The 72089-nt window shown below is 39.1% G+C and overlaps 3 protein-coding genes across 3 annotated transcripts in view; all 3 read left to right on the top strand.

Moving 5' to 3' along the window:
* Positions 1-20633: 20633 nt before the first annotated feature.
* Positions 20634-21576, top strand: LOC306645576 (olfactory receptor 1J4-like; the record flags this gene model as incomplete). The annotated part of the gene is given in 2 exon segments (XM_079113483.1): positions 20634-20909; positions 20911-21576. Coding segments are annotated over 2 exon segments (942 nt in total).
* A 16371-nt stretch (positions 21577-37947) lies between these two features.
* LOC306645760 (olfactory receptor 1J21-like) lies at positions 37948-38947 on the top strand. Its single transcript, XM_079113847.1, has one exon. The coding sequence runs from the start codon at positions 37959-37961 to the stop codon at positions 38880-38882; it is 924 nt and encodes a 307-aa protein (XP_078969973.1). The 5' UTR covers positions 37948-37958; the 3' UTR covers positions 38883-38947.
* A 20876-nt stretch (positions 38948-59823) lies between these two features.
* LOC306645577 (uncharacterized protein) overlaps positions 59824-72089 on the top strand; it is a gene marked incomplete at both ends in the record, with an annotated part of 21832 nt that continues 9566 nt past the window's right edge. Inside the window, 2 exon segments of the mRNA XM_079113484.1 lie at positions 59824-60744; positions 60746-60758. Of these exon segments, the coding sequence (XP_078969610.1) occupies positions 59824-60744; positions 60746-60758 (934 nt within the window).

Here is a 72089-nt window from a genome sequence, read left to right on the forward strand (position 1 = left end):
TGGCAATAATTTCATTATAGATATTTTTCATTATATATATCATGTTTCATTATATATGTCATTTGTATATGATATATATACCATTTCATACATACATATATATACATACATGTATATCAAGATGTCTTGTTGTATGCCTTAAACATATACACAATAAACATGAGGTGTTTCCAAGACTACAATTCTCACATCACGTTGAGGACAATCCCATTTCAGACAGTGGGTTTGTCGACCACCTGTAGGCATTGGTGAAGCATTAGAGAGACATGTATTAACGGTATTTCCAATAGTTGTACTTAAATAAAAAAGAAAAAGAAAAGGCTACCCATTTCTGCCTAGTTCTCTTGGGTCATTCAGCTTCGATCTACCAACCAGCATTTAAGGGCTCCTGCTGTGGAGGCCTACATGGTGTGGGGTGCCCAGTGTGGAAAGGCCACCCCCAGGTGTTTTGGCTGACAGCCCAGTTCAGGTCCCAGTCAATAACCAAAATCAACTGTCAGACGCCTGCTTGATTGTGCCTCCAGATCATTCCAGCCTGAGCCAGCAAGTGACACCCAGCTTCAGTCTCCAGCTGAGGCCACACACTGCGGATCAGAGACGCTGTGTCTTCTGAATTCCTGACCCACAGAACGTGTGAGCATTATAAAATGGTTGTTCAGTGATGCAAGATTTGGGTTGGTGTGTCACACAGCTGAAGTAACTGGAGCAGTCACTAAGGTGACCATCTCATTTGGCACATTGGTCAGGGTGTTAGTCCCTTTGGCTGGGTTAGTGCTTTAACATACAGTGTTCCATTTGACGCCCATGATAACCTCATGGGCAAGGTGCTATCACTCTCCAGCATGGATCCAAGGAATCGGGTCCCCACTGAGCTGAAGCCCTGGCTAGAGCACCCAGTGTGCCAGGGAAGAGCTGGTTGGCAAGGTCAGGACAGTCTGTGCTTAATGACCTGGGACCAGTCCCACCTTCTACTGCACAAGCCCAGCGCCTGCCCCTGGAGCATCTCAGAGGAGTGGGGAGGCCTGCAAGACCCCAGATGGCAGTGAGCGTGTTCTCTAAAAGGTCAGAATCAGTGGCCTTTCTCTCCACCAGCATGTGATTTGGAGAGGCCAGCTCCATGCTGTGTTACTTCAGGAGCCAAGGTAACCTGGGCCACCGAGGCTTTCCAAGCACCCCTTTTCCAGTGACTTCTGTGGCTCCCCTTCTGGTCCCTTCACAGGTCCCCCTCCCATGGGCAAGCTAGGAAATTGGGCAATTAGCCCATTCTGGCTCCTTCCCCGAGCAGAAGCTTGTGGCGATTTTCCCCTGGTTGTTGTCTTGTTGATGAACTAGGATCTTCTTGCTATTTTTCTGCCTGTTCAAAACAGATGTGCAATGTTCAAAAGACCCTTAGATCAGGAGAATCCTTGGATTCTGGTCCTTCTCAACAGAAAGGAGGGCTCAGGAAGTGCCTTGATCAGAAGGTTTCTGAGCTCACCAAAGATGGTTGCAGGTCAGAGGAAGGTGGGGAATCATCACTTGGCACTGGTGTGTGTGTTTATGTGAGTGTATATAGGTATGTGTGTGTATTTTTGTTTTTATTCATATAATACAATGTATTTGATAGGTAACTGACTTACACTCCTGCCCTTTTCACTAGGAAGTGTCTAGATAGAGCTATAATCATCTCTTCTCAGGAAGGTGTCTGTGTGTGTGGGAGAGTGGTGTGCATGCTTGTTTGTGTGTGTATTTGATTACATGGTTGCATATATGTACATAGTATGTGCTTTTTGTGTCAATTGACTCAGTGTGATGTTCATGTGCTGTGTTGTGTGGAACAGTGTTTTATTTATCAGTTGTGTAAATTCCTGTGAAAATGTGACTTTTAATTTAGAATGAATATTGGTCAGAGTGATCTATGATTCCGGGTATGTGTGTGTAACAACATATGTGTTTTCACATATAACACACTCACACTGTATTTAATCTGGAATAGGTGAAAAGAGGAAACAAAAATTATGATTGGGCAACGTGTGTGTATGTGCATGCCTGTGTGTTTGTGTGTAGGATAAACGGCTGAATTCCTCTCTCATGTCTCAGCTCTTATTTCAAACAAAACAGGCAGCTCCACACAGGACCCTTCTGAAGGTAATTTGCCCCTGTGACTTGAAGAGCCTGGGGTGCTGTGTGGGCCCTTTTCCTCACTGGCTGGCAAAAAGGCCATTTCCACTGCTGGAATGCCATAGTGATCAAGTGCTGGTGTGCTGGTTTGAACTTGGACCTGACCTCTGTGAAGCTCAGCAGCCTGACTTTAGATGGAACTAAAGATTTAGATCAACATGTGGCCTATTGTAAGCATGTAGTAAATGGAAGCATGACCATTGCTTAATGCATGGGATCCCAATTCCTTAGTATTTTTGGCTGTCCACGGGAGAGTATTTTGTGCAAGGATACAGGACACAGGCTAATACAAAATTGCTTTATCAGGACTGGGGATGTAACTCAGTGGTAAAAATGCTGTCTAAGGCTTGGACACAACAAAACAAACAATAAAAAACAACCCGCCAAAACATCCTTGTCAAATTCTACCTGACAGTTTCCATTCTTCATTCTTTCTCTTTTTTTTGGTTTTTCAATTTGGCTTTATTATTATTTTTTTATTATAAACAAATGGGGTAAAACTTGTTTCTGTGGTTGTACATGAAGTAGAGGTATACCATTTGTGTAATTATACATTTACATAGGGTAATGATGTTTGACTCTTTCTGTTATTTTTCCTTCCCCCACCCCTCCCACCCCTCTTTTCCCTCTATACAATCCCTCCTTCCTCCATTCTTGCCTCCTCCCACCATCGGATATATCACCATCCGCTTATCAGTGAGACCATTTGTCCTTTGGCTTTTTTGAGATTGGCTTATCTCACTTAGCATGATATTCTCCAATTTCATCCATGTGCCTGCAAATGCCATAATTTTATTATTCCTTATAGCTGAGTAATATTCCATTGTATATATATACCAGTTTCTTTATCCGTTCATCAACTGAAGGGCATCTAGGTTAGTTCCACAATCTGACTATTGTGAACTGAGCAGCAATGTACATTGATGTGGCTGTATCTCTGTAGTATGCTGATTTTAAGTCCTTTGGGTATAGGCCAAGGAGTGGGATAGCTGGGTCAAATGGTGGTTCCATTCCAAGTTTTCTAAGGAATCTTCACACTGCTCTCCAGAGTGGCTGCACTGATTTGCAGCCCCATCAGCAATGTATTAATGTACCTTTTCCCCACATCGTTGCCAATACCTATGTTGCCTGTGTTCTTGATAATCGCCATTCTAATTGGAGTGAGATGGAATCTTAGGGTAGTTTTGATTTGCATTTCTCTTATTACCAGAAATATTGAACATTTTTTATATATCTGTTGATTGCTTGTAGATCTTCTGTGAAGTGTCTGTTTATTTCCTTAGCCATTTGTTGATTGGGTTATTTGTATTCTTGGTGTAAAGTTTTTTGAGTTCTTTATATATTCTGGAGATTAGTGCTCTATCTGAAGTATGAGTGGCAAAGATTTTCTCCCACTCTGTAGGCTCTCTCTTCACATTGCTGATAGTAATCCTTTACTGAGAGAAAGCATTTTAGTTTGAATCTATCCCAGTTGTTGATTCTTGCTTTTATTTCTTGTGCTTTTGGAGTCCTGTTAAGGAAGTCTGATCCTAAGCCAACATGTTGAAGATTTGGACCTAATTTTCTTCTAAAAGGTGCAGAGTCTCTTGTCTGATTCCAAGGTCCTTGATCGATTTTGAGTGGATTTTTGTGCAGGGTGAGAGATAGGGATTTAGTTTCATTCTGCTGCATATGGATTTCCAGTTTTCCCAGCACCATTTGTTGAAGAGGCTATCTTTTCTCCATTGCATGTTTTTGGCCCCTTTGTCTAGTATGAGAAAATTGTATTTGGGTTTGTCTCTGTGTCCTCTATTCTGTACCATTGGTCTACCTGTCTATTTTGGTGCCAATATCATGCCATTTTTGTTACTATTGCTTTGTAGTACAGTTGAAGATCTGGTATTGCGATACCCCCTGCTTCACTATTCCTGCTAAGGATTGCTTTAGCTATTCTGGGTCTCTTGTTCTTCCAGATGAATTTCATGATTGCTAGCTCTATTTCTGTGTGGTTCGTCATTGGGATTTTAATTGGAATTGCATTGAATCTGTATAGCACTTTTGGTAGTATGGCCATTTTGACAATATTACTTCTTCCTATCCAAGAACATGGGAGATCTTTCCATCTTCTAAGGTTTTCTTTAATTTCTTTCTTTAGTATTCTGTAGTTCTCATTGTAGAGGTCTTTCACCTCTTTTGTGAGATTGATTCCCAAGTATTTTATTTTTCTTGAGGCTTTTGTGAATGGGGTAGTTTTCCTAAATTCTCATTCTGACGATTCATCACTTATGAATAAAAATGCATTAGAATTATGAGCATTGATCTTATATCCTACTACTTTACATAATTCATTTATGAGTTATAGAAGTTTTCTGGTGGAATTCCCAGGGAATTCCCAGTTCCTCTAAATATATAATCATGTCATCAGCAAATAGGGATAGTTTGAGTTCTTCTTTTCCTATTTGTATCCCTTCAATTTCTTTGGTCTGTCTAATTGCTCTGGCTTGAGTTTCAAGGACAGTATTGAATGGAAGTGGTAAACAGGGCATCTCTGCCTTGTTCCAGTTTTTAGGGGGAATGCTTTCAGTTTTTCACCATTTAGAATGATATTGGCCATGGGCTTAGCATAGATGACCTTTACAATGTTAAGGAATGTTCCCACTATCCCTATTTTTTCTAGTGTTTTAAGCATGAAGGGATGTTGTATTTTATCAAATGCTTTTTCTGCATCTATTGAAATAATCATATGATTCTTAACTTTAAGTCTGTTGATATGGTGAATGACACTTATTGATTTCTGGATGTTGAACCAACCTTGCTTCCCTGGGATAAAACCCACTTGATCATGGTGCACTCTTTTTAATATGTTTTTGTATGCGATTTGCTAAAATTTTATAGAGAATTTTTGTGTCGATGTTCATTAAGAATATTGGTCTGAAATTTTCTTTCCTCGATGTGTCTCTGTCTGGTTTAGGTATCAGGGTGATATTGGCTTCATAGAATGAATTTGGGAGGGTTCCCTCCTCTTCTATTTCATAGAATACTTTGAGAAGTATTGAAATGAGCTCTTCTTTAAAGGTTTTGTAGAACTCGGCCAAGAACCAATCTGGTCCTGGACTTTTCTTTGTTGGTAGGCCTTTGATGACTTCTTCGATTTCATTACTTGAAATTCATCTATTTAAATTGTGTATGTCCTCCTGGTTCAGCTTAGGTAATTCATATGTCTCTAGAAACCTGTTGATGTCTTCAAGATTTTCTGTTTTGTTGGAGTATAGATTTTCAAAATAGCTTCTAATTATGTTTTGTATTTCACTCCTGTTTGTCGCGTTATTTCCTTGTTCATTCCGAATTTTAGTAATTTGAGTTTTCTCTCTCCTTCTCTTTGTTTGTGTGGCTAAGGGTTTATCAATTTTGTTTATTTTTTCAAAGAACTAACTTTTTATTATGCCAATTTTTTCGATTGTTTCTTTTGTTTCAATTTCATTGATTTCAGCTCTGATTTTAACTATTTCCTGTCTTCTACTACTTTTGGTGTTGCTCTCTTCTTTTTCTGGGGCTTTGAGCTGTAGTGTTAAGTCATTTATTTGTTTTTTTTTTCTTCTTTTATTGAATGCACTCCATGAAATGTATTTTCCTCCACGTACTTCATTCATAGTGTCCCAGAGATTTTGATATGATGTATCTTTGTTCTCGCTTACCTCTAAGAACTTTTTTATCTCCCCCCTGATGTCTTCTGTTATCCATTCATCATTCAATAGCATATTATTTAGTCTCCAGGTGTTGGAGTAGTTTCTGTTTTTCCGATTTTTATTCTGTCATTTATTTCTAATTTCAATCTATTATGATCTGATAGAATACAAGGTAGTGTCTCTATCTTCTTGTATTTGCTAACAGTAGCTTTGTGGCATAATATATGGTCTATTTTAGAGAAGGATCCATGTGCTGCTGAGAAGAAAGTGTATTCACTCTTTGTTGGATGGAATTTTCTATAAATGTCCATTAAGTCTAAATTGTTGATTGTGTTATTGAGATCTATGGTTTCTTTGTTCAATTTTTGTTTGGAGGATCTGTCCAGTGGTGAGAGAGGTGTGTTTAAAATCGCCTAGTATTATTGTGTTGTGGTCTATTTTTGTGGTCTATTTGATACCTGGAATTGAGAAGGATTTGTTTGACGTACATGGATGAGCCAATGTTTGGAGCATAGATGTTTATGATTGTTATGTCTTGCTGATTTATGCTTCCCTTAAGCAGTGTGAAATGTCCTTCTTTATCCTTTCTGACTAACTTTGGCTTGAAGTCCACATTGTCTGATATGAGGATGGATACTCCAGCTTTTTTGCTGAGTCCATGTGCATGGTTTGTTTTTTCCCATCCTCTCACCTTTAGTCTGTGGGTATCTCTTTCTATGAGATGAGTCTCTTGCAGGCAGCATATTGTTGGATCTTTGTTTTTAATCCAATCTGCCAGTCTATTTCTTTTGATTGATGAGTTCAGGCCATTAACATTCAGGGTTATTATTGAGATATGATTTGTATTCCCAGTCATTTGGCTCATTTTTTTTTTTTTTTTGACATGATTTGGTTTCTCCTTTATTTGGCTATTCCTTTGGGTAGTTCCTCCCTTTGCTGATTTACATTGTTTGCTGATTTTTCGTCTCTTTCTCATGGAATATTTTGCTGAGAATGTTCTGTAGTGCTGGCTTTCTATTTGTAAATTCTTTTAGCTATTGTTTATCATGAGAGGATTTTATTTTGTTGTCAAATCTGAAGGTAAGTTTTGCTGGGTATAAGATTCTTGGTCCGATCCGTTTTCTTTCAGAGCTTGAAAAATGTTGTTCCAGGCCCTTCTATTTTGGGGTCTGGGTTGAAAACTCTGCTGATGTCCGTATTGGTTTTCCCCCTGAATGTAAGTTGATTTTTTTCTCTCGCAGTCTTTAAAATTCTATCTTTATTTTGTATGTTAGGTATTTTCATTATAATGTGCCTTGGTGGGGGTCCATTGTAATTTTGTATATTTGGAGTCCTATAAGCCTCTTGTACTTGATTTTCCATTTCATTCTTCAGATTTGGGAAATTTTCTGATATTATTCCATTGAATTGATTTTTCATTCCCTTGGTTTGTTTTTCTGTGCCTTCTTCAATCCCAGTAATTCCTAAATTTGGCCTTTTCATGATATCCCATATCTTGTAGATTCTGTTCATGATTTCTTATCATCTTCTCTGTTTGGTCAACTTTATTTTCAAGATTAAATATTTTGTCTTCAATGTCTGAGGTTCTGTCTTCCAGGAGATCTATCCTATTGGTTATGCTTTCTATGGAGTTTTTAATTTGGTTTAATGTTTCCTTCGTTTTGAGAATTTTTTTTCAGAATCTCTATCTCTTTATTGAAATGATCTTTTGCTTCCCGCATTTGCTCTTTTAACTGATAATTGAGTGATCATTCATTGCCTGCATTTGCTCTCTTGTCTCCTTGTTTGCTTCTCAGATCATTTTATTTATGTAAATTCTGAACTCCCTTTCTGACATTTCTTCCACCATGCTGTCATTTGATTTTATTGATGTAGCATGTAGGTTTGTTTGGGACGTTTTCTTCCCTTGTTTTCTCATATTGCTCAGGCATCTTCCCCTCTAGTAGTGAAACCCTGAGATATTACAGATTTCCCCCTATGGATTATAGTGTCCCTGTAGATTTCCAATAACTCACCTCCTAGCCTTCAGTAGCCTGAAGTCTTGGAGGAACTTGATAATACAGTGATCCACAAAGGAAGCTGCCCCTCTAGGGGGTGGTGGCGTCCAGGTGGGGTATATTCCCTGCTAGTGGGCAGTGGCACCTCTACATGTTGACCGATGTTCTGCCAAGGGGTACTAGAGTGCAGACTGGGGCACAACTGGTCTGGGCCTGATTCTTTGGTTCTACTGCCCCAGTGGAAAGACTCACCCAGGGGGAAGTCTCGCTGGGCAGCTCTCTTCCAAGAAGTTCCCTGTTACCTGGAATAGCTACTCAGCACAGGGAGCCTCACCCTGTGGGGAAGTCTCTCGGTGAGCAGCCCTCCTCTGTGACTCTCCTGACTGTCCAGGTTCACCGCTCTGGTGGGGGAGTCTCAATGGGCAACTCTCCTCCACAAACTTCCCTGTGTCCGGGACTACTGCCCCAGCTGGAGAGCCTTACCCAGTGGGGAAGACTAACCTGGCAGCTCTGAGTTGGTCCCAAGACTCTCGATACCTGCTCTTCTTGAATCCCGTGTCCTGGAGAGACATGGAGTGTAGTCACTCTCTGTCTGCCAACTTGAAAACCTCCCATTCTTCATTCTTGAGGCTGTGTCCAGCTGTCTTTTTCACAGTGTGGTTTTAATCAATGTTATCTTTTTGCTGATCTAGCCATTGAACTTGAGGATTTAGTTGACGTTCAACTTTTGGATTTTCGTCCGGAGATGCTTGAGATCCAAGGAGATGTCTGGTCCAGTGAACAGCAGTGGATAGTCACGTCCCAGTCAGAGGTTTGTCACTGTCTAACTTCTGGTCCTTCACACTGATGGAGGAGCCCGAGCTCCTCTCTGCTCTTTGATACACTAGTCTGTTGGGGGCCTGTGCCTTGGAGTGATGGTCTTCCACGGGATTCCCTCTCCATGGCTTCTGTATGTGACTTCTAACTCTGATTTAACTCTCAGTGGAGGAGTTGCTAAGTCTTTTGCAAACACTGTCAGGAGTCCTGTGCTCAAGCTTGGATCCACCAATGGCTCCTGAGTATGCCTTTGAAGGATGCTTCACACCTCTATTTCCATATAGGAACATGAAAAAATGGAAGGAGAGGAGTGGGTGAGGAACAAGTAATGTTCTAATGTCACTGCTATGAAGGAATTAATCATGTTTCCAGGATCTAGCATTCTGCAGAGTCTCAGGGTGTGAAGTTTTGCAGCAGTTGAACATTTCTTTCCAGGCCTGTGACTCTGAGGTCGGATGCCCACATCACATTTCTCCTGCTGAGCTCCTGGAGTTTGATACCAGAATCATCTGGTGAACTCATCTGCTAGAGCAGCTAGCTGGCATTGTTGGATGCTACTGTGTGTAGGGCTCTGATCTAAGCTTATTACCTGTATTAACTTGTGTACCTCTCCAAGTCCCCATAGCTAGGTAAGAATAGTATTATCAGGGTATAGAAGAGGGGCTTAGGTACACACACAGAAAGCTGCCGATTGAGTGCTATTTTGGGCTCTTATATCTGCATTGGAGCTACTGTCCTAAGAGACCCCTCCACTAAGAAGAGCTGCAAAGTTCTGTCCACCTGTGGCTCTCACCTCTTCTTGGTGTTTTTGTACTATGGGACTCTTGCAGTTATTTATTTATTTCCTTCCTCAAACGATTCCCAAGTCAAGGATGTCATTGCTTCGGTCATGTATACAGTGGTGACACCCATGTTGAATCCCTTCGTCTACAGCCTGAGGAATAGAGACATGAGATTGGCCCTGGGGATGCTTTACAGAAAAGGGGTCACATTCACCAAGTGACGGTTACCCCTCAGGTTCTTATTCTCCTAGAGATGGTTCTGGGATACTTCCTGGTACAGGTGACTGTAGTAGATTGCAGAAATGGTCACCGTGCTCTGCATCCCTTCCTTTCCACTGTGGAGTTTATTTCCCCACCCCTTGAATCTTAGCAGATCTTATGACTTAGTTTGACTGTAGATTTGTAATAATGATGTTTAATATTTCCAATCTGAGGCAGAGTCTGTTTCTGCTTCTCTTGGAACCAGGAGGCCACCCAGGTAAGCCAGCCTATGCTAGGCTGTACAAGATGAGAGGCCACATGGAGAACAAAGATGGCCCTGCTACCCGCCAGCTACCAAGTGACCTGATCAGTGACTCCAGGGGCATGAATGAGTTCCAGCTGAACCTAACAAAGATTTCAAGCTGAGCCCAGTCAAGGCCAAATCTCCAGCCCATAGAATCATCACACCAACAAATGGTTAAGGAACTGTCTTGGGATCAATTATTAAGCAGCAACGGCCACTGATACAGTTATTGCTCTTTCCACTGGTTTACTCCATATTCTCCCTGATTTCAATGGTCCCTCCCTTTTTTGCCCCTTGCTTGGATTGTCTTATTCTCCCATCACCTAAAACTCCCTGTCTTCAAAACACAGGCTCACACACACCTGCTGAGGATCCTCACAATCTTAGTGTTAGGTAGATCTTTTGTCTGTGCACTCTCTCATAACCCTCACTTCTGTCAAGGGTAAGAGTCATGTTTGTGAACATGCTGCCTCATCAATATGAAGAGATAGGAATGACTTGTTATGATATCAAAATGCATGAATCTCCTATTTCTGATGAAAGACATTACATTAGAAATAAGTCTCTTCTTTTTGAAGAGAATGATTTTATGTTGAGATTAGAGGAGATAGAATAATAGTGTGTTATTTTCTTACTCAAGTTGAAAAGAATTCTCAGTGGGATGTGATAGGATACTTTTCTTTATTTAGGATAAAGTTTCTATAATTTTGAACTTAAAGTGACTAGGAGGGGCTCTATGAAGGATTATTTCTTTATCTCATCGATGGCTTCATAGCCATCCATAGTGTTTCTTTCGGGATTATTTATCAAGTTGTGCACTTAGTGTATTGTTGGTTCTATGTATGTTGCACTTCCATTAACAAATATTCATTCCTAGTAAAGCATCATTTAAATTTACATTTGAGTTACCCACATGTTACTCTGCTGTCTCATCTCAGGAGGACATGACTATCCTGAATTTGGTGTTAAAGATTCTGTTGAAATTTTGTAGTTTTACTTCTGTGTGTATATATCTCTAAGATATGTACATATGCATATCTGTCATTGTGTGTTTGAGTTACTCTAACAAAATGCCACAGACTGTGTGGCTTACCCAACAGAGTTATTTTTTTACAGTTCTAGATGCTAGAAAAACAAAACTTAACTTTTTTTTTCTTTGCTAGGGCCCCATACTTGTGATTATGTTAATATTAAAGTATTAGAGAATCCATTTCTATATGCAGACAACAGTGGGTTAGGGCTTCAGCATATATATTTTCTTGGGGGAGTACCAGACACAGACTTTCAGTTAAGAAATGCATCTACATGTAAATATTCATTTCTGTGTTTTGTTATATTATTGGAGTCTTGTTTTTTTAAATTTATTTTTATTGTAAACAAATGGGATACATTTTTTTTCTGTTTGTACATGGAGTAACAGCATACCATTTGCATATTTAATCATTTACATACAGTAATGATGTTTGATTCTTTCCGTTATTTTTTCCTTCCCCTCCACCCCTACCACCTCTCTTTTCCCTCTATACAGTCCCTCCTTCCTCCATTCTTGCTCCCCTCCCACCCCCAGTGTCATCATCCACTTATCAGTGAGATCATTCATCTTTTGGATTTTTGAGACTGGCTTATCTCACTTAGCGTGATATTCTCCAATTTCATCCATTTACCTGCAAATGCCATAATTTTATTATTCTTTATAGCTGAGTAATTTTCCATTGTGTGTGTGTGTGTGTGTATCTATATCTATATGTATATCTATATCTCACAGTTTCTTTATCCATTCATTAATTGAAGGGCATGTATATTGGTTCCACAGTCTGGCTATTGTGAATTGAGCAGCTATGAACATTGATGTGGCTGTATCTCTGTAGTACGCTGATTTTAAGTCCTTTGGGTATAGGCCAAGGAGTGGGATAGCTGGGTCAAATGGTAAGTCCATTCCAAGTTTTCTAAGGAATCTCCACACTGCTTTCCAGAGTGGCTGCACTAATTTGCAGCCCCACCAGCAATGTATGAGTGTAGAGTTTTTTGAGTTCTTTATATATTCTGGAAATTAGTGCTCTATCTGAAGTATGAGGGGCGAAGATTTTCTCCCACTCTGTAGGCTCTTTCTTCGCATTGCTGATTGTTTCCTTTGCTGAGAGAAAGCTATTTAGTTTGAATCTATCCCAGTTATTGATTCTTGCTTTTATTTATTGTGCTATGGGAGTCCTGTTAAGGAAGTCTGGTCCTAAGCCAACAAGTTGAAGATTTGGACCTACTTTTTCTTCTATAAGATGAAGGGTCTGTGATCTGATTTCAAGGTCCTTGATCAATTTTGAGTTGATTTTTGTGCAGGGTGAGAGATAGGGGTTTAGTTTCATTCGGATGCATATGGATTTCCAATTCTCCCAGCACCATTTTTGAAGAGGCTATCTTTTCTCCATTGCATATTTTTGGCACCTTTGTCTAGTATTAGAAAATTGTATTCATTTGGGTTTGTGTCCATGTCCTCTATTCTGTACCATTGATCTACCTTTCTATTTTGGTGCCAATACCATGCTGTTTTTGTTACTATTGCTTTGTAGTAGAGTTGAAGTTCTGGTATTGCAATACCCCCTGTTTCATTCTTCCTGCTAAGGATTACTTTAGCTATTCTGGGTTTCTTATTCTTCCAGATGAATTTCATGATTGCTTGCTCTATTTCTGTAAGTTATGTCATTGGGATTTTAATTGGAATTGCATTGAATCTGGATAGCACTTTAGGTAGTATGGCCATTTTCACAATATTAATTCTGCCTATCCAAGAACATGGGAGATCTTTCCATCTTCTAAGGTCTTTCTTTCTTCAATGTTTTGTAGTTTTCATTGTAGAGATCTTTTACCTCTTTGGTTAGATTGATTCCCAAGTGTTTTATTTTTTTTTTTGAGGCTATTGCAAATGGGATTGTTTTCCTCATTTCCCTTTCAGCTGCTTCATTGCTTGTGTATACAAATGTTTTAGATTTATGCATGTTGATTTTATAGCCTGCTGTTTTGCTGAATTCATTGATGAGGTCTAGAAGTTTTCTGGAGGAGTTTTTTGGATACTCTAAATATAGAATCATGTCATCAGCAAATAGTGACAGCTTAAGTTCCTCTTTTCCTATTTGTATCCCTTTAATTTCTTTGTTCTGCCTAATTGCTCTGGCTAGAATTTCGAGGACAATGTTGAATAGAAGTGTTGAAAGAGGACATCCCTGTGTTGTTCCCATTTTTAAAGGGATTGGTTTCAGTTTTTCTCCATTAAGAATGATGTTGGCCTGGGGCTTAGCATAAATAGCCTTTACAATGTTCAGGTATGTTCCTATTGTCCCTATTTTTTCTAGTGTTTTGAGCATGAAGGGGTATTGTATTTTGTCGAACGCTTTTTCTGCATCAATTGAAATAACCATATGATTCTTCTCCTTAAGTCTATTGACATGATGGATTACATTTATTGATTTACAAATGTTGAACCATCCTTGCATTCCCGGGATGAACCCCACTTGATCGTGGTGCAAGATTTTCTTAATATGTTTTTGGTTATGGTTTGCCAATATTTTGTTAAGGATCTTTTCATCAATATTCATCAAGGATATTGGTCTAAAATTTTCTTTCCTTGATGTGTCTTTTCCTGGTTTGAGTATGAGGGTGACATTAGCTTCATAGAATGAGTTTGGTAGGGTACCCTCTTCTTCTATTTCCTGGAATACTTTGAGAAGTATTGGAATGAGATCTTCTTTGAAGGTCTTGTAGAACTCGGCTGAGAATCCGTCTGGTCCTGGGCTTTTCTTGGATGGTAGATTTTTAATGGCTTCTTCTGTTTCGTTGCTTGATATTCATCTGTTTAAATTGTGTATGTCTTCCTGGTTCAGTTTGGTAGGAGCATATGTCTCTAGAAATTTGTCAATGTCTTCGGTAGTTTCTATTTTGTTGCAATACAGATTTTCAAAGTAGCTTCTCATTATGTTCTGTATCTCAGTGGTGTCTGTCATGATATTTCCTTTTGCATCATGTATTTTAGTAATTTGAGTCTTCTGTCTCCTTCTCTGTCAGTGTGGCTAAGGGTTTGTCTATTTTGTTTACTTTCTCAAAGAACCAACTTTTTGTTATGTCAATTTTTTGAATAGTTTCTTTTGTTTCAATTTCATTGATTTCAGCTCTGATTTCAATTATTTCCTGCCTTCTACTACTTTTGCTGTTATTCTGTTCTTCTTTTTCTAAGGCTTTGAGCTGTAATGTTAGGTCATTTAATTGTTGACTTTTCATTCTTTTCTGGAATGTGCTCCATGCAATGAATTTTCCTCTCAATACTGCTTTCATAGTGTTCCAGAGATTTTGATATGTTGTATCGTCATTCTCATTGACCTCTAAGAATTTTTTAATCTCCTCCCTGATGTTTTTTGTTATCCATGTTTCATTCAATAGCATATTATTTAGTCTCCAGTTGTTGGAGTAATTTCTCTTTTTTATTTTGTCATTGATGTCTACTCTCAGTCCATTATGATCTGATAGAACACAAGGCAGTATCTATATTTTTTTGCATTTCCTAAGGGCTGCTTTGTGTCATAACATATGGTCTATTTTCGAGAAGGTTCCATGTGCTGCTGAGAAGAAAGTGAATCTGCTCATTGATGGATGGAATATTCTATATATGTCTACTATGTCCAGGTTATTGATTGTGTTATTGAGTTCTATGGTTTCTTTGGTTGGATTTTGTTTGGAAGATCTATTTAGTGGTGACAGCAGTGCGTTAAAGTCACCCATAATTATTGTGTTGTGGTCTATGTGATTCCTGAAATTGAGAAGGATTTGTTTGATGTACAGGGATGCACCATTGTTTGGGGCATAAATATTTACTATCATTATGTATTTCTGATTTATGGTTCCCCTAAGCAGTATGAAATGTCCTTCTTTATACCTTCTGACTAACTTTGGCTTGAAGTCCACTTTATCTGATATAAGGATGGAAACCCCCGCTTTTTTACCTGGTCCATGTGCGTGGTAGGTTTTTTCCCATCCTTTCACCTTTAGTCTGTGGATGTCTTTTTCTATGAGATGAGTCTCTTTGCAGGCAGCATATTGTTGGGTCTTTCTTTTTAATCCATTCTGCCAGTCTATGTCTTTTGATTGATGAGTTTAGGCCATTAATGTTCAGGGTTATTATTGAGATATGATTTGTATTCCCAGTCATTTGGCTTATTTTTGTTTTTTAAGTTGGCTTGTATTCTCCTTTGAGTGGTTTTTCTCCATGGTAGTTTCTCCCTTTGCTGACCTATTTTGTTGTTTTTCATTTCCTCCTCATGGAATATTTCATTGAGAACATTCTGTAGTGCAGGCTTTCTATTTGTAAATTCTTTTAACTTTTGTTTATCATGGAAGGATTTTATTTCATCTTCAAATCTGAAGGTTAGTTTTGCTGGGTATAGGATTCTTGGTTGGCAACCATGTTCTTTCAGAGCTTGAAATATGTTAGTCCAGGCCCTTCCAGCTTTTAGAGTCTGGGTTGAGAAGTCGGGTGCTATTCATATTGGTCTCCCCCTATATGTAATCTGATGCTTTTCTCTCGCGGCCTTCAAAATCCTATCTTTATTTTGAATGTTAGGCATTTTCATTATAATGTGCCTTGGTGTAGATCTGTTGTGATTCTGTGCATTTGGTGTTCTGTAAGCCTCTTGTATTTGATTTTTCCATTTCATTCTTCAGGTTTGGGAAATTTTCTGATATTATTTCATTGAATAGGTTGTTCATTCCTTTGGTGTGTATCTCTTCACCTTCCTCAATCCCAATAATTCTTAAATTTGGTCTTTTCATGATGTCCCATAGTTTCTGGAGATTCTGTTCATGATTTCTGACCATCTTCTCTGTTTGGGCAACTTTATTTTCAAGATTAAATATTTTGTCTTCATTGTCTGAGGTTCTGTCTTCCAAGTGGTCTAATCTTTTGGTGATGCTTTCCATTGAGTTTTTTATTTGGTTTATTGTCTCCTTCATTTCAAGGATTTCCATTTTTTTTTTTTGAGAATCTCTATCTCTTTGTTGAAACGATCTTTTGCTTCCTGCAGGTGCTCTTTCAGCTTATTGGTATTATCATTCATTGCCTGCATTTGCTCCCTTATCTCATCCTTTGCTTCATGAAGCATCTTAATCATGTATAATCTGAAGTCCTTTTCTGACATTTCTTCTAACATACTGTCATTGGATTCTATTAATATAGAATCTACATTTGTTTGGATCATTTTCTTCCCTTGTTTTTTTATGTTGTTCATGTTATTTTCCCCTCTAGCAGTGCAGATCTGGAGTATTGCAGATTTCCCTGTATAGGCTTATAGTGGCCCTATAGGTTTCCAAAACCCTGTCTTTAAGGGGAGATCAATAATAGCAGTGCCCAAATCAGACACTATGCAATCCTAGACCAAATAGCCCCTATGGGGACAATAACAAAATTGTCATAGTAAACAATGAATTCAAATATTATCATCGGTAAAACAAACAGGTTTGCAATAATGTCTGCAGTTTCTAATGGAGGACAAAGAGGATGCAGAGGGATGTAGAATGTGGCTGTTAATGGGATAAGAAAAGAATATACAGAAGTTCTAGAAAATAGAAAGGGTGAGAGTATAATCCAAAGAAATGGATGTTAGCATGCAAAAAAGGGAGAAGGAGACTCTGAGGGAACAGGTAAACAACAGGAAAAGAGAGCAAGAAAAGTAAAGAAATAAAAACTTAAAATTTTTAAAAAGAAAAAAAAGAAAATCTATAGTATAACAGTCATATACTGATGAAACCTCACAGTGTTCAGTAGCCTGATGCATGAGAGGTACCTGACAATGAGCTTCAAGCCTCCAGCAGGCGTCGCAGGATGGGATTTGCCCCACCCAAAGATCAGAGCTCTGGCTTCCAGGATTATCCAAGATGGCCACTCTGGCTTCAAAATGTGTTGGCAAATGGGGAGCTGCAGCTCAGGGGTGGATATGGTTAGCTGGAGGTCCTGGAGATGGGATGTGGTTGGTCCAGCAGGGGTCCTGTAAGTCCAGTGTGTTTGGTGTGGTTGTGGGATCCTGGAGGCCGGGTGCAGTCAGTCTGGGGTCCCAGTGATAGGGCACAGTTAGTTGGTCTGGGGGTCCTGGTGGCAGGGAGCAGTCAGTTGATGTGAGGGCCCCAGAGGCAGGGAGTGATCGGTTGGGCTGAGGTATCCTGGAGACGAGGCTCAGTCAGTCCGGCCAGGGGTCCTACGGGTCCTGGGTGTTGTCTCAAAATGGCGGCAGCCACGTGTAATGAAACCTGAAGGTACTGTAACAGTGAACTTCCAGGCAACAGCGAACTTCCAGGCAACAGCAGGCAGCTGGTGCTCCACTGGCAGTCAGTGATCAGTTTGCTGATTGTTGTCCGATGATCGGGAGGTGAACCTCCTTGTTTTTATTTTCACTATTACATTCCTTTAATTTATCTATTATGTGGCATAAACTTTATACAATATTCTCTATGTAAAAATACCACAACTTCTTAGTGAGAACTTTAGCAACTTAGAAAGACCTTTTCTCAAAGTAAAAAATATAAAGGACTGGGGATGATACTCAATGGTAAAGCAAACTTGGGTTCAATACCCAGTACCAAACAAAACAAAACCAAATGAAAAACCCAACCAACCAACCAACCAACCAAATAAACTTGTTGAAAACACCAAACTTGTTGAAATAATTTTGCCATTTTTTCTGCTATTACAATGTTGTTATGAGCCTTCTTATTTATGTCTCACTAGAACATATGCAAGTCATCTTTTGGCTTTAACTCTTACACTGGAATTGTGGTCCATGGTCATGCACATTTTCAACTGTAAATAATAATGTCACATATTTCTATATTACACATGACTAAGACTTCAGACACAGCATCGTCAGCAAAGAACACTCGCAAACTATTTTCTCAATCTCTTGATATAAATTGATTTTTTGAGATTTTAATTCTCTAAGCTTCTTACTGAGGTTCACCATCTTACCATCTTCTTATGTGGTTATCAGCTCATTTAAAGTTCTTTCATCTGAAATCTTTGTTAATCTTACTTGCCTGCTTTTCAATTTTTCTGTATGAATATGTGGATCTAATTTACTATTAACTAATAAGCAAGAGGGTGAGATATGCAAGGGAATTGGAAAGATGGGATAAATTGGGTGTAGAAGATGATATAGATGAGGGTCCTCGAGGTATCCAGAATCTGGGGAAGTAGTAATGTCAGTTGTTAGTTGAAAGAGATACTTTTTCTCATATGGTTTAATCAGTTGAGGAATCATGGGGAGTCATTGATTTTTTTAACTCATGTATGCAGGGAAAGGGGGAAGTGACAATAAAGATCTGGCTTGAGAAGTAGGGATTCATCAACCCTTGACATGTAGGAAATGGCGGGTCCACTGGAGTATTATCAAGGCCACAGATGGTCGACTGTGACCCATAGGACCCAGCACCCTTCCAGCAGTCTAAGTATATGACAGGATTTCTTCACTCGAATAGCAGTTCCATGTGCAGATTGATTTCTAACTGAACCAATTAACAACATTTATAAATATTCATACATCTTCACCTCAAACAATTGAGCACATGATATTCATTGACTACCAGTCATTGAAGAAATGGAGGTGAAGATGCATTCAATGGATTTGGAATCATTTTCTTAAGTAGTTGAGTGGAAATCATACCTTGAATGGCTACTTTATGGTTTGATGAATAACTTGCATCAGCAGAATGCTGACAGCCCAGGTTTTGGGCAAGAGAGTGAGATTTATAGAAACTGTGCTGCATTCCCTGGGTCCAGGAACAATGGTGAGTCATAAGCTCCTGACTCTCTTCTTCAGACAGTGATGGGATTAGAGTGTTTCTAGAGTTCTTGATTTAGCATGCCGTCACAAGCAAAAAACTTTGTTATCAGACTCAAGTTCAAACATGATTCATTATGGATTCTGAGGCACATTTTGCAATGCAAACAGAAGGCAAGCAGCTTTGTGGATCACCAAGTTCCTAATGGTTATCATCATGATTCCTCCAAGGGTGAACTCTCGTAGGCCTGCTTCAACAAGTCGTTCTTCCCCTAAGGGAGCCAAAGGCAATGAAGTAATTATATCCTGTTTGTCTTTAGTGGACCTGGGGATAGTGTGATTGACTCCCAGGGCTTCTCCATAGTTTGTCAATTTAGAATTCACACTGATTTCTTGAGAATGTGAACAAAAATGTATTGGTATGTGCATCTTGAATAGTTCTGAACTGGTAAGTCTTCTGCCCGTCGCAGTGGAACTCTGCGACCTGTAGAATTTGCCACCAGTTTCACTGTATTTTGCGCCTTCTGGAGAGAAATGGAAGATCCTTCCCAAGGCTGTAGCTGAAGGTACTTGAGCTTATTATCTATGTGCCTCGTCAGAGCAGGGGCAGAAATTACATTAAATATGTTTGTGTGTTTGTGTATCTGTGTGTAGCGTGTTGCTGCTTCATGCCACAATATGACAAAAAGCTCCATGTAAAGCAGTTTATCTTGAACTGAGTATCCAATTTTAGAGAATAGGGGGAAAAAAAAACCCCAAATTTCCATGTTGAATTATTTTCTCAAACTGATTTAATTCTGAGATGTTAGAAAAATATGCCTCATGTTTATCCTTAGCCCACACTTGTTCTTATTGGTATTTCTTGAAATTTTATACCAAACCTTTGAGATATTATTTCTCTCCACTGCCTCAATCCAGGCGTAAAATGGTATTACTCTGTATCTGAATTGCTACCACGACTTCCTATTCAGATTCTTGTTGATACTCCTGCCTTCCTAATCTGATCTCTATCCCCCAAACTCAAGATATTTAAAACTTTCCGTCACATGTTTACTGAAGTATTTTCTTGGGTATACTTTTGCTTTGGGAATAGAATTGAAATTTTCTATTGTGTCAGAGCAGGTATAGGTACTTGGGCTCCTCAAAAATCCTTGTACTCCATGTCCTTCTCAGGGTAATCACGTGCTTCGATTTCTCTGATCCCCCAATGCGCTAGCCCCGACCTCGCCAACAACTTAAGGAGAGTGCTCGTGTTTTAATCTTCATGACAGACCTTCATATCCAGAAACAACCTTGCAGTGGATTAGACAAAGGTGAGTAAAGGGAAGGGAGTGGGGATGGAAATAGGAAATGAGTGGGACATAACTTTCCTACGTTCATGTAGGAATACACCACAGTGAATCTCCACATCCTGGACAACCAAAGGAATGGGATCCTAATTAGAAAAAGTTATACTGCATGTATGTGTAATATGTCTGAATACACTCTATCGTCATGTACACCTAAAAATAACAAAAAATTAAAGAAAACGGAACTCTGCACCCTAGTCTCATGTACTATAACAGTCTGTCAAAATTGTGACTATGTACTTCTTAATTCCCTTATCTCAAATTTTTATCATAAATTTGGACTTTTCAAGTTGGTGCCTGGTGACATGATGATCATTCATATGTTTCATGGTTTCTCCAAAAGATACTGTGTTGCTTCCTAGGTGGACAAATAACAAAGTTTGTCCAAACCATTATTACTGCATTAATGTGATAAAAAGCCTAAGATACTCAGATTAAAATGCACATACTGACTAGTTTAAAATGATGATTTTATTTTGTAATAGTCCCAGAAACTTGTCATTATTTAACATTTCCGTATATTTTCCATCTCCAACAAAAGAAAGGAAGAGCATGTGGAGGGAGAACCAGAGCAGCGTGTCTGAGTTCCTCCTCCTGGGGCTCCCCATCCAGCCAGAGGAGCAAGGCATGTTCTACGCCCTGTTCCTGGCCATGTACCTGACCACGGTGCTGGGGAACCTGCTCATCATCCTGCTCATCAGGCTGGACTTTCACCTCCACACCCCCATGTACTTCCTCCTCAGCCACTTGGCCTTCTCTGATGTCTCTTTATCATCTGTCACTGTCCCTAAGATGCTCAGGAACATGCAGACTCAGCATCTGTCCATCCCCCTACAAGGGATGCATTTCTCAGGTATACTTTTTCTTACTTTTTGTCTGTGTTGACAATTTTCTTCTTGCAGTCATGGCCTATGACAGGTATGTGGCCATTTGCCACCCCCTCCACTACAAAATCATCATGAGGAAGAGGCCGTGTGTCTTATTGGCAGCGGGGTCCTGGTTCTTCTCTTGTGTGCATGCCCTCTTGCATATCCTCCTCCTTTCCAACCTGTCCTTCTGTGCTGACAACACCATCCCCCACTACTTCTGTGATCTCACTGAACTCCTGAAGCTGACCTGCTCAGACACCTCCCTTAATGAGCTAGTTATCCTCACCGAGGGGGGAGTGTTAACTCTCCTGCCTTTGAGTGCTATTTTGGGCTCTTATGTCTGCATTGGAGCTACCGTCCTAAGAGTCCCCTCCACAAAGAAGATCTGCAAAGTTCTGTCCACCTGTGGCTCTCACCTCTTCTTGGTGTTTTTGTACTATGGCACTCTTGCAGTTATTTATTTATTTCCTTCCTCAAACGATTCCCAAGTCAAGGATGTCATTGCTTCGGTCATGTATACAGTGGTGACACCTATGTTGAATCCCTTCGTCTACAGCCTGAGGAATAGAGACGTGAGATTGGCCCTGGGGATGCTTTACAGAAAAGGGGTCACATTCACCAGGTGACGGATACCCACTCAGGTTCTTATTCTCCTAGAGATGGTTCTGGGGTACTTCCTGGTACAGGTGACTGTAGTAGATTGCACAAGTGATCACAGTGCTCTGCATCCCTTCCTTTCCACTGTGGACTTTATTTCTCCACCCCTGGAATCTGAGTGGATCTTGTGACTTAGTTTGACTCTAGATTTGTAGTAATGATGTTATAATATTTCCAAGGTGAGGCAGAGTCTGTTTCTGCTTCTCTTGGAACCAGAAGGCCTCCAGGTAAGCCAGCCCATGCTAGGCTGTACAAGATGAGAGGCCACATGGAAAACAAAGGTGGTCCTGCTACCTGCCAGCTTCCAGGTGACATGCTCAGTGACTTCAGGGGCACGAATGAGTTCCAGCTGAACCTAGACAAGACCAGATGCACTTTCTAGCTGAGACTAAATCCAGTCCAGGCCAAATCTCCAGCCCATAGAATCATCACACCAACAAATGGTTAAGGCCCTGAGTCTTGGAATTATTAAGCAGCAAATGCCAACTGATACAGTTAGTAGTCTTACCACTCGTTTGATCCAAGCTTCCCTTTATCTCAATGGTCCATTTCCCCTTTTTGTCCCCTGGTTGGATTTGACAATCCCTTCTTCCTTTCCCATCTTCTACCGCTCCCTGTCTGCAAAACATACAGGTTCACAGACCCGCTGTGATGATCCTCGAAATCTTAGCTTTAGGAAGATCTCTTGTTCATGCCGTTCTCCTGTGACCCTCCCTCATGAAGACAGATTCAAACACTCTCAACCAAATCTTAGCAAATTGCATGCAAAAACATATTAAAAAGACAGTGCACCATGATCAAGTGGGTTTCATTCCAGGGATGCAAGGTTCGTTCAACATCCAAAAATCAATAAACATAATTCACCACATCAACAGATTTAAAGTTAAGAATCACATGATTATTTCAATAGAAGCAGAAAAAGCATTTGATGAAATACAGCACCCCTTCATGCTCAAAACACTAGAAAAAACAGGGATAGTAGGAACATTCCTTAACATTGTATAGACTATCTATGCTAAGCCCACGGCCAATATCATTCTAAATGGAGAAAAAATGAAAGCATTCCCTCTAAAAACTGGAGCAAGGCTAGGATGCCATCTTTTACTACTTGTATTCAACATTGTCCTTGAAACTCTGATCAGAGCAATTAGACAGACCAAAGAAATTAAAGGGATACAAATAGGAAAAGAAGAAGTCAGACTATCCCTATTTGCTGACAACATGATTCTATATTTAGAAGACCTAAAAAAAACTCCAACAGAAAACTTCTAGAACTCATAAATGAATTCAGCAAAGTAGCAGGATATAAAATTAACACCCATAAATCAATTGTATTCCTATACATCAGTGATGAATGTACTGAAAGAGAAATTAAGAAAACTACCCCATTCACAATAGCCTCAAAAATAAAATACTTCGGAATCAATCTAACAAAAGAGGAGAAAGACCTCTACAATGAGAACTATAGAACACTAAAGAGGATGGAATGATCTCCCATGTTCTTGCATAGGCAGAGTAAATATTGTTAGAATGGCCATACTACCAAAAGTGCTATACAAATTCAGTGCAATTCCAATTAAAATCCCAATGATATACCTCATAGAAATAGAGCAAGCATCATGAAATTCATTTGGAAGACTAAGAGACCCAGAATAGCTAAAGCAATCTTTACCAGGAAGAGTGAAGCAGGGGGTATCACAATACCAGAACTTTAACTGAACTACAGAGCAATAGTAACAAAAACGGCATGGTATCAGCACCAAAATAGACAGGTAGATCAATGGCACAGAATAGAGGACACAGAGAAAAACCCATGTAAATACAGTTATCTCATACTAGACAAAGGTGCCAAAACATACAATGGAGAATAGATAGCTTCTTCAACAAATGGTGCTGGGAAAACTGGAAATCCATATGCAGCACAATGAAACTAAGCCCCTATCTCTCACCCTGCACAAAACAACTCACAATGAATCAAGGACCTCAGAATCAGTTTTTTCATTGGATATAACTATTAATATAAAACCGTTTACAAACAAAGAATGGCCATTAGCTCAGCCTGTCCAAGACAAGTGCTCAAATTTCAACAGCCATTATTGGAGGAAACAGTGAGACTTTGAGTGAACTGAGTTTGTGGAACTCCTGTTTCTATCTTTTTAAAAATTTTTTTTTGTTTTTTAATTTTTTTATTTTTACAGACTGCATTTTGATTCACTGTACATAATTGGGGTACAATTTTTCATTTCTATGGTTGTACATGATGTAGATTCATACCATTTGTGTAATCATACATACATGTAGGGTAAGGATGTCTGTCTCATTCCACCATCTTTCATTTTGCCCCCTCCTCCCTCTCATTTCCCTCTATAATCTAACGTTCCTCCATTCTTAAGATGTCATGGTTTGTTATCATGAGTGTATGAATGTATACCTGGGAGACTAAGAGAAGACTGGGACATGAATCTTTTAGGTGATGAATGGTAAAGATATTTAACTTTTAACCATGATCTTCAATTTTATTACCTGACCCTTAATTGCAGGAAACATCATGCCCTCCTATTATATTGTTTGTAAATTAAAAATTACATTCAATATCGAGACTAAACCCAAAGAAAGCAGTGGGGAAAAGCCCTGCTGTTTCCACATTGCTTCTTATGCCCCACAATCATTTGTAGGGACTCAGATAAACTCCCTGCTTTGACAAGCACTGATTTGGAGGATGCGGGGTGAGAACCTTCCATGCCATGCTCAGTGGAGTACAGCTGGAAGTCACTACACTATTCTCATGACCTCCTCGTGTGTTTGCAGATTGCTCCTGCTAAGGGGAAAGGGCTCTGAAAGTAAATTGTGCAGTGATATTTGGTAAGGGAATGGACCCTATAGCACACAAGCAAATGTCTTTCCTGGAAGTCTTACTGTTCAGCGTTTGCAGATTTAGGGTTATTCACATTTTCTGAGAACACTGATAACAATGCACATGTTATAAGGTCAGTAAAAAACTTGAGTGACAGATAAATTCAGATTAACCCTTATCTTCGTCAAGTGTAAGAGTGATACTTGTAAACATGCTGTCTCATCAATCTGAAGAGATAAGAATGACTTGTTATGATGTAAAAATATGTGAACCTCCTACTTCTGAAGGACTATATTATATCAGAAATGTGTTTTTTTCTTTAAGAAGAGAAATAATTTTAGTTCCTAGATTAGAGAGGATTCAGTAATATTGCATTCTATTTAAGTTTTAGGTTCTTGCTCAAGGTACTGATACCAAGTTGAAAAGTTAGAATTTTCAAAAGAGATACTTGGTTTAATCAGAATAAAATTTTCATAAGGTTAACACTTAAATGAAGGAACTGAAAGGGGCAAAAAGAAGGATTATTTCTTTATCTGAGTGATGGCTACATGGGCGTATTTCCTCTGGAATTTTTCATCAAATTGTGCCCTTACTGTATGCTTAATCCTAGGTATGTATTTCCATTAACAAATATTTATTCCAAATAAAACATCATTTGAGTCTACCTTTGAGTTACCCACAGGCTACTTTCCTCTCTGAAGGAAATGGGTTTCCTGAATTTTGTGTTACTATTTCAATATTTTCTGTATGTATATATGAGTGTAGTTTACTATTAAATGATAAAATGTTATGAGGTAAAGATATGAATAGGAAGGACAAAGATGGAATAAACTTGATGTGGAAGATGATACAGATGAAGGTCCTCTGGTATCCAGTATCTGGGGAAGTACTAATGTCAGTTGTTAATTGAAAGAGATACTTTTTCTCAGATTGCTTAATTTAAAAAATTTTTTTGTGGTGCTGGGGATTGAAACAAGGGCCTTGTGCTTGTTGCTTAATTTTTTAAAAAAATTTATTTGTTCTTGTTAGTGATACATGATAGTAGAATATATTTTGACATATTACACATACCTGGAGTATATGTTCTCATTCTTCTGATTGTACATGATGTATAATTACACTTGCTGTGTAATCGTATATGCACATAAGATAGTAACGTCTGATTCATTCTACTATTTTCCCATTCCTCTTACCCCCTTCCCTTAATTACCCTTTGACTAATTGAAAGTACTTCCATTCTTTCCTACCAACACCCCTCCCCTCTTATTGTGAGTTAGCATCCACATATCAGAGAGAACATTTGGCCTTTGGTTTATTTGGGATTGGCTTATTTCATTTAGCATGATATTTTCCAGTTCCATCCATTTACCTGCAGATGCCATAATTCCATTCTTCTTTATGACTGAATAATATTCCATTGTGTATATGTACACCATATTTTCTTTATCTGTTCATCTGTTGAAGGCATGTAGGTTGGTTCTATTGTGAGTTGAGCTGCTATAAACATTGATGTGACTGCATCACAGTGGTATGTGATTTTAAGTCCTCTGGGTATAAACTGAGTAGTGGGATAGCTGGGTCAAATGGTGGTTCCATTCCAAGCTTTCTGAGGAATCTCCATTCTGCGTTCCAGATTGGTTGCATCAATTTGCAGTCCCACCACTAATGTATAAGTGTACCTTTTCCCCACATCCTCACCAACATTTATTGTTACTTGTATTCTTGATAAGTGGCATTCTGACTAAAGTGACATGAAATATCAGTGTAGTTTTGATTTGCATTTCTCCACAAGCTAGTGATTTTTTTTTATATATTTGTTGACCATTCATATTTCTTCTTCTGTGAAGTGTCTGTTCAGTTCCTTAGTCCATTTATTGATTGGGTTATTTGTTTTGTGGCATTAAGTTTTTTGAGTTCTTTCTATATCCTGGAGATTAATGCTTTATCTGAAGTGCAGGTGGCAAAGATTTCTCTCCCATTCTGTAGGCTCTCTTTTCACATTGATTGTTTCTTTAGCTGAAAAGAAGCTTTTTAGCTTGGTTTCTTCCCATTTGTTGATTCTTGATTTTACTTCTTGTGCTTTAGGAGTCTTGTTGAAGAGGTCAGTTCCTAAGTTAACATGTTAGACATTTGGGCCACTTTTACCTCTAGTAGATGCAGGCTTCTGGTCCAATGCCTAAGTCCTTGATCCACTTAGAGTTGAGATTTGTGCAGGGTGAGAGATAGGGGTTCAATTTCATTTCATTACAAATGGATTTTCAGTTTTCCCAGCACCCTTTGTTGAAGAAGCTATCTTTTCTCCAATGTGTGTTTATGACAACTTTATCTAAGAAGAGAACCATATTTATGTGGGTTTGTCTCTGTGTCTTCTATTCTGTACCATTGGTCCATGCATCTGTTTTGGTGCCAATACCATGCCGCTTTTGTTACTATAACTCTGTAGTATAATTTAAGGCCTGGCATTGTGATGCCCCCTGGTTTATTTTTCTCGTTAAGGATTGCTTTGGCTGTTCTGGATCTCTTATTTTTCAAAATGAATTTCATGACTGCTTTTCCTATTTCTCTGAAGAATGTCATTGGAATTTTAATAGGAATTGCATTAAATCTATTTAGTGCTTTTAGTAGTATGGCCACTTTGCAATGTTAATTCTGCCTATCCAAGAGCATGGGAGATCTTTCTATCTTCTAAGATGTTTTTCAATTTCTTTCTTTAGTGTTCTGTACTTTTCACTGTAGAGGTCTTTCACCTGTTTTGTTAGATGAATTCCCAAGTTTTTTTTTTTTTTTTTGAGGCTATTGTGGATGGCGTAGTTCTTAAAATTTCTCTTTCAATAGTTTTGTCACTGATGTATAGGAGTACAATTGATTTATGGGTGTTAATTTTATATCCTGTTACTTTGTCGAATTCACTTATTAGTTCTAGAAGTTTTCTGGTGACATTTTTTTTTTTTGGTCTTCTAAATATAAAATCATGTCATTGGCAAATAGGGATAGTTTGAGTTCTTTTTTTCCTATTTATATTCCTTTAATTTCTTTCTTCTATTTAATTGCTCTGGCTAGTGTTTCAAAGATGGTGTTAAGTAAAAGTGGTGAAAGAGGACATCCTTATCTTGTCCCTGTTTTTAGAGGCAATACTTTCAACTTCTCTCCATTTAGAATGATGTTGGCCTTGGGTTTAGCATAGAGATCTTCTACAATGTTGAGATACGTTCCTACCATCCCTAGTTTTTCTAGTGTTTTGAGCACAGAGGGGTGCTGTATCTTGTCAAATGCTTCTTCTGAATCCATTGAGATAACCATTTGATTCTTGTCTTAAGTCTATTGTTGTGATGAATTACATTTATTAATTTCCATATGTTGAGCCAAACTTGCATCCTTTGGATGAACCCCACTTGATAGTGGTGCACTAACTTTTTGATATGTTTTAGTATATGATTTGGCAGAATTTTATTGAGAATTTTTGCATCTGTGTTCATCAGGGATATTGGTCCAGAAGTTTTCTTTCCTTGATGTATGTGTGTCTGGTTTTGGTATCAGGGTGATGCTAGCTTCATAGAATGAATTAGGAGGGGTTCCCTCATTTTCTATTTCATGGGAAAATTTGAGGAATATTGGTGTTAATTCTTCTTTGAAGATCTTGTGAAACTTGGCTGAGAATCTGTCTAGTCCAGGGCTTTTCTTAGTTTTTAGGCTTTTGATGGTGGCTTCTATTTCATTGCTTGAAATTGATGTGTTTAAATTGTGTGTGTCATCCTGAGTCAGTTTGTGTATGTCATATGTCTCTAAAATTTGTCAATGTCTTCAAAATTTTCTATTTTATTAGAGTAGAAATTTTTAAAGTAGTTTTTGATTGTCATCTGTATTTCAGTAGTGTCTGTTGTGATATTTCCTTTTTCGTGGCCAATTTTAGTAATACGAGTTTTCTCTCTCTTCATTGGTTGCCTAGGGGTTTATCAGTTTTATTTCTTTCTTTAAAGAACCAACTCTTCATTTTGTCAATTTTTTGAATTGTTTCTTTGTTTCAATTTCACTGACTTCAGCTCTGGTTTTATTTATTTCCTGCCTTCTGCTTTTGGTGTTGATTTGTCTTTCTTTCTCTAGGGCTTTAAGATGTAATGTTAGATTGTTTGTTTGACTATTTTCTATTCAATCTCAAGTAATGAAATAAAAGAAGTCATGAAAAGCCTACCAACAATGAAAAGTTCAGAACCAGATGGGTTCTCACTGAGTTCTACAAAACCTTTAAAGAAGAGCTCATTCCAATACTCCTCAAAGTATTTCATGAAATAGAAGAGGAGGGAACCCTCCCAAACTCATTCTATGAAGCCATATGTCTCAAGAAACCTGTTGATGTCTTCAAGATTTTGCTTTGTTGGAGTATAGGTTTTCAAAATAGCTTCTAATTATGTTTTGTATTTCACTCCTGTCTGTTGTGATATTTCCTTGTTCATTCTGAATTTTATTAATTTGAGTTTTCTCTCTCTTTCTCTTTGTCAGTGTGGCTAAGGGTTTATCAATTTTGCTTACTTTTTCAAAGAACCAACTATTTATTTTGTCAATTTTTTCGATTGTTTCTTTTGTTTCAATTTCATTGATTTCAGCTCTGATTTTAACTATTTCTTGTCTTCTACTACTTTTTGTGTTGCTCTGTTCTTCTTTTTCTAGGGCTTTGAGCTGTAGTGTTAAGTCATTTATTTTTTGATTTTTTTCTTCTTTTGTCAAGTGCGCCCATGAAATAAATCTTCCTCTAAGTACTGTGTTCATAGTGTTCCAGAGATTTTTATATGATGTATCCTTGTTCTCGTTTACTTCTATGAATTTTTTAATTTCCCTCCTGATATCTTCTGTTATCCATTCATCATATAAAAGCGTATTATTTAATATCCAGGTGTTGGAGTAGTTTCTGTTTTTTATTCTGTAATTTATTTCTAATTTCAATCCATTATGATCTGATAGAATACAAGGTAGTATCTCCATCTTCTTGTATTTGCTAACATTAGCTTTATAGCATTAAATATGGTCTATTTAAGAGAAGGATCCATGTGCTGCTGAGAAGTGTCTTCGCTCTTTGTTGGATGGTATATTCTATATATGGCCATTAAGTCTAAATTATTGATTGTGTTATTGAGATTTGTGGTTTCTTTACTCAAATTTTGTTTGAAAGATCTGTCCAGTGGTTAGAGAGGTGTGTCAAAATCACCTAGTATTATTGTGTTGTGGTCTATTTGGTTTCTGAAATTGAGAAGGATTTGTTTGACATACATGGATGAACCAATGTTTGGGGCATAGATATTTATGATTGTTATGTCTTGCTGATTTATGCTTCCCTTAAGCAGTATGAAATGTCTTTCTTTATCCTTTCTGACTAACTTTGGCTTGAAGTCCACATTGTCTGATACGAGGATGGATACTCCAGCTTTTTTGCTGAGTCCATGTGCATGGTTTATTTTTTCCCATCCTCTCACCTTTAGTCTGTGCGTATCTCTTTCTATAAGATGAATCTCTTGCAGGCAGCATATTGTTGGATCTTTGTTTTTAATCCAATCTGCCAGTTTATTTCTTTTGTTTGATGAGTTCAGGCCATTAACATTCAGGGTTATTATTGAGATATGATTTGTATTCCCAGTCATTTGACTCATTTTTGTTTTTTGACATGATTTGGTTTCTCCTTTATTTGGCTTTCCTTTGGGTAGTTCCTCCCTTTGCTGATTTACATTGTTTGCTGATTTTTCGTCTCTTTCTCATGGAATATTTTGCTGAGAATGTTCTGTAGTGCTGGCTTTCTATTTGTAAATTCTTTTAACTATTGTTTATCATGGAAGGATTTTATTTTGTTGTCAAATCTGAAGGTAAGTTTTGCTGGGTATAAGATTCTTGGTCCGATCCGTTTTCTTTCAGAGCTTGAAAAATGTTGTTCCAGGCCCTTCTATTTTGGGGTCTGGGTTGAAAACTCTGCTGATATCCGTATTGGTTTCCCCCTGAATGTAAGTTGATTTTTTTCTCTCACAGCCTTTAAAATTCTCTCTTTATTTTGTATGTTAGGTATTTTCATTATAATGTGCCTTGGTGTGGGTCTGTTGTAATTTTGTATATATAGAGTCCTATAAGCCTCTTGTACTTGATTTTCCATTTCATTCTTCAGATTTGGGAATTTTTCTGATATTATTCCATTGAATTGATTTTTCATTCCCTTGGTTTGTTTCTCTGTGCCTTCTTCAATCCCAGTAATTCCTAAATTTGGCCTTTTCATGATATCCCATAATTCTTGTAGATGCTGTTCATGATTTCTTACCATATTCTCTGTTTGGTCAACTTTGTTTTCAAGAATAAATATTTTGTCTTCAATGTCTGATGTTCTGTCTTCCAGGTGTTCTATCCTATTGGTTATGCTTTCTATGGAGTTTTTAATTTGGTTTAATGTTTCCTTCGTTTTAAGAATTTTTTTTTTCAGAATCTCTATCTCTTTATTGAAATGATCTTTTGCTTCCCGCATTTGCTCTTTTAACTGATGATTGGTGTGATCATTCATTGCCTGCATTTGCTCTCTTGTCTCCTTGTTTGCTTCTCAGATCATTTTATTTATGTAAATTCTGAACTCCCTTTCTGACATTTCTTCCACCATGCTGTCATTTGATTTTATTGATGTAGCATGTAGGTTTGTTTGGGACATTTTCTTCCCTTGTTTTCTCATATTGCTCAAGCATCTTCCCCTCTAGAAGTGAAACCCTGAGATATTACAGATTTCCCTCTATGGATTATAGTGTCCCTGTAGATTTCCAATAACTCACCTCCTAGCCTTCAGTAGCCTGAAGTCTTGGAGGAACTTGATAATACAGTGATCCACAAAGGAAGCTGCTCCTCTAGGGGTGGTGGCGTTCAGGTGGGGTATATTCCCTGCTAGTGGGCAGTGGCACCTCTACATGTTGACCGATGTTCTGCCAAAGGGGTACTAGAGTATGGACTGGGGTGCAACTGGTCTGCGTCTGATTCTTTGGTTCTACTGCCCCAGTGGAAAGACTCACCCAGTGGGGAAGTCTCGCTGGGCAGCTCTCTTCCAAGAAGTTCCCTGTGGCCTGGAACTACCCCTCAGCGCAGGGAGCCTCACCCTGTGGGGAAGGCTCTCGGTGAGCAGCCCTCCTCTGTGACTCTCCTGACTGTCCAGGTTCACCGCTCTGGTGGGGGAGTCTCAATGGGCAACTCTCCTCCACAACGTTCCCTGTGTTCCGGGACTACTGCCCCAGCTGGAGAGCCTTACCCAGTGGGGAAGACTAACCTGGCGGCTCTGAGTTGGTCCCAAGACTCTCGATACCTGCTCTTCTTGAATCCTGTGTCCTGGAGAGACATGGAGTGTAGTCACCCTCTGTCTGCCAACTTGAAAACCTCCCATTCTTCATTCTTGAGGCTGTGTCCAGCTGTCTTTTTCACAGTGTGGTTTTAATCAATGTTATCTTTTTGCTGATCTAGTCATTGAACTTGAGGATTTAGTTGACGTTCAACTTTTGGATTTTCTTCCGGAGATGCTTGAGATCCAAGGAGATGTCTGGTCCAGTGAACAGCAGTGGGTAGTCATGTCCCAATCAGAGGTTTGTCACTGTCTAACTTCTGGTCCTTCACACTGATGGAGGAGCCCGAGCTCCTCTCTGCTCTTTGATAAACTCTTCTGTTGGGGGCCTGTGCCTTGGAGTGATGGTCTTCCACGGGATTCCCTCTCCATGGCTTCTGTATGTGACTTCTAACTCTGATTTAACTCTCTGTGGAGGAGTTACTAAGTGTTTTGCAAACACTGTTAGAAGGCCCGTGCTCAAGCTTGGAACCACCAATGGCTCCTGAGTATGCCTTTGAAGGATGCTTCACACCTCTATTTCCATATAGGAACCTGAAAAAATGGAAGGAGAGGAGTGGGGTGAGGAACAAGTAATGTTCTAATGTCAGTGCTATGAAGGAATTAATCACGTTTCCAGGATCTAGCATTCTGCAGAGTCTCAGGGTGTGAAGTTTTGCAGGAGTTGAACATTTCTTTACAGGTGTGACTCTGTGGTCAGATGCCCACATCACGTTTCTCCTACTGAGCTCCTGGAGTTTGTTACCAGAATCATCTGGTGAACTCATCTGCTAGAGCAGCTAGCTAGCATTGTTGGATACTACTGTCTGTAGGGCTCTGATCTAAGCTTATTACCTGTATTAATTTGTGTACCTCTCCAAGTCCCCCATAGCTAGGTAAGAATAGTGTTATCAGGGTATAGAAGAGGGGCTTAGGTACATACACAGAAAGCTGCCGATTGAGTGCTATTTTGGGCTCTTATATCTGCATTGGAGCTACTGTCCTAGGAGTCCCCTCCACTAAGAAGAGCTGCAAAGTTCTGTCCACCAGTGGCTCTCACCTCCTCTTGGTTTTTTTGTACTATGGGACTCTTGCAGTTATTAATTTCTTTCCTTCCTCAAACAATTCCCAAGTCAAGGATGTCATTGCTTCGGTCATGTATACTGTGGTGACACCTATGTTGAATCCCTTCGTCTACAGCCTGAGGAATAGAGACGTGAGATTGGCCCTGGGGATGCTTTACAGAAAAGGGGTCACATTCACCAAGTGACGGTTACCCCTCAGGTTCTTATTCTCCTAGAGATGGTTCTGGGGTACTTCCTGGTACAGGTGACTGTAGTAGATTGCAGAAATGGTCACCGTGCTCTGCATCCCTTCCTTTCCACTGTGGAGTTTATTTCCCCACCCCTTGAATCTTTAAAGATCTTGTGACTTAGTTTGACTGTAGATTCGTAGTAATGATGTTATAGTATTTCAAAGCTCAGGCAGAGTCTGTTTCTGCTTCTCTTGGAACCAGGAGGCCACCAGGTAAGCCAGTCTATGCTAGGCTGTACAAGATGAGAGGCCGCATGGAGAACAATGACGGTCCTGCTACCCACCATCTTCTAGGTGACCTGGTCAGTGACTCCAAGGGCATGAATGGGTTCCAGCTGAACCTAGCAAAGGTTTCAAGCTGAGCCCAGTCCAGGCCAAATCTCCAGCCCATAGAATCATCATACCAACAAATGGTTAAGGAACTGTCTTGGGATCAATTATTAAGCAGCAATGGCCACTGATACAGTTATTGCTCTTCCCACCGGTTTACTCTAAACTCTCCCTGATTTCAATGGTCCCTCCCTTTTTTGCCCCCTGCTTGGATTGTCTTATTCTCCCATCACCTAAAACTCCCTGTCTTCAAAACACAGGCTCACACACACCTGCTGAGGATCCTCACAATCTTAGTGTTAGGCAGATGTTTTGTCCGTGCACTCTCTCATACCCCTCACTTCTGTTTGTGAACATGCTGCCTCATCAATATGAAGAGATAGGAATGACTTGTTATGATATCAAAATGCATGACTCTCCTATTTCTGATGAAAGACATTACATTAGAAATAAGTCTCTTCTTTTTGAAGAGAATGATTTTATGTTGAGATTAGAGGAGATAGAATAATAGTGTGTTATTTTCTTACTCAAGTTGAAAAGAATTCTCAGTGGGATGTGATAGGATACTTTTCTTTATTTAGGATAAAGTTTCTATAATTTTGAACTTAAACAAAGTGACTAGGAGGGGCTCTATGAAGGATTATTTCTTTATCTCATGGATGGCTTCATAGGTGTGTTTCTTTCGGGATTATTTATCAAGTTGTGCACTTAGTGTATTGTTGGTTCTATGTATGTTGCACTTCCATTAACAAATATTTATTCCTAGTAAAGCATCATTTAAATTTACATTTGAGTTACCCACATGTTACTCTGCTGTCTCGTCTCAGGAGGACATGACTATCCTGAATTTGGTGTTAAAGATTCTATTGAAATTTTGTAGTTTTACTTCTGTGTGTATATATCTCTGCGATATGTATATATGCATATCTGTCATTGTGTGTTTGGGTTACTCTAACAAAATGCCACAGACTGTGTGGCTTACCCAACAGAGTTATTTTTTTACAGTTCTAGATGCTAGAAAAACAAACCATAACTTTTTTTTTTCTTTGCCAGGGTCTCATACTTGTGATTAATTTAATATTAAAGTATTAGAGATTCCATTTCTAAAAACAGACAATAGTGGGTTAGGGCTTCAGCATATATATTCTCCTGGGGGCGTACAAGACACAGACTTTCACTTAAGAAATGTGTCTACATGTAAATATTCATTTCTGTGTTTTGTTATATTATTGGAGTCTTGTTTTTATGTTCACTATTATATTCCTTTAATTTATCTATTATGTGGCATAAACTTTATACAATATTCTCTATGTAAAAATACCACAACTTCTTAGTGAGAACTTTAGCAACTTAGAAAGACCTTTTCTCAATGTAAAAAATATAAAGGACTGGGGATGATACTCAATGGTAAAGCAAACTTGGGTTCAACACCCAGTACCAAACCAAACAACAACAAACGAAAAACCCAACCAACCAACCAAATAACTTGTTTAAAACACCAAATGTGTTGAAATAATTTTGCCATTTTTTCTGCTATCACAATGTTGTTATGAGCCTTCTTATTTATGTCTCACTAGAACATATGCAAATCATCTTTTGGCTTTAACTCTTACACTGGAATTGTGGTCCATGGTCATGCACATTTTCAACTGTAAATAATAATGTCACATATTTCTATATTACACGTGACTAAGACTTCAGACACAGCATCATCAGCAAAGAACATTCGCAAACTATTTTTTCAATCTCTTGATATAAATTGATTTTTTGAGATTTTAATTCTCTAAGCTTCTTACTGAGGTTCACCATCTTACCATCTTCTTATGTGGTTATCAGCTCATTTGAAGTTCTTTTGTCTGAAATCTTTGTTAATCTTATTTGCCTGCTTTTCAATTTTTCTGTATGAATATGTGGATCTAATTTACTATTAACTAATAAGCAAGAGGGTGAGATATGAAAGGGAATGAGAAAGATGGGATAAACTTTGGTGTAGAAGATGATATAGATGAGGGTCCTCGAGGTATCCAGAATCTGGGGAAGTAGTAATGTCAGTTGTTAGTTGAAAGAGATACTTTTTCTCATATGGTTTAATCAGTTGAGGAATCATGGGGAGTCATTAATTTTTTTAACTCATGTATGCAGGGAAAGGGGGAAGTGACAATAAAGATCTGGCTTGAGAAGTAGGGATTCATCAACCCTTGACATGTAGGAAATGGCGGGTCCACTGGAGTATTATCACGGTCACAGATGGTCGACTGTGACCCATAGGACCCAGCACCCTTCCAGCAGTCTAAGTATATGACAGGATTTCTTCACTCAAATAGCAGTTCCATGTGCAGATTGATTTTTAACTGAACCAATTAACAACATTTATAAATATTCATACATCTTCACCTCAAACAATTGAGCACATGATATTCATTGACTACCAGTCATTGAAGAAATGGAGGTGAAGATGCATTCAATGGATTTGGAATCATTTTCTTAAGTAGTTGAGTGGAAATCATACCTTGAATGGCTACTTTATGGTTTGATGAATAACTTGCATCAGCAGAATGCTGACAGCCCAGATTTTGGGCAAGAGAGTGAGATTTATAGAAACTGTGCTGCATTCCCTGTGTCTAGGAATAATGGTGAGTCATAAGCTCCTGACTCTCTTCTTCAGACAGTGATGGGATTAGAGTGTTTCTAGAGTTCTTGATTTAGCATGCCGTCAGAAGCAAAAAACTTTGTTATCAGAAAGTTGAAACGTGGTTCATTATGGATTCTGAGGCACATTTTGCAATGCAAACAGAAGGCAAGCAGCTTTGTGGATCACCAAGTTCCTAATGGTTATCATCATGATTCCTCCAAGGGTGAATTCTCGTAGGCCTGCTTCAACAAGTCGTTCTTCCCCTAAGGGAGCCAAAGGCAATGAAGCAATTATAACTTGTTTGTCTTTAGTGGACCCGGGCATAGTGTGATTGACTCCCAGGGCTTCTTCATAATTTGTCAATTTGGAATTCACACTGATTTCTTGAGAACTGTGAACAAAAATGTATTGGTATGTGCATCTTGAATAGATCTTTACTGGTAAGTCTTCTGCCTGTCGCAGTGGAACTCTGCAACCTGTAGAGTTTACCACCAGTTTCACTGTATTTCGACCTTCTGGAGAGAAATGGAAGAACCTTCCCAAGGCTGTAGCTGAAGGTACTTGAGCTTATTATCTAATGTACCTTATCAGAGCAGGAGCAGAAATTACATTAAATATGTTTGTGTGTTTGTGTATCTGTGTGTAGCGTGTTGCTGCTTCATGCCACAATATGACAAATAGCTCCATGTAAAGCAGTTTATCTTGAACTGAGTATCTATCCAATTTTGAGAGAATAGGGAAAAAAAAAACAACAAATCTCCAAGTTGAATTATTTCTCAAACTGATTTAATTCTGAGATGTTAGAAAAATATGCCTCATGTTTATCTTTAACCCACACTATGCCTTACTGATATTTCTTGAAATTTTGTACCAAACCTTTGAGATATTATTTCTCTCCACTGCCTCAATCCAGGTGTAAAATGGTATTACTCTGTATCTGAATTGCTACCACGACTTCCTATTCAGATTCTTGTTGATACTCCTGCCTTCCTAATCTGATCTCTATCCCCCAAACTCAAGATATTTAAAACTTTCTGTCACATGTTTACTGAAGTATTTTCTTGGGTATACTTTTGCTTTGGGAATAGAATTGAAATTTTCTATTGTGTCAGAGCAGGTATAGGTACTTGGGCTCCTCAAAAATCCTTGTACTCCATGTCCTTCTCAGGGTAATCACGTGCTTCGATTTCTCTGATCCCCCAATGCGCTAGCCCCGACCTCGCCAACAACTTAAGGAGAGTGCTCGTGTTTTAATCTTCATGACAGACCTTCATATCCAGAAACAACCTTGCAGTGGATTAGACAAAGGTGAGTAAAGGGAAGGGAGTGGGGATGGAAATAGGAAATGAGTGGGACATAACTTTCCTACGTTCATGTAGGAATACACCACAGTGAATCTCCACATCCTGGACAACCAAAGGAATGGGATCCTAATTAGGAAAAGTTATACTGCATGTATGTGTAATATGTCTGAACACACTCTATCGACATGTACACCTAAAAATAACAAATAAAAAATTAAAGAAAACAGAACTCTGCACCCTAGTCTCCTGTACAATAACAGTCTATCAAAATTGTGAATATATACTTCTTAATTCCCTTATCTCAAATTTTTATCATAAATTTGAACTTTTCAAGTTGGTGCCTGGTAACATGATGATCATTCATATGTTTCATGGTTTCTCCAAAAGATACTGTGTTGTCTCCTAGGTGGACAAATAACAAAGTTTGTCCAAACCATCATTACTGCATTAATGTGATAAAAAGCCTGAGATATTCAGATTAAAATGCACATACTGACTAGTTTAAAACGATGATTTTATTTTGTAACAGTCCCAGTAACTTGTCATTATTTAACATTTCCATATATTTTCCATCTCCAACAAAAGAAAGGAAGAGCATGTGGAGGGAGAACCAGAGCAGCGTGTCTGAGTTCCTCCTCCTGGGGCTCCCCATCCAGCCAGAGGAGCAAGGCATGTTCTACGCCCTGTTCCTGGCCATGTACCTGACCACGGTGCTGGGGAACCTGCTCATCATCCTGCTCATCAGGCTGGACTCTCACCTCCACACCCCCATGTACTTCTTCCTCAGCCACTTGGCCCTCACTGACATCTGCTTCTCCTCAGTCACAGCTCCAAAGATGCTCATGAACATGCTGACGCAGACTCAGTCCATCTCATATGCTGGGTGCATTTGTCAGGCATATTTTTTCTTATTGTTTGGAGCTCTTGACAGCTTCCTTCTGACCTCAATGGCCTATGACAGGTATGTGGCCATCTGTCACCCTTTGCACTACACCACTATTATAAGCCAGAGCCTCTGTTTCCTTCTAGTGGTGGTGTCCTGGGTCTTATCCTCTTCTGGTGCTCTTGTGCACACCCTCCTCCTAGCCCGGCTGTCTTTCCTCAGAGGCAACACTCTCCACCACTTCTTCTGTGATGTCTCTTCCTTATTCAAGCTGTCCAGCTCAGACACCACTGTCAATCAGTTGACTATTCTCTCCATAGGATCAGCAGTTGTTACCCTGCCATTCATCTGCATTCTGGTCTCTTACGGCCACATTGGGGCCAGTGTCCTGCGAAGACCCTCCATCAAGGGCATCTGCAAAGCCTTGTCCACATGTGGCTCCCACCTCTCTGTGGTTTCTCTGTACTATGGAGCAATTATTGCACTCTACTTTGTCCCCTCATCTGATAGCAATAAAGACAAGAATGTCATTGTGTCTGTGTTGTACACTCTGGTCACCCCCATGCTGAATCCCTTCATCTACAGTCTGAGGAATCGGGATATCAAAGGAGCTCTGAGGATTATCCTCAGAACATGATGGGCATTGTATTTCCTGTTCACTGGAAATGAGACCTCAATCCTGCACATGAGTCCTTTCTTCTCTTAATTGATGCTTTCAGTGAATCTTCATATGCCACTTATTTCCTTCTTCCTGTGTTTCACCTTGGATACAGTTTTTCTCTGCCTTTGATTGCTATTGTTCTGAGGTTCTTGGGATTTTTATTAATGCATTATATTCACACATAATATTGGTGCTCAATCTGACATAATCCTGGAAGCATGGAACATAATTTGCTGCATCTGAGGCCTCAATGATTCCTCTTCTCTCCCCTTCCCCGCTTCCCACTTGCCTCCCTCGACTCTACTGGTCTTTCTTCCATATATTCATCGTTTCTTTTTTCTTTCTTTCTTAATCAATTATTTTATTTTTTGTTATTTGTAGGTATGTACGACAGTACCATGTGTTTTGACATATTATGCATACGTGGGGTGCAACCCATTACAATTTTGATCCCATTCTCATGGTTGAACATGATGTGGAGTTACACTGGTCGTGTATTCACATGAGTGAAGGAAAGTGATGTCCGATCCATTCTACTGTCTTTCCTATTCCTATTCCTCTTCTCCCTTCCCTCCATTCCCCTTGGTCTAAGCCACTGAACTTCTATTCTCCTCCTTACCTTCCCTTGTTGTGTGTTAGCATCCACATATCAGAGAGAGCATTCAACCTTTGGTTTTTTGGGACTGGCTTATTTCACTTTGTTTCTATAATTGTTGCTTTATGGATATACATAAAGGTGGAGTTGACCTTGGTATGTTCATGTATGTACGTAGCATCATTTGGCCAATTACATTCCACTGTTCCTCCATTTCCCTGTCCCTCATCTCTCCTGCTCTATCCCCTTCCATTGATCTCCAGTCCATTGTCATGGAATTCTCCCCTTTCCCCTGCTCATTTTGCTCTAGGTCTGCATATGAGAGAAAAATAGGTGGCTATTGACCTTCTGAGTCTGGCTTATTTCACTTAGTGATGTTCCCTAGTTCCATCCATTTTTCTAGCAAATGCCATGGTTTTATTCTTTTTGAGAGTAAATCTCCATTGTCTCTATATACCACATTTTCTTTACCTTTTTTTTTTGTTTGTTTGTTTTTTGTTTTTGGGCACCTGGACTCTTTCTGTATCTTGGCTATTGTGAATTGTGCTGCTCTCAACATTGATGTGCCTGTATCACTATAATATTCTGATTTTAGTTCATCTGGATAAATACCAAGGAGTGGGATAGCTGGTTTATATGGTGATTCCATTTATGGTTTTTTGAGGCATCTCCATACTGCTCTCCAGAGTGGTTGCATTCATTTACAGTCCCATGAGTATGTATACCTTTTCCCTGCACGTCCTTGCCAACTTATTATTTGTTTTCTTGATGATTGACATTTCGACTGGAATGAGATGAAATCTCAGTGTAGTTTGGTTTGCATTTCCCTAGTAACTTGGGATGTTGAACATTTTTTCAAATATTTGATGACCATTTGTATTTCTTCTTTTGAGAAATTTCATTTTAGTTCTTTTGCCCATTTATTCATTAGGTTATTTGTTTCTTTCTGATGTTAGGTTTTTGCATTCTTTATATATTCTAGATGATAACTTTCTGTCAGAGATGTAGCAGGCCAAGACTTTCTCCCATTCTGTAGGCTCTCTCGTAATGCTTCCTTTACTGTGCAGAAGCCTTTTAATTTGATTCTGTCCCACTTATTTATTCTTGTCTTTATTTCTTCAGTCTTAAGGGTCTTGTTAAAAGAGTCAGTACCTGTACCACTATGTTGGAGTGTTGAGCCTCTGTTTTGTTTTCCAGCAATTGTGAAGTTTCTGGTCTCATTCTTAAATCCTTGATTCACTGTGAGTTGACATTTGTGTGAATTGAAAGGTAAGGGATTTAACTTCATTCTGCTGCATATGTAGATCCATTTTCTTGGGAAGTTTTTGAAAACACATCGGTTCTACTGTATTTTCCTATATTTTTTGTATTCATAAGGTATTTCTGTCCATCAAAGAGTTTTTAAAGTATTTAGGATTGAATCTGAGTTTACACTTGCAAGTGTTGTATTATAGAGTTATCTCTGTAGCTCATTTTATTTTTTTATGTTGAGACTGTGTCTTATTAAATTACCCAGACTGTTCTCTAACTTGGAGTCTCTTGCCTCAGCATCCCACAGAGTTGGGATTACAGGTGTGCACCCCTGTGTCTGTCTCAAACAATTTAAAGTTAATGTAGTTGCAGTTTGGTGTTTTGGATACTGCAAGTTACGTAAAGCTTTTTCTCTCTCAAGATAATAAGAATTTTTCTTTTGATAGATTCATGATTTTATTTTAATTTAAATTTTATATCAAGGTATGGATTTACTGTTAGTAAGCTTAATTAGGAAATTTGTTTTCCTTTGTAATACATTTGTTTTAACTGGCTCATAATATTGTGAGTATTTGTGGCTTTCCATGTGATGTTTTGATATATGTGTACACTGAGTAATGTACAAATTAAGTAAGCATATTTACTTTCTCAACCACATATACTCTTGTGGGGAGAACATTCAATATCTCTTTTTATAACTTTTTAAAATATACAGTACATTTCCATTATCTTTAATTACCCCAATGACCAGGCTTCTTTCTTCTGACTTAGTGCTCACTGACCAACCTTTCTTTATCCCTCTTCCCTCATATTCTCCTCAGTTTTTTATAATTTCTTATTAATTGTCCACATTTTATTTTTGTTTTAGTTATTTTAACTAGGAATACAACTTTTTCACCTCAAAATGATTAGGCCTGATCACAAATAAAAATGAAACAACTTTCCATGAAGGACCAGTACAACGGCCCACACAGAATAGGTATGGGTCTTAAGTGGCAAACAGAAGCACAACTGTAAGTCCAGTGAACATACTTCTTGTCAGTAATATTTTTCTCATTTTACCGGAAACTGTATTTTCATCTTTATAAAAATATTGAAATATACACATTAAATAGCATAAATATATAAGCTGAAATACATATGTGGATACATAATGTATTGTGCATATACGTTTGTGTGTGTTCAAATGTATGTGACATATGAATGGTTAAATTTAAAATAATAAAAATTTATTTAACCATCTCTAGGCTTAAGTGATAGAAAACTAACAATAGTGTTGAAAATCTTATAGGTCCTTCTCAATTGTATCTTCATTCCCTTTGAAGGTACCCAGTACCATGGGTATTTAAAAAAAACTCCTTTACATTTATTTGAATTCTAATAGTTTAGTAGTAATCCCTAAATTTTGCCCACTCTAGAACTACACATTAAAGAAATTGGACTGTATTTATTCTACTGCATTTTATTGTCTTCTATTGCATTGTCTTCTATTGTCCATGAGAAATTCATCTATGTTTTCATCTTTAACTCTGACACTATTACACACTTATCTGTTCTCTATTTAGTGACCACTTGCCCACCCCCAGCATTTTACTACTATGAACAGCAGAACTATACATCAGTCTTGTGAATATGCATATGCAAGAAATTTTGTAAGTTGAATGTTAATACATTATGGTTTGGATGTGTGGTGTCCCTCAAATTTCATGTGAAATAATGCAAGATGTTCAGAGGTGAAATGATTCGATTATGAGAACTATAACCTAACTGGTGGATTGACACACTTGAATGGATTAGTTGGGTGGTAACTGGAGGCAAGCAGGGTGTGGCTGGAGAAACATTTCTTGGGGGTACTTATTTTGTCCCTGGTGAGCAGAGCTCTCTCTCTCTCTGCTCTTTGGTTGCAATGTCCTGAGTTGTTTTTATCTGCCATGTCCTTCCACATGCTGTTCTGCCTCACCTCAGGCCCAGAACTATGTGTCATTGACCGTTGACTGAACCTCTGAAACCATGAGCCAAATTAAACTTTTCCTTAACACAGTTCTTCCTGTGAGTTCTTTTGGCCATAGTGACAAAAAGTTGACTAAAACATTGTAAGAATTGTGGGGCATGTGTATGTCCAATAGCAGTATTACTGCTAAACTCTTCTTCAAAATAGTCACACTAAGAAGCCAATCTGAAAAGGCTACATACTGCATAGTTCCAACTATATGACATCCTCAAAAATGCAAAAGTACAGAGATAAGGAAACAATCAGTGGTTGCTAAGGATGTGTGGTAGGGTAGAGGAAGGGATGAGTAGGTACAGCAAAGGGGATTTTTAGGACATAAAAGTTATTTGTATAATGCTGTGAGTTTTGAAATATGTCTCCATGCTTTGTAAAAACCAAAAATTATTTTATTAAAACCAAAGAAACTACAACTATACAACAAATATGAACCCTAATGTAAACTATGGACTTTCATTAATTATAATGTTCAATATTAATTATCTTGTGAAAACTATACTATAACGATGCAAGACTTCAGAACTGAAAAATAATATTAACCTAATGGACCAAACAGCCATCTATAGATTATTTCATCCATTGACAACTCAAATTAATAAAATTAGAGATGAAAATGGAGTTATTACAACAGATACTTCTGAAATCCTGGGGATCATTACAAACCATTTTAAAACTTTACACTTCAACAAGCTAGAAAATCTTGAAGATATTGACAAGGCCCTAGAGACACATGACCTACCCAAATTGAACCATGAAGTTATAGACAACTGAAACAGACCAATATCAAATAATGAAATTGAAGCAACTACTAAAATCTTCCAATGCACAAAAACCCAGGACCCAGATGGATTCTCAGTTGAATTCTATCAGACCTTTAAAGAAGAACTAGAGCCAATCCTCCTCAAATTATTTCATGAAATAGAATTTACAAAAAAGAAGGAAATGTTGCCGAAAGCATTCTATGTAGCCAATGTCATCCAAATACCAAAATCAAACAAAAACTTATTGAGGAAAACAAACTTCAGACCGATATTCCTGATGAACATAGACACAAAAATCTTTATTTAAAATATTGGCAAACAACATTCAAAAACACATTAAGAAGGTCATATACATGATAAAGTGGGTTTCATCCCAGGAATGCAAGTTTTGTTCAACATACATAAATCAATAAATGTGATTTACCACATAAATAGAGTTAAGAATAAGATTCACACAATCATCTCAATAGTAGCAGAAAAAGCATCTGACAAAGAACATTGACGTTTTAAACACTAGAGGACGTAGGGATAGAAGGAATTTACCTTAAAATTGTAAAGGCTATATATGACAAACTCAAGCAACATCATATGGAACAGAGAAAAAGGGAAAGAACTTCCTCTAAAATCAGGAACAAGGCAAGAATGTCCATTCTCACTAATGCAATTCAGCATGGTCTTTGAAACTCTAGTCAGAGCAATGAGACAAAAGAAGGAAATTAAAGATAAACAAATAGGAAGAGAAGTCAAATTCTCTCTGCTGATGATGTGCTCTTGTAATTCGATCACCCAAATATTCAACCAGAAGACTTCCAGAGCAGATAAACAAATTTGGTGAAGTTGCAGGATACAAGATCAACATACATAAATCTATCACTTTGCTATATTCCTATAGTGAATCTTCTCAAAAAGAAATTATGAACACTATCCCTTTTATAATTATCTCCAAAGAATACTTGGGAATAAATCTAACCAAGGAGGTAAAAGACCTCTACAATGAAAACTATAGTAGAACACCAAAGAAAGAAATTGAAAAAGACCTTAGAATATGGAAAAGACTTCCATGTTCTTGGATAGGCAGAACTGATAATATCAAAGTAGCCATATTATCAAAAGTGTTGAGATCCAAGATGGTGAACTAAAGGGAGGCTGAGTTCCTGGTTGTTTGTTAACTCAGGTTTCAAGAAGAGGAAAATTTATTTCTCTGTGAGGGAGTCTTTGCTGCTCTTTGATCCCCTGCTGTTTACCCCATTTGTCCACCTTGATCACCTGCAGTATGCTGGCATGTTGACTACTTTTTGAGTGCACATGGCCCACTGACTGCCACCTATCATCGGCCATTGGCCTGTTTGCCTGCCTCTTGACTGCCCATCACCTGCCTTTCACCTACCCACCACCCACCAGCCGAGGTCCACCTGCGGATTGTCGGCCAATGGCCAGCAGACCACCTGCAGACTGCCAGAGTATCGCCAGCTGCCTGCTGTTGCCTGGAAGTCCATGGTCACAGTACCCACAGGTTTGGTTACATGTGGCTGCCACCATTTTGGGACAACATCCAGGACCTACAGGACCTGACCACACCCCACACGGATTCAATGCCCATGCCCTACAGCTCCCTATTTCCAACATGTTTGGAAGCCAGTGCAGCCATCTTGGATTATCCTGGAAGTGGAGGATGCCATCTTTCGGTGGGGCAAATCCCATCCTGAGATGCCTGGTGGAGACTGGAAGCTCATTGTCAGATACCTCTCATGCATCAGGCTACTGAAGACTGGGAGGTTTGAATAGTATATGACTGTTATAGTGTAGATTTTTTTCTCCTTTTTGAAAATTTTCAAGTTTTTATTTATTTTTCTTGCTCTTTATTTTCCTTTTGTTTACCTGTTTTCTCAGAGTCTCTTTCTCCCTTTTCTCATGCTAACAACCAACTTATTTTGATTGCACTTTCTTTTTTCCTATGCTCTAGAACTTCTATATACTCTTTTCTTATCCCATTAACAGTTACATCCTACATCCCTCCCCATTCTCTTTGTTCTCCATTAGAAACTGCAGACCTCATTGCAAATCTATTTGTTATACTGTAGATAATAATTGAACTCATCCTCTCTGTTTATTATGACAATATTGTTAATGTCTTCATAGGGGCTATTTGGTTTAGGGCTGCATATTGTCTGTACTGGGTGTTGCTAATATTGATATCCCACTTAAAGAAGAGGTTTTGGAAACCTGCAGCATCACTATAAGCCTACTTATAGGGGGAAACTGCAATACCCCAGATCTGCACTGCTAGAGGGGAAGATACACCAACAACATGAAAATAACAAGGGAAGAAAGTGTTCCAAACAAACCAAGATTCTTTATTAATAGAATCCATGACAGCATGGTAGAAAAAGGCCAGAAAAGGAGTTCAGAATATACATAGCTAAAATGATTCCCAAAGCAAAGGATGAGACAGAACAAATGCAGGCAATGAAAGATCACTACAATAAGCAGTTGAAAGAGCAACTGCAGGAAGCAAAAGATCATTTCAGCAAAAAGATAGGATACTGAAAAACAAACAAACAAACAAACAGAAATCCTTGAGATGAAGGAAGCAATAAACCAAATAAAAAACTCAATGGAAAGCATCATCAACAGACTAGATCACTTGGAAGACAGAACCTCAGACAACGAAGACAAATAATTAATCTTGAAAATAAAGTTGACCAGAGAAGATGGTAAGAAATCATGAACAGAATCTCCAAGAATTATGGAATATCATGAAAAGACTAAATTTAAGAATTATCAGGATTGAGGAAGGCACAGAGATACAAACCAAGAGGCCTTCGAAACAACAAACGCACAAAATTACAACAGATCCACACCAAGGCACTTTATAATGAAAATGCATAACATACAAAATAAAGATAAGATCTTAAAGACTGTGAGAGAAAAGCATCAGATTACATATAGGGGAAAACCAAAAGGGATATCAGCAGATTTCTCAGCCCAGACCCTAAAGGCAAGAAGGGATTGGAACAACATTTTTCAAGCTCTGAAAGAACATGGATACCAACAAAGAATCTTATACCCAGCAAAACTAACCTTCAGATTTGAAGATGAAAGAAAATCCTTCCACGATAAACAAAAGGTAAAAGAATTTACAAATAGAAAGCCTGCACTAGAGAAAATTCTCAGCAAAATATTCCATGAGGAGGAAGTAAAAAACAACGATGTAGGTTAGCAAAGGGAAGAACTACTCTAAAGGCAAAGACAATTAAAGGAGAAAACAAGTCAAGTTAAAAGCCAAAAATAAGCCAAAATGACTGGGAATATAAATCATATCTCAATAATAACCCTGAGCATTAATGGCCTAAACTCATCAATCAAAAGACATAGACTGGCAGATTGGATTAGAAAGAAAGACCCAACAATATGCTGCCTCAAGAGACTCATCTCACAGAAAAGAACATCCACAGACTAAAGGTGAAAGGATGGGAAAAACTTACCATGCACAGGGACTCAGTAAAAAAGCAGGGGTTTCCATCATTATATCAGATAAAGTGGACTTCAAGCCAAAGTTAGTCAGAAGGGATAAAGAAGGTCATTTCATACTGTTTTAGGGAACCATAAATCAGGAAGACAGAACAATTGTAAATATCTATGCCTCAAACAATGGTGCATCCATGTACATCAAATAAATCCTTCTCAATTCCAGGAATCAAATAGACCACAACACAATAATTCTGGGTACTTTAACATACCACTGTCACCACTGGATAGATCTTCCAAACAAAAACTAAAAAAATAAACCATAGAACTCAATAACACAATCAATAACTAAGATTTATCAGACATATATAGAATATTCCATCCATCAATGAGTGAATACACTTTCTTCTCAGCAGCACATGGACCCTTTTCTAAAATAGACCATATGTTATACCACAAAGTAGCCCTTAGTAAATGCAAAATAATAGAGATACTACCTTTTATTCTATCAGATCATAATGGAATGAAATTAGAAATCAATGACAAAATAAAAAACAGAAACTACTCCACACCTGGAGACTGAATAATATGCTTTGAATGAAGCATGGATAACAGAAGACATCAGGGAGGAGATAAAAAGTTCTTAGAGGTAAATGAGAATTACAATACAACATATTGAAATCTCTGGGACACTATGAAAGCGGTACTAAGAGGAAAATTCATTGCCTGGAGCACATTCAAGAAAAGAATAAAAAGTCAACAACTCAGTGACCTAACATTACATCTCAAAAGTGTTACCAAAAGATTCAATGAAATCCCCATCAAAATCAATGACATTTTTCACAGAACTAGGAAAAAAAAACAGTTCTAAAATTTATTTGGAAAAATAAAAGACCCATTATAGCCAAAGCAATCCTGAGCAAGAAGAGCAATGGTGGGAGACATCATAACACCAGACCTCAAATAATACCACAGAGCTATAGTAACAAAACCAGAATGGTGTTGGCCTCAAAACAGACATGAAGACCAATGGAATTGAACAGAAGGCACAGAGGCAAATCCAAATAGATGCAGTCATCAGATATTCAACAAGGTGCCCAAAACATATATAGGGGTATGGAGAAAAGGTAGCCTTTTAAACAAATGGAGAATTAAATACCCATATGTAGAAGAATGAAACTTCACCCCTTTATATCACCTTGCACAAAAGTCAACTCAAAATGAATCAAATGCCTAGGAATTACACCCCAAACTCTGAAACTGCTGGAAGAAACTTATATGACCAACACTCTAGGCATCAACTTCCTTTACAAGACTCCTAAAATATAAGACAAAGAATCAATAGTTGAACAGCTTCAAATTACAAAGTTTCTTCACAGCAAGGGAAAAAATTAGGAACATGGAGAGCCCACAGAATGAGAGGAAGATCTTTGCCACCTGTTCCTCAGACAAAGGATTAATATCCAGAGTATATAAAGAACACAAAAAGCACCCCAAATACCACATAACCCAAATAAAAAATGGGCAAAGGAACTAGATGGAGACTTCTCAAAAGAAGGATTACAAATGACCAACAAATAGATGAAAAGGTGTTAACCATTTCTAGAAATCAGGGACAAACAAATCAAAACTACACTAAGATTTCAACTCACTAGAATGAATGGCAAACCTCTAGAACACAAACAATAATAAATGTTGGCAAGGATGTATATTCATACATTGCAAACTAGTGCAACCAGTCTGGAAAGCAGTATGGAGATTCTTCAAAAAACTAGGGATGGAACCACCATATGACCAAGCTATTCCAAACTTTGGTATATATCCACAATTTCTAAAATCAATAAACTATAATGATACATTCACATCAATGTTTATAGGAGAACAATTCCCAATAACCAAGTTATGGATTAAGAAAGTGTGGTACATACACACAATGGTGTTTTGCTTGGCCATAGAGAAGAATGAAATTATTGTATTTGCTGAGAAATGTCTGGAACTGAAGAATATCATACTAAGTTAAATAAGCCAGACCCAGAAAGTCGAAGATTTTTTTTTCATATGTGGAAGGCAGACCAAAAACAGGGGGAAAAGGGAGGAGGAATCCCAAGAAAACAGTAGTGAGATCAGTAAAATACATAAAGGGAATTGAGGGGGAGGGTGGAGGGATTGCGAAAGGATAGAATAGTGGAATGATTCTGATCAAATATTGCTATGTACATGTGTGAATATAATACAATGAATTTCACCTTTATGTATATCCATAATTTGCTAATTAAAATAAAACTATAATTAAATAGAAGAAAGACCAGGTGAGTAGAGGAAGGGGAAGAGTGAGAGGGAGGAAGGGAGGAAAAGAGGAAGTGCTTGGCAGTGAAGTGGAACAAATTAAATTTCATGCATGCATAATTAGATTAAAATGAACTCAAATTATGTATAACTATAATAGACTAATAAAAATAGTTCTATAGACTTGCGTTTCTCTAGATCTTTTCTAACAAAACCTAAAACTAAGCCTTGAGATCAAGCTGAGCCTCCAGTAAGTTAACTACATTCCATAATAAAATTCAACATTCTTAAGGAAAACAATAAAGTCCAGTCTCTTGCCATTGCATCATCTGTAAAATCCAGCATACAATCAATGAAAAGAAACAGACGCAAAGACATGGGAAAAAGTGACGTTAATGAAGAATCAAATTATTCAGAAAAAAGATGCAGAGATTACACAGGTGTTGTAATTAGTGCATGAAAATTGGAAAATAGCCATTATCGATATGTTTAATGATTTAAAGGAAAAGATGAGCATAGTAAGTGCACAGATGGAGAAACTAAAAAGAGAAATGGAAACTGCGAAAACAAAAGAAATTCTAGAAGTCAACAAAAGGACATGAAATGAAAAACAGAAAGATCACACCAGGAAGTCCTAGCTATGTGCTGAAAGATCAATGAATTTGAAAACAGATCTATAAAACTATTTAAATTGATGACTCAGAGGAAAATATAACAAAAATAATTGTACAAGAATGAACATAACCCTTAATGATCCGTGGTAAATACCAATCTCCTAACTGATGTGTAACTGGAGTTCAAGGACGAGAATAGAGAGTTTGGGATTAGAACAAGATAGCTGAAGAAATAAGATTGAACAATTCCAAATTTACCAGCAAAGATGAACTCACCGGTTCAAGAAGCTCAAGCGCACATAATACTAAAGTTGAGGAGATTCAAAGATAAAATCTCAAGAGCATAGAAGAAAAAAATTTATTATATAAGAAAGAAGAGAATGTTAATGATAATTGCTAACTTTCAGTCAAAATCACTACAAGTATGAAGGCAGTGGTATGACATTTTTGTTTTTGTTTTTTAATTTAAAAAATTTTATATTTTACATTGACAGATAAAATTGTACATACTTCAACCTGGCCAGAGATCTGGGTTTCTATAAAAACTTTTCTATACTTGTGACTACTCCACTGCTCTGCTCCCTGTGGACTGTCTATTTTAGGATTGGATGTGTTCTGTGAACCCCAAGAAAACAGATCAGGTGTGAGAGTCCTTTTAAATTTCCCTAGGGCAGTGCCCTGCGTGTTCAGGTTGTGTCTTCTCTCTGTTCATCAGAGTCCACCTGTGTGCAGTCTGTGTGGGAAGGTGTTTGCTATCTGTGGAGGACCCTAGGTACCAGTAAGGTTGGGGGAGCAGCACTGAGTGCTGGGGTTTCTTGCCAGCTACTTGGATTGGGGTCTGCAGGTGAGATGTGCCACAGGGTTGGTGGATGGGGCTCTTGGTGGAGTTCAAGAGGCAGTAATCAGGATCTGTGGGCAGTGCTTCTCCACACTGGTTGCTGTGAGCCTTTCCCCCTTTCCCTGATCCTAGGTGCCCCACGTTTACTCATCATACTGATCCCCTTGGTGGTCTGGGTGAAGCAAGACAGGACCAGGCCTTTTGGACAGCATTCCACAAGGCTGGTAAAGCCAGGCACTTACTCTGCTCCCACCTGAGAGAAACCATGAGCCAAAGGATTTCTCTCGGCACTGAACTCTGCCTCCGTGGGGGAGGGCTGCCCTGGGTAAGTCTTCTTACCCTCTTCAGTGCATCTAGCCTCTGATTTTTCTCTCTACTGGAGTGCTGGAATCTTTCAACTGGACTCCTGGGCTTCCATAAAAGTATTCTTATCTGTGAGTTGTTGATAAAAGCAGTGTTTCTGTGGGAGTTTGAGGGCTAGAACCTCATTCTCTGGAACTGTCATCAAAATTCGATTTATAAAATTAATTTCCTTTAAAAAATCAATAAATATATAGAGGTATTGAATATTTGGGCTTCAGTCTTTTTGAAGATCTTAAAACACTACAACAACAACAGCAAAACACTACAATGAATCAAAATGCAGGCTGTAAAAATAAGAAAAAATAGATTAGTTAAAAAATACATCTGTTGAGTCTTTATGATAGTCTTTGAAGGAATGCTTGAATTTTTGAAAGCCAGGAGTCATGGAATGCTTTAGATTTCCTATGTTTGTATTTATTTTTATGAAAATTATATCTCATGATCAGTCAGAAGTGTTTCAGTATTTGGAATGGGAACTTTTCAGATTTACCATGGATTTCGTCTGTATTCTTACTCGAGTCTCTAAAAAATAGTTTTATGATGGATTAGGATGCTGTTGTCAACTTCTCAAGTAAGATATTCACTCAAGTTTTAAAGTTTGGCAGTGAGCAGAAAATTATATTATTATTATTAATCCCTAGTTCCTGTCTGGGATTGAGGGCTGGGAACTGGGCAAAGTGTGGAGGAGACGACCTTGAAAAGGGTTCCATGAAAATGGCCATTTCCTGAAGGTCTGAGAGACGCCCAGGCAGTCACCCAGCCAAAGAAGGTGCTGATTAGCATTCGGTAAAGAAAGGAGGAGTAAAAGGGGGTTGACTGATTTGCTGAAATTTGAATGACACAGTATTTTTCTGTGGGGACAGATAAAGTCTTTCTTAAAAAGGAGAGAGTCTTATCAAGTTCTGAAGAATTCATTCATCCATGCAGTAACTCATTCATATATCCTATATTAATATAAATCATTTTAGAAATATTATTTTTTGAATTTAAAAAAGAATGAGAGGAAGAGATGATATGTATTGTGAATTTCTTAAGTGCTTTAGTATGCCTTATCTCATTTAATCTTTTTTTTTTCCCCACCATCCCACAGTGCTGGGGATTCGAACCCGGGCCTTGTGCATGCTAGGCAAGCACTCTACGAGATGGGCTATATCGTCAGAACTCATTTAATCTTAATAACTTTATGATGACAATGCAATTATGATCTGCATTTTACAACTGATGAAACAAGAAGGAAAGGCGACCTTGGTACTCAGGGTTAAAAAAAGAAAAACAATGACTAACACAACTCAGATCCAGTTCTCTTTGAGAACTGAACCCAAAGGCTCAGTGTTCTACCTCTATAATCTCTTGGAAAAGGCACACCTCTATATCCCATAGTCCCTCCTAAGAGGAAGAAGAGAACTGCAGGATGTGAATTTACAGCTGGATTTGTGCTCCGATGGTAGGAACACAGGGGTTTGCAGAAATCAGAATTGCGACACCTGGGTCATCATGTGCTGTTTGGAGAGGCTGGCCCTGGGCCTTGGTTTTGTCAGTGTTGGGGGAAACCTTGACACTTTTTCCTTCTGGTTACAACTATGAGCAGACGAGGAACTCACGGTATCTGCTATTGTTTGGATTTTAAATGTCTCCCAAAGACCCAAGTGTTAGAGGCTTGGTCTTCAGGGAGGTGGCATCGGGAGGTGATGAAACCTTTAAGCTGCAGGGCTTAGTGGGGAATTGCTAGGTCAATGGGGACATGCTCTTGAAGGGGATAGTGATATCCAAGGTCTTCTCTCTTCCTGGCAAAGGGGTGAGCAGGTTTTGCTCTGCCATGCAGGTCTGCTGTGAGGCACATGAGGTACTGCCTTGACACGGGTCCAAAGCAATGGGGACAATGGATCATGGACCGAAGGCCCCAGGCTGGGAGAGAAAGTAAACCCTTCCTCTCAATAAGGTGATTTTCTCAGCTATTTTGATAAAGCAATGGAAAGCTGACTAACGTGGTGTCTCTGGTATCTAGGACACTCTCCTAGGTGACTCTCAGGTGAGTGTCTCAGTCCTTCCTGCACAGGCTCCGCCCCAAGGTCTGGTAGGAATTGGAAGCAATTAATCTACTCTGATTCTCTCCTTAACCAGGAGCTTAGGGACTTTTCCTGCGTCTTCTCTGTGATTGTTAAAGTGGCACCCTGAAGCTCAAGGACAGCCATAGAAAGGTCAGGTGCCCTGGGCTCACAGTGGCTCTCCTGAAATTTTTTGTTGCTGGTGACCTCAATAGAAGCTTAGGACTCAGAAAAGTGTTTGGATTAGCAGGTGTCAGAGCTCACCAGGAGCTGGCAGAGGTCAGAGGGAGCTCGAAATTCTGCTTGGGCAGAGTGTGCCTCTACCTAGAGGTCTGCATGTGCGTTCCACATACAGTCCGTATGTATTTTGTGTGGTATCTCTTTGCTTATCCAGTGTAGGTATATCTACCTTGTCTTTGTGACCTTTGTGTGTATGTGTCTGTTGTGTTTGTGTGTGTGTTGGCATGATATATAATTGATTTTTAGCCTTTTCTTCTCTAGACCTAGAACATAACAATTTAAAGCAGGCTCACATTAAGCAAGATAAGTCATTTGTGTATGTGTTTGGGGACGTCTCAACCAGGCTCTTTGACCTCAAATATTTGCCACACTCTTCTCCTGTAACTCCCACATTTTCATATATGGAGAAGCATCATAGATAAGTAGATGAGATTACAGAGTCAGAAGAAGACATATGTACTCTGCAATCTGGAGCAGAAGTCTTCTGTGTTTGCTCATGACCAGCCATTTATACTCTGTGATGCAGGTCGTGTGATATCCCATTTTTCTCTATGAGTTATATGTGTATGATTGCATGTGTTTGAGAGTAGGTGTGTGTGTGTGTGTGTGTTTGCTCTTTGTTTCATTTGTAGGTAATGTTTATGTGCTGTGCCTGTGAGTAAAAGGGGCTCAAGTGCCTCACTGACTGACCACCTTCTTCTATTTTGGCATGGCTTAGTGTGGTCTGGGAACCTCATTCTGAAAGGGGGTGTATGTGGGTAACTGTGTGTGTTTGTTGCCTGACTGGGAAGTAGAATATGGATATAATTTGTATGCTTTTATATGATTTTCATGTGATGTGTTTGATCTGGTGTTTTTGCATGCGTCTGATTGTGTGAGCTATTTTCAGAGTGTGGGTTTTTACCCCTGATTTGTGATTTTTATGTCTTGCTCATTGTATTATGTTTGTATTAAGACCATGCAAGTCTTTGTGTACAGTTTTATTAGTTTATTTGTGTGATGTGTATCAAATTTTATGTATTCTTTGTGAGTTTTGTTTTTATGATTCAGTGGGTCACTGAACCACACACCTACTGTCCTTCCTTTAGGATCACTGTAGGTCACAGAGAGTAAGAAATCACAAGTCAGCAATTAAAGTGTGCGCCTGTTTGTGTGATGTGTAGGGGTGTGTGTGTGTGTGTGTGTGTGTTTCATGTGTGTGCTTTAGGGGCATCTGGTTGGTTCCTGTAGACTCCATTATTTCCTTAATGGTCTTTTAGCAGCCCCGTTTCTGCCCTGGGCAGGAGGTTCCTCTGCATTTCCACCACTGGGCAGCTCTTATGTAGTGGGTCAGAGCAGCAACTGCAGGAAGCCGTATGTGGCCCTCCCCTCTGCCTGGCTCCTGTACATTCTCGAGACCTTGGGAAGTGACTTCAGGTGTCTGCATTCACAGTCCTCACCAGTAAGGGAGGGGTAACCAGTCCTAGCTCACAATGGCATTTTGAGGAGTAAGTCGGTCAATTGTTATTATTACTTATTATTCTCACTTATTAATGCAGCACCATGCGTGGCAAGTGCTGGTCAGTAAAAAGGAGATGTTTTAATTTCTTTCCCCAAATTCAGGGTTTGCATCATAGAGGTTCCTTATTTCACCCCTGTCTGGGAAAGAACAGGGAGAAGTCAGAGAAAACTGAGCCAGCCATAGGCTTCCTCTCCCACCGCAGAATCACGGTTCCACATTTTGTGGCCCATCTGCCTCCTTCCTGCAAGATCCTCCCTGGATCAAGGTTCCTGGTGGTGCCAGCTCAGCAGTTTTCTTCTTGTTTCCTGGTGAGGACAGACGCAGCATATACCAGTCAGCAGCCAGACCTTGCCCCAGCGTCCAGTCTCTGTCCTCCTTCGTGGCTATGAACAGAGATAACCTGTGTCCCTGTGACAGTTGTGGTCCCGGAGGATGACTCTCTTTCATGCCCCTATGCATGATATTCCTTCTCTAGGGATATGTTTTGGGTGATCCTAACCTCTGATCCAACTTCCCAAAGACATGTGGAGTCTGAATCTACTTCACACAGCTGAGTGACCTTGGGTCAGTCATGTATCTTAATGGCCTGAGGGTTTTCACTGCTATGAAATGAAAGAGCTCGTATTTGCCTTCTGTACCACAAAGGTTCAAAATATGTATTTAATTTTTTGAAAGAAGCTAAGGCACATGAAAATCTTTTGTAAATTGCATGCTGTATAAATGTGGGTAGTAAATTTTTCTAAGCAAGGAGCTAAGTACCATTGGATAGTGGCAGTAAATAGGTATTTTTATGACTGGGAAGTATGATTTCTTTTAAGAGTGGCTAAGAGCAAGGATTCTGTTGAACAGATTTAGATCAGGATCTCACCTGCTGCACTTAATTGTACATTTAAATACTCTGATTTTGCTTTCTCATTGTTAAGATGGGTAAAATAATACCCATTTGTTAGAGTTATGGTGAAGATTTAGTTAGAAAGTGCACATAAATACTTGGAATAATGCCTAGCACATTGTTAATGTTGGTTTGGAAACCTGACTTGGACACTTGTGGTGACAGGTTATTTTAAATGACTCAAAATAGGTAGGACCCAGAAATTGCACTGTAGACCTGTGACAAAGCTTCGATAATTCTGTTGCAGCTCAGAGGGTTTTGCATTCCTTTATTTTATTTTATTTTTTTGGAAAAGGAAAAAGATGGTTTATTGCCTTGATAGTAGAGGAGAAACACAGGGGACACCTGTTCCAATGACTGTGATTTTGCCCATAATCAGGAACTGCATGATTTTATAGAAGTGTTTGAAAGAAAAGGAGTTTAGGAAGGAGAGTTCAGGAAGGAGATCAAGGCAAAGAAGCTCAGTGATGAAAAGTTTAGGGTTAAGATTATGGAGAAGTTTAGAGAAAAGAAGATTAGGGTCAAGGTCAGGGAAGTGGCTAGGAAAAAGAAAAAAATATATAGTGACAAGGGACATACTCAAAGCATCAAGTGATCTTCTGTTACATTGCTCCACTGTGAATTTCGAGCTTCTATTTCTATGGAAAGTGGGCAGCAATATCTTCAATCTATTTTATCCTGAAAGCAGGGAAAATTAGGGAAAGTATCCCAAAGTCCTTGTTCTCTCTCAGGTGGGACATGGACAGTTAAGGGTATTCAGCGTCAGTGTAGTCCAGAGGTCCACAGTAGCAGATGACATGTGACTGAACTATCATACATAGGGCAGGTTTGTGCTAAGTTCACAATAAACAGGGAAGTAAATCAATACTTTTGTAAATAATAAGCACAAAACAATCAGTATTTCACTCAGTCTCCAAAAACCATGTGGACTGTAATTCATAAACTTATCAGTGAAAAACAGATCAAATTCATCAATGTAGGAGGATAGGAAGATTTGTAGTCCTAAGAAATCAGATGGATATTAACTCAGGAGAAATTTGCAACTCTTGTCATTATTATTAGGCACTCTTACATAAGAACATTTTCATGATAACCTCCAGCTTTACTTACTCTTGGTAGGGCTCACAAAAGTGTACTTCTTAAGTTGTATTAAAAACCACTGCTTTTCCTTTTAAATATCCATGTAGGACTGTGCTCAGGCTTACTCTCCTGTCAGGTGTTAGAGAAAAAGTTGGTCAAAACTGACCTTTGTCCTGTATACTCTTCAATGTCAGCTGAGAGTCCTTAGAGATCACTCTTGGGGACAAGGTGTTAAGCATTCTGGCTTCTTTTTTTTTCCTCTACAAGATGTGCCAACTGTCAGGATGGGTCCAGGTCTGGCTGACTATATGTGGCTTCTCATGGATGCATCAGGCTTATTTCCATTGCCATTGATCCGTCTCTTAGTAGAATGTGTACTGGCTAGCTTCCTGTTCTCTAGGGTTCTCTGAAACTCCCTTATCAGCAGATCAGGTTACTCACCAGAGGTGCAGGGCCCAGAGAGGGGTCCTGTCATTCTTTGAATCCTGGATAACTTTAGACTGAAAAGTCAAAATAGTGGCTACTTTTTCCTTGGCCTTTTCAATTGTTTTTGCATTGTTCACCATATTTTTGAGTTTAAATACCAGGCAAGACAGTTTCACCTGTGCAGCTGAGAACCATCCTCTTTTGGAAAATGTGAAGAGTGTCAAGATGGGTTGACAGATCTGGCTACTTGGAGGGTGAGGTGAGATTCTCACATGGCTTGAAAAATGCCTGGGTGTTCAGGGCAATTCCTCAGACCCTTGTGGGCACTGTAGTACCTGCTCTGCTTCACCACACTGTGGATTTGATGATCATTGTGTTCAATCTCTTACATTACTTCTTTCCTCAAGGTTGGTTTGCAGGGTTGTCAACCAGGGAGGTGACGGCAGCCAGTGCTCAGTATATTCTTCCAGAATTGCCAGGTGCCAGGAGACAGTAGGAGCTGGTAAAGCTCTGGAATGACATCCACTACAGCATGGATGCGAGGAGGCTGGTTGTGGTGGTGCTGATCAACCTGTAGAGCTACTGCTGTAGAAGAGGTTCTGTGTGCATATGTCTGCACTGGTTCCACCAGTTGTACTGAGGGGTTGAATGTACCATGAAGGCTGCAGTGGATGACTGGTGGGAGGAGCAAGAATTTACAGCCACAACACCATAAGCAGTATGGCATTAGTGTTTCTTGTTGGCTGTGAGCCAGGCCCAAGCTGCACTCCCTGCCTCCTCAGGACTAGGTGGCTGAGTTCATCTTCTTGACCATCTCCTCCCATCTGCCACCTGAGCCTGGAACAGAATATTTGACCCTTTCAGTATACAGGACTCAGTGAAGCTACAGGACTAAGGCTGCTCCCAAAATGTAAGCTGGAGAGCAGTGGACTAGTGGTCAGAAGCAATCCATTTGGTGCTTGGGGTACAAGTTGAACTTTATTTCCTCTGTGAAGTACTTCATAAAGCAGATCCCCTCTGAGGTGCACAGTATCTTCAAGAGAGAGGTGGATGCTTCCAGGGTCAGGCATCCCACCTAAAGCTGACAACAGGCAGGTTGGCCCACAGCTTGTAGTTCAGATCTGTCCTGCTGAGGATAATCATTAAGAATGTTATTTCATGTTGAATATGGTGAGAGGATATTCAAAAGTGCATAGCTGAATATCCTCAAGGATCCCAAAGTCTCTTGTCAGAAAGGCCAGGCCAGGGCGCAGAGCGGCGGGTGAAGCTCTTGCCGGCGGCTCTGCTGTGCCATCACAGTTCCAGTACTCGGTGGCCGCAGCTCAACCGCCGGTTCCAAAGAGGACGCTGGACGGGAGCAGCGAGGGGCGCAGCCAGGGCTCGAGCTGTTGTTATGGCGATTTCGAAGGCAGGGCCATGTGCCAAAAGGGGCGTGTGTGCGTGACGCGTCTTGGGCGGGGACGGGGGTGGTGGCGGGCGGGGGTTGCTATGGAGGGGGTCTGCATTCCTTTAAAACAATAACCAATAACCCCCACTTCATTCTCTATTTCTGTGTCTTTGACTTTTTTTTTTTTTAAGATTCCCCATTAGATGATGCAATATTTTCTATGCTGTAGAAAATGAAGTAAATAAATAATGATCAGCAACTTATAAAACAAAATAGGAAAACCAAAAAGAATGACTGGTACCCGTTTCTTGATGTGCATTTTAATTCTGATCAGAATAAATCACTAAGGTTTTAATTTGGCTTTATATAAACGTGCAAACTTCTACACAGAGACTTTGCACTTCTTGCTCACTACTGAGTGCTCATGTCTGACATGGGTGTAGTGACTGGGACAGGACTGTCTGTAAATAAATACCTGCTGAATTACCAACCTTTTATTTCTTTGGGAAGAAATTGGTTAATGTGAGTGTTATAGTTCAGATGTGAATACCCCCCAAAAGCTCATGTGTGAGGTAATACAGGACTGTTCAGAGGTGAGCTCTTTAGCCTGGGAGAGCTGTACCTCATTGACATGGATTAACTGGGTGGTGACTGGCAGATAGCATGTGACTGGAGGAAGTGGGTCCCTGGAGGAGTCCTTTGGGTTTATATTTCCTCTGTGGTGAGTGGGGCTCTTTCTCTTTCTCTCTCTCTCTCTCTCTCTCTGCTTCTTGGTTGTCATGTCCTGAACTACTTTCCTCGACCACACCCTTCTTCCATGATGCTCTGCCTCACCTGGGCCCAGAGCCACAGAGTCCACCAACCATGCACCAAACCTCTGAAATCATGAGCCAAAAGGAACTGTTCCTTCTCTAAGTTGTTCTTGTTGTTGTTTTTTTTTTTTTTTTCAGTTATGGTGATGAAAAATCCGACTGAAACAGTGAGGGTTTGATGTGTCCTTGGAGCCCGCACGGACAGATTTTTGAACCTGTAGGTATGAGAAATAAGCAGAAGTGTAGGTAAAACTAAGAACTTTCATACTAACGAGGCCTTACAATAATGTGACGGTCATGTTCACGGGCATTTCCCACTTCCTCCAATTCCCAACAGAGACCAGAAGAGCATGAGGAGGGAGAACCAGAGCAGTGTGTCCGAGTTCCTCCTCCTGGGGCTCCCCATCCAGCCAGAGGATCGGAGCATCTTCTTCGCCCTGTTCCTGGCCATGTACCTGACCACACTGCTGGGGAACCTGCTCATCATCCTGCTCATCAGGCTGGACTCTCGCCTCCACACCCCCATGTACTTCTTCCTCAGCCACCTGGCCTTCTCTGACATCTCCCTTTCATCGATCTCGGTTCCCAAAATGCTGGCGGATGTGCAGACCCAGCAACACTCCATCCCCTATGAGGGGTGCATTTCTCAGATGTACTTTTTTGTTCTTTTTGGCTGTCTGGACAATTTCCTCCTTGCGGTGATGGCCTATGACAGGTATGTGGCCATCTGTCACCCACTGCACTACGCTGCTGTCATGAGGGAGGAGCTGTGTGTCTGGTTGGTAGCTGGTTCGTGGTTCTTCTCCTGTGTCCATGCCCTGCTGCACACCCTCCTCTTGGTTCCACTGTCCTTCTGTGCTGACAATACCATCCCCCACTTCTTCTGTGACCTTACTGCCGTCCTAAAGCTGAGCTGCTCAGACATCTCCCTCAATGAGCTGGTCATCTTCACTGAGGGAGGAATGCTTTTCATCCTGCCTCTGAGTAGCATCCTGGGCTCTTATATCCGAATAGGGACCGCTGTCCTGAGGGTCCCCTCCACTAAGAGATTCTTTAAAACTTTTTCTACCTGTGGCTCCCATCTCTCTGTGGTGTCTTTATACTATGGGACTCTTGCAGGTGTTTACTTTTTCTCTTCATCACAGAACTCCAGTGACAAGGACATTATTTCTTCTATCATTTATACAATACTTACACCCATGTTGAACCCCTTCATCTACAACCTGAGGAACAGAGACATAAAACAGGCCCTAGAAATATTTGTCAGTAGGGCTAACGTCTTTAAGTGACAGTCACTAAATGCACTTATTTTACTCATGAGAACAGTGAGTTATATTTCCTAGAATTCTGCTATAATTGAAAATTCCATGTAGTTTTTTTTGCTGGGGGCGGGGGGGGGGGCGGGCGGTACCAGGGATACATTCCCAGTTCTTTTTTTTTTTTTTTTAATTTTGAGACAGTGTCTCACTGAGTTACTCAGACAGACCTTGCACTTGTGATCCTCCTGCCTCAGTCTCCAGAGTAGCAGGGATTAGAGGGATGAACCACAGTGCCCAGCTTTCAATTCCACGTAGGTTTAAAATAGTACATATGATGTTGTTATATACAATGCTTTTTTTTTTTTTTCAGTGCTGGTGATCAAACTTACGGCTTTACTGATGCTAGGAGAGCACTCTACCGTGCAGCTCCAGCCCTGTCTCCACAATGCTTTTTTTTTTTTTCAGTGCTGGTGATCAAACTTAGGGCTTTACTGATGCTAGGAGAGCACTCTACCGTGCAGCTCCAGCCCTGTCTCCACAGTGTTCTCAACACATGGCCAGATCAAGTTTGCTAATTGGGTTGCTTCATTTCCTTTATCCTTCATTACTCCGTGCTTGTTCCTCATCTCATAAGGTATGGGAAAAATCTTACACGGAACATCTTGCACCTTCTGATTGTGAATTTGTCCTTTTCTTCATTTGGATTTGTCAGGTTTTGCTTCTGTGGATTTAAAGCCACGTTACCGAGGACACGTAGCATTAGCACACAATCTTCTCCTGGTAGACTGATCCTTTCATGCGCTCAAGCGGGTTTGCAGCTTAAGCTGATTGTGCCTGCTTTTTTCCAGACCCACAGTTAGGACATCGTGTTGGTAGCTTAAAATCAGCCCAGCACCAAAAAAAAAAAAAAAAAAAAAAAAAAAAAAAAAAAAAAAAAAGAAAAAAGAAAAAAAAGAAAAAAGAAAAAAAAGAAAATCAGCCATCCTGGGAATAATCGCCCCATGGAATGGAAACTGGCAAATGCTGTAAAGATCCATTCATTGTTTAGGGGCACACACAGCCCTTGTAGTGAGGAGCTGGCCCTACCTCAACCTCTCTCTCCATCATTTCCATCATTTTACTTTAAACTTTTCTGTCTTTTTCTTTGTGATGTGTCCATTGTAAACAGTGTGAAGTTGAGCTTTGCTCTTTTTATGTACGTCAACAATTACTTTTTGGGGGATTCGATCTATACTATTTATACTTAATGCAATCATAATACAGCAGCATTTGTTTTTCTGTGGTCCTGCATTTGACTTGGGATATTTGCTTCATATTTTCTCTCCATTTCCATTAATCAAAGGGGTCTTTTTATTAACCCATTTCTCTCTTCTTAACTGTTAATCACATATGATTTTCATTTTACTAATTCTGGGGTTTTGTAGAGATTGCTTCTTGCTTTCTGTTTAGAATTTTTTTCATTGAGGAATACTATACATGACATAAAATTTACCGTTTTGACCATTCAAAATGTATAATTTGGTGGCATTTCCTATGTTCCCAATGTTCAGTCTTCACCCATCTCTTGTTCTCAGATTCCCAAAAACTACATTAAGCAATCATCTCAGTCCCTAGAAGATACTGAATTGCTACTGGCCCTATGGTTTGCTTATTCAGGATATTTCATATAAATAGAATTTTAAAATATGTGACCCTTGTGTCTGGCTTCCTTTCACATAATGTGTGCAAGGTTCATCTGTGCTGTGGTTCATCATCTTGTTTTTATTTTAATTTTAGGAGATATGAAGTGGTATCTCATTGTCATTTTGATTTGCTTTTTCCTAATGACAATGACCCTGAGTATCTTCTATGTCCATGTTGGATGTTTTCATTGGAATAATGCCCATTCATTTACCCACTAAAAGAAGTCTCTTTGTCTTTTGTTGTTGGATTACACATGATTTTACATATTCGAGATACTATGTCCGCATAAGACACGTGATTTGCCAATATTTTCCCCCATTCCGTGAATTGTTTCCACTTTCATGATACTGTCCTTTTATGTAAAAATAGTTTTGAATTTTTATAAAGCTCAATTTATCTATTTTTTTCTTCTAGTAGTTTGTACTTTGTGTGTCATGTTTGAGAAACCATGACCAAACCCAAGGCAAGAAGATTCATTCCCATGTTTTCTTCTAAAAGTTTTATAATTTCAGTCCTTATATTTAAGTATTTGAATCATGTTGAGTTAAATTGACATGTGGTGTGAAATAAGGTTTGATTTGATTTGATTTTTCTCTGTGGATATGCAGTTGTATAAGCACCCTTTGTTGAAGAAACTACTCTTTCTCCATTGAATGGTCTTCACAACCAATTTGAAAATCAACTGGATACACATGTATATGACCAGTAGATTGATCTACATATTTATCCTCAAAGCCAGTAACACCATTTTTATGACCGCAGTTTTGTAGCATGTTTAGAAATCAGGAAGTGTGAGGCTTTTGAAGTTGTTCTTGTTTTTCAAGATTGTTTTGCCAGAGAGGAAGAGTCTGGGGATAGAAACATATGGGGGATAAGAGCTGTAAACATTTCCTGCACATTTCAGGGCTCTGGAAGGCTATGTGTATGTCAGGCATAAACACATGATTAGAATGATCTGAGAGATCCTGTGCTTTCAGCTCTGGCCAATCTCTAGTACTCATGCAACGAGCAAGAATAAGGTGGAGTCATAAATACCGGGTTAAGAATCGAGAGAGACCCCCAACACAGAGAGAATGCAGGGACTAGGAGAGCTGTTTTCTTTTTTCTGCTGCCAGTGATGCTGGTGGAAGGCCTGGCTGGGAACTTGCCTGAATCCTATGAAGCCCATGGGACTGTCCCCAGGATTGCAGCTGCAATTTGTGGGTCATGTCCTGGAGGGAAGCTGTCTGAAACTCCAGCAGCACAGGGGCACAGTTCCTGGATTGCAGCAGCTGTTGGTGGAGGGCCAGCACTTCCCCCAGTTGCCTGGTTCCTGGGAAGCTTAAAGGAAAGGTCCCCATTGTGATCATAACCAGTGGGAAGTTGGTCAAGGTGGAAATTTGCCTAGGTCCAAGGCAGCAGAAAGCAATAGACTCCAGCCTGGCCTGTGCCCACAGCTGGTGAGTGTCTGGGCTCTGTTTGTGAAGCCAGAATTAAAGACAGGCAGTTAGGATAGATAGGTGATGGGTCAAATCAAGAAAGTGGAGACCAGCTTGGATGGGGGAAGTTGGAGACCAGCCCTGGGAGATTGTAATGTCAATGTCTCCAGAGCCCTTAGATTACCAAGATTACTGCCTATACTACCACTCCCAAAAGGTTTCAGACAGGGAGTTGTTAATGAATGCCCCCTGGACTGCTACCTGCCTGGTTCACTCCATTTGACCCTTCCTCCTGCCCATCTTCTTCCCACCTTTTGGCCACCCCACCAGCATCTCCTGAGTCTAGTAGGCAGGAAGGAGAGAGAGAAGTGGGGAGAGAGCAGGAGAACAAAGGAACTTTAGTCTATAAAAGGGGCAAAGTGTTCTCACTTCTTGGGATATCAGAATACCAGTCATGGCCCCCTTCTCCCTCCTGGGAGAAATCTGTAATACTACCTTTAAATAAAACCTGCTCTATATTCTTGCCTCAGCATGCTTCTTTAATGTTCAGACTTCAACATTTGAAGAAGCAGAACTTGTCACTGATAACTGGTGGTGTCATGTGGACCGTGGGTGCTGCCTGAGTCTAGTTAGCAGAGGGTAGAAGTGGCCACTATTCACAACGTGGGGCAGTGGAAGCTAGAACCCAGGCAGACCAGCTGAGTCTCTGTTCTCAGCAGTAAGGACAGTACCCCGTGAGTGGCACTGGTCAGGGGGCATGCTTCTCCACCGCCGATCACCCATGAAGAATCCACAACCACGGGACCTGTGCTTATGACAACCACCAGGTTCTGTGCCACCCTGAAAAAGATCCTGTCGAGGGGAATGGGTACATGGTGATCTGTGCCAATCAGCGTGACAGCCCAGAGCCCTGTCTTGAATTCCTGCACACAATAGCAACAACCAACAGACACGTCACATCCCCCAAGCTGTCCACCACAGGCCGCTGAGCTGATAAACCAAAGCTGGCTGGGGGGAGGGCATAGCAACTAGGGAGTGGCTGCTGTGCCCCAGCACCTCTGGAGGATCCACAATGACGGAAGGAGGGACATCTGCTAAATGTCCCAAATCCTAGTGAAATTCAAACCAAGAGCCAACAAGAACCTTCAGCACCTTGGCGTGGTTTGCAATAAATAACAATATCAAGTTTGATCATATATATCATGTTTTAACCTTGATTGTTACTCTAATAGCCAACATTGTACCTTCAACCCATTTGAATATATTTCTTCCAATTATTTAAAGCATTAATTGGAATCATCTCTCTTTTTTTTGCTAGCTCTGGTTTATATTTGCCCCTCTTACTCAATATGCTCCCTCTCACACTTATCTGACACTGCCTCCAATCGCCCATCCATCTTTTTCTCCTCCTAACCTTAGTTTGTATTATTTTCTATCTTTTCTTTCCTTTCTCTTTTTCTCTCCTTTGATCAATCTTTCTGTCTTAATCCTTTCAGCCCCCATATACTGTAATAGCAGTTACATTTTTTTTGATTGTACACAAATGGGGTACAACTATCATTTCTCTGTACACAATGTAGTCATACCATTTGCATAATCATACATGTACATAGAGTAATGATATTTGTCTCATTCTATTATCTTTCCTTCCCCCACCCCTACCAATCACTCATTTTCCTCTAAACAATCCATCCTTCTTCCTTTCTTCCCTTGCCTCCCTGCCCCATTATGTATCATCATTCACTTATCAGACAAATCATTTCGCATTTGGTTTTTTGGGATTGGCTTATCTCACTTAGCTTGATATTCTCCAACTCCATTCATTTACCTGCAAATGCCATAATAATAATCTTCTTTATGGCTGAATAATATTCCATTGTGTATATATAACACAGTTTCTTTATCCATTCATCTGTTGAAGGGCACCTAGGTTGGTTCCAAAATCTACCTATTGTGAATTAAGCTGCTTTAAACATTGATGTAGCAGCATCACTGTAGTATGTTGATTTTAAGTCCTTTGGGTATAAACCAAGGAGTGGGATGGCTGGGTGAAAGGGTCGTTCCATTCCAATTTTTCTAAGGAATCTCCATACTACTTTCCAGAGTGACTGCCCCAATTTGCAACCCCACCAGCAATGTATGAGTGTGCCTTTTCCCCCACATCCTCACCAATACCTATTGTTGCTTGTATTCTTGATAATAGACATTTTAATTGGGGTGAGATGAAATCAGGGTAGTTTCGATTTGCATTTCTCTTCTTACTAGAGATGTTGAACCTTTTTTCATATATCTGTTGACTGCTTATGGATCTTCTTCTGTGAAGTTCTGCTTATTTCCTTAGCCTGTTTATTGATTGGATTATTTGTATTCTTGGTGTAAAGTTTTTGAGTTCTTTACAGATTCAGGAGAATAGTGCTCTATCTGAAGTACGTATAGAAAAGATTTTCTCCCACTCTGTAGGCTCGCTCTTCACATTGTTGATTATTTCCTTTGCTGAGAAGAAGCTTTCTAGTTTGAATCTATTCCAATTGTTGACTCCTGCTTTTATTTATTGTGCTTTGGGAGTCATGTTAAGTCTGGTGTTAAGCTGACATGGTGAAGCTTTGGACCTACTTTTTCTTCTGTTAGGTGCAAGGTCTCTGGTCTGATTCCTAGGTCCTTGATTCATTTTGAGTTGAGTTTTGTAAAATGTGAGAGATAGGAGCTTAGTTTCATTTTGCTGCATATGGTTTTCCAGTTTTCCCAGCACCATTTGTTGAAGAGGCTATTTTTTCTCCATTGTATGTTTTTGGCACCTTTGTCTAGCATGAGATAACTGACTTTATGTGGGTTTGTGTCTGTGTCCTCTATTCTGTACCATTGGTCTACCTGTCTATTTTGGTGGTAATACCATGCCATTTTTGTTACTGTTGCTCTGTAGTATAGTTGAAGATCTTGAATTGTGATACCATCTGCTTCACTCTTCCTGGTAAGGATTGCTTTAGCTATTCCAGGTCTCTTATTCTGCCAAATGAATTGCTTGCTCTATTTTTATGAGGAACATCACTGGGATTTCAATTGGAATTGCATCAAATTTGCATAGTGCTTTTGGTAATACGGCTATTTTGACAATATTAATTCTGCCTATTCAAGAACATGGAAGATGTTTCCATCTTCCAAGATTTTCTTTAATTTCTTTCTTTAGTGTTCTGTAGTTCTCATTGTAGAGGTGTTTCACCTCTTTTGTTAGATTGAGTCTCAAGTAGTTTATTTTATTTTATTTTATTTTTTGAGGCTATTGTGAATGGGTAGTTTTCTAATTTCTCTTTCAAAGGGTTCATCACTTATGAATAAAAATGAGTTAGATTTATAAGTGTTGATTTTATATCCTGCTACTTTATTGAATTAATTTATGAATTGTATAAGTTTTCTGGTGGAATATTTTTTGGCTTCTCTAAATACAGAATTGTGTCATTGGCAAATAGTGATAGTTTGAGTTCTTCTTTTCCTATTCGTATCCCTTTAATTTCTTTGGCCTGTCTAATTGCTGTGGCTAGTGTTTCCAGGACAGTGTTGAATAGAAGTGGTGAAAGAGGGCATCCTTGCCTTGTTCCAGTTTTGAGGGGAAATACTTTCAGTTTTTCCCCTAAATGGTGAGAGAGGTGTGTTAAAGTCACCTCATATTATTCATTCCTTGAATTGAGAAGGATTTGTTTGATGTGTCATTGTTTGGGGCATAAAAATTTATGATTGTTATGTCTTGCTGATTTATGCTTCTCTTAGTAGTATGAAATGCCCTTTACCCCTTCTGACTGAGTTTCACTTGAAGTTCGTTTCATCTGATCTGAGGATGGAAACCCTCACTTTTTTTTTTAACTGATTCAGTGGATGTGGTGTGTTTTTCCCCATCCTTTCACATTTAGTCTGTGGGTATCTTTTTCTATGAGATGAGTCCCTTGAAGGCAGTATATTGTTGGGTATTTCTTTTTAATTCAGTCTTCCAGTCTATGTCTTTCGATTGATGAGTTTAGGCCATTAATATTCAGGGTTATAATTAAGATATGACTTGTATTCCTGGTCATTTTGACTTATTTTTTGTTTTTTAACTTGACTAGGTTTCTCCTTTAATTTGCTTTCCCTCTAGGGAAGTTCCTCCCTTTGCTGACCTACATTGTTTTTTTAAAATTTCTTCCTCATGAAATACTTTTTTAAAATAGCATTTATTTTTAAAAAGTTAATATGTGCGTTACAGGAAAAATAAAAACACATGCAAAGAACAAAGTCATCCAGTCACAAGCAGCTTAGTTGGACGTGTCCCTCCAGGTCGTGTGTATACATATACAATATTCCATTTTGTGTGATTGAAATTGTAGTGTGTATCATGCTTTTCCACACATCATGAATATTCACCAATTCAAAATCCCAAAGCTACATGAGTATTTTTGATAACCAAGAATACACTATACCAACTCAATCTGTTATCCTTTCTTGGGGGCAAAAATTTCACTGAAGACAGAAATGGCAACAGGCCTCTAGATAGATATATTGGCAGTGTTACAACTAAAATAATGCATTCCCTTAATGCTCAATTTAAAATGAGAAAGCAACAGGATACACCAAGCTTGTTTCATTACCAGATTTCTACTACTATAGTATTAGCAAGAATGCACGTTCCCAGTGAATTAAAGTGTTCCTATAGTACAGCCAGAAGATGCACACACCAGTGACTCACATAGGAATGTCAATCCTTGAGCACTTGCTCCCGTCTTTCCTTGTGTGCACTCCTGTACCCCTCTGCTGCCAGCCTAATGAGCAAGTCCTGATACACACTGCCCAGAGACAAAGCAATTTCACGTCCCAGATGCATCTTTTCTATCAATTATAACAAAAAGTTATTACAAATTAGCTAATTCACTAGCTCTACTTTTTATGATTCACTGTCACCTCAGGACTTCTAGAAAGCTTAGATGTTGTGAAATAAAGTATGAACTTTGTGTACAATAAACACAAGTACTTTACCAAAAATGCATACAGATCTATGGTTATACTCTAAACCTGCCTTCCAGATACGGAGCTACTAGCAAAAGTATGTCCCCTCACCCTTCCTCTTCTCCCTGACTCTTGGAATATTTTGCTGAGACTGTTCTGTAGTGCAGACTTTCTATTTGTAAATTCTTTTACCTTTTGTTTATCATGGAATGATTTTATTTTGTCTTCAAATGTGAAAGTAAGTTTTGCTGGGTATAAGATTATTGGTTGGCATCCATGTTGTTTCAGAGCTTGAAAAATGTTCTAGGCCTTTCTTGCTTTTAGGGTCTGGGCTGAGAAATTTGTTAATATCTGTATTGGTTTCTCCCTGAATGTAATTTGATGCTTTTCTCTTGCAGTCTTTAACATTCTATCTTTATTTTGTATGTTAGATATTTCCATTATAATGTACCTTGGTATGGATCTGTTTTAATTTTATACATTTAGTGTCCTGTAAGCCTCTTGTATTTTATTTTCTATTTCATTCTTCAGATTTGGGGAATTTTCTGATATTATTTCATTGAATATATTATTCATTCTTTTGGTTTGTATCGCTTCACTTTCCTTAATCCCAATAATTCTTAAATTTGGTCTTTTCATGATATCCCATAATTCTTGTAGATTCCATTCATGATTTCTTACCCTCCTCTCTGTTTGGTCAACTTTGTTTTCAAGATTAAATATTTTGTCTTCATTGTCTGAGGTTATGTCTATTCTGTTGGTGATGTTTTCTATTGAGTTTTTAATTTGATTTCTTGTTTTCTTCATTTCAAGAATTTGTTGTTGTTGTTTTCAGAATCTCTCATTATTTTGCTTCCTGCATTTACTCTTTTAACTGTTTATTGGAGCGATCATTCATTGCCTTCATTTGCTCTCTTATCTCATCGTTTACTTCTTAGATCATTTTAATTATGTACATTGTGAACTCCCTTTCTGACATTTCTTCTGCTATGCTGTCATTGGACTCTATTGATATAGCATCTAATTTTGTTTGGGATACTTTCTTCCCTTGTTTTTTCATGTTGTTTGTATATCTTCCCCTCTAGCAGTGGAAATCCAAGGTATCACAGTTTCCCCCCTATTTATTTATTGTGACCCTGCAGGTTTCCAATACCTCACCTTGAAGTGAGAGATCAATATTAGCAACACACCATACAAACAATATGCAATATTGAACAATATGTTCAAAGTCAGCCTCGGCATCTTAGTGAGAGCCTAAGCAACTCAGTGAGAATTTGTATCTAAATAAAAATTTAAAAAGGTGCTTGGGGAGGAGGTTAAGTGGTGAAGTGCCCCTGGGTTCAAACCCTGGCACCAAAAAAAATCTGGGATAACATTGAGTCCAAATTTAAGAAATATTTGAGTAGATGAAGGCTCTGAAATACAAATTAAGATAATGCACAATCTTTTCAATGAAATAATATTAGAAAATTTCCAAATATTAGGAATGACATAGAAATTCACGTACAAGGGATGTACAGAACTCAAATGGACAGAATCAGAACAGTTGTTCTCCAAGATGCATTATAATGAAATTGCCTAATATAAACAATGATAGAATTTTCAAAACTATAAGAGAGAAATAACAGTTTATACTCAGAGGTAAACCAATTTTGATTTCAAAACCCAGACCCTAAGAACCAAGAGGACTTGGAGTAATAGATGCCAAACTCTGAAAGAAAATGGTTGCCAACCATGATTATTATGCCCAACAAAATTATCCTTCAGAATTGAAGATGAAATGAAAGCTGTCCATGATAAGAAGAAATTAAAAGAATTCATAACCATAAAGCCTGCTCTATAAAACATACTCAATGAAATATTTTATGAAGAAATAAAAATTAAAAACCAGTGTAGGAAGGAATTGAACTAGAAGCATAGATAATTAAGGAGAAAAGGTCTAAATTAAACATTATAAATAAAAAGGCTGGAAATAAAATCATCTCTTTATAATAATATTGAATGTAAATAATCTAAACTCTTCTATTAATAGTCATTCATTGGTAGATTGTATTAAAAAAACAAGACTCAATGATATGTCATTTGCAAGAGACTCACTGTATAGATGAAGACATTCACAGACTGAAGGTGAAAGGATGGGAAAAGATATACCATGGAAATGGTAGCTATACACAAGCAAGGGTAGCTACTCTCATATTAGGAGTCCAAATTTATCAGACAAGGCATAAAAGCAAAACCTTTTTGTTTTTTTAAATAGATGAGTCTCCATTACAATATAACAAATGTTCAAAAATAACTCTAGAGTTAAATAAAAATAGAACTGATCAAAAAACCATTAACCGAGGTATGTAGGATCAAAATTGAGCTCGAAAAATATAGCATTTAAGAAAAAAAAAAAAAAAAAACAAGTCCTAGAGGAAAAAATGATAATGGCTTTTAATTATAACATGAGAGAGCAAGAAAGAGAAAGGCAGAAAAAGGGGGTAAGAGGGCAAGACAGAGGAAGAGAGAGAGAGAGAGAGAGAGAGAGAGAGAGAGAGAGAGAGAGAGAGAGCTGTGTTGCAGCCCAGAAGAAGTTTAAAACAGACACCATTTTTTTTAGTCTCAGGTTGATCCCTCACTGAGCCTACTGCAGTCTACATTCCAATGTAGGCTTCAGCAAGGCTAGGCAGGGGAAATTGCTTGGGGTTTTTTAAACAATATTTCCTGGTTGGTAATCAGGTCAGGTTTGGATGCAGAAAATTATGAAACATTACCTCCTGCAACTATTTAGGAATGGGGCTGTTATATCATAATCCTTACTGTGACATGCCACTGGCTGTTGGGCTGGTCAGGATTACTCCCTCCACACCAGCCACCTCCAGTAGTGGGGTTAGAATATATGCGTGGGACCTCATGGTAGGAGGGCTGGGTGGGTGGGGAAGGGGAATAGAAGCAGAAACAGAACTGGGCAAAGGAGATGGAGGAGCAGGGGCTGGAGGGGCCCCTGCTGCAGGGGACCAGTATGGGGGTGGTTTGTTAGCTGAGTCAAAGCTGGAGGAGGAAAAGGGATTAAGAGGGGGAGAAGAAGTCAAAAGGTAGTGTTCAGGTTTGCAGGAAGAGCAAAGATCAGGGTAAGTGCACAAGAAAGAGAAAGTTTGAATATAAGGAATCCCTTTCCATGTGCCTGCTCACTCACAGAAGTTGTATGCCATTATGTGGCCATTTTGGATTGATTATCTAAAGGATAAGTTTTAGGCTGGTGGTCAGGTGAAGGGGTTTAAGATTGTATAGTAGACACCACAGTGG

Source organism: Sciurus vulgaris (assembly GCF_902686455.1).
Source record: "Sciurus vulgaris genome assembly, chromosome: 15".
Classification (NCBI taxonomy): Eukaryota; Metazoa; Chordata; class Mammalia; order Rodentia; family Sciuridae; genus Sciurus; species Sciurus vulgaris.

Coding starts and splice junctions, on each gene's coding strand:
- LOC306645760 (XM_079113847.1), top strand. CDS start 37,959: ATGTGGAGGGAGAACCAGAGCAGCGTGTCTGAGTTCCTCCTCCTGGGG.